This window comes from Seriola lalandi, unplaced genomic scaffold (assembly GCF_002814215.2).
Source record: "Seriola lalandi dorsalis isolate HSWRI2012SDOR001 ecotype SW California unplaced genomic scaffold, Sedor1 jcf7180002054697, whole genome shotgun sequence".
In the NCBI taxonomy this organism is placed as follows: Eukaryota; Metazoa; Chordata; class Actinopteri; order Carangiformes; family Carangidae; genus Seriola; species Seriola lalandi.
This window is the reverse complement of record NW_019525250.1, coordinates 109780-181868: the sequence shown is the minus strand read 5'-3', so window position 1 is coordinate 181868 and position 72089 is coordinate 109780. Positions and strand designations below refer to the sequence as shown.

The window sequence follows — 72089 nt, the reverse complement described above, 5'->3', positions numbered from 1 at the left end:
GACTAGAGGATTAAATTATTTGCAACGTCGCCCCAAAAATAGTCATTCTACAGGGGCACTCTGCAAAAAGAAAACCACTATAGTTGATGCTGTTTCTAACCTAAAAGATATATGCTTTTTTCCCTCATTTCAAGCTTTTTAAGTTATCTCTGAGTGACACTGTGTAGGAGTGATTTTCATCTGCCTTCTGCTATCAGTTCACTCCAGGCCATCAAACACAGCACTTTTCCTCAATATCACTGTCATTCTCCCTGACTGATTTCTCAGTGGTTTCTCAGTTTGCTTTGAGGAACACGGCAACTGAATCAAGCCCGCAGAAGCACAAAGTCTGTGAGAAGCACTATTTTAGTGCAATAGTTTCACACTTGGTAACCTTGCCACCTAAAACTGGCTACCTCTGCATAGAGATGGAGTAGAGTTCTTATCATAGCCCCATCGATAGGCCTTTTAGTTTTTACCGAGGGAAGCGCCATTATTTGAGGTCTTGTCACCAGAGCAAGGATAACAACATCTTTTGAGGTAATAAAAAACAAATAACAGCATGAAGTTATCCATTAAAATGCATTGTCCCCAGTATCTTGGATTCTGTCATCAGAATTTGGATAATACTTATTGAAACCATAAGGCTTTACGATAAATGCAACTTGGCCATATGATGGCAAAAGTCTTCAGTGGAGGCATTCCCCTTGGACTCTAGCTGCTCTCGGAGGAGGTGGGTGGTGCTGTGGAGGACGACCTCCGTCGGGACACTGACTGTGAGCGCTCAGGGCTGTGTTTGTCATAAGGCTGGAGCTGAACCTCCAGGAAGTCCCTGTGCTGCTGGCTGATGACCTGGCTGATGAGTCCTGGCAGAGCCTGCAAGTTACTCAGTAGAGTCTCCAGCTTTGTCTCCAGCAACGCAATCCTCTTCTCCATGTCCTCTCCTCTCTCATTCAAGTCCGATATCATGTCATACATGATGTTCTGAGTCTGGAACAAGGGAGAGGAGACACACTTAACATGATCATTTTCCAATTTGTTGTTATTTTTTATGGACAACCTGAAAATGCTATATGTGTCCAGTATTAGCAAACAGTTTACAGATAAAAACACAAGCTTCTTCAATACGTCAGTACATGTACAGCTGAAAGCGAGTTATCAGATTATTCTGAAAAGAAGAGGAAAGGAAGCTTCACATTAAAAGATTCACTCCTCAACATATCCTGTTCAGACGGCAGAAAAATGTAAATGTTTAGAGAGTCCATTAACAACTGTTCATTGTCTGACAGAAAAATTATTAATGAATACATTCGTATCTTTTCAATAGCCTAAACTTTTTTTTTTTTTTTTAATTTCAAGCATTATTGGTCATTGCAGTTGTTGCCTTGAGATTTAAATTTCTGAAGCAATTTCAGTGTGAGTGATGGGGAACAAAATCCACAGTCACTGTGTAAAATGCACTGTAAAGTTAAAATGAAAATAATCAATCTCAATCTCAGTTTGACAAATCATGGTAAAGGTTCTGTAAACAATATTTTAAACAATAATTCAGCAGCAATTAATTTTCAATGTAAAAAATATAGTGGAGTAATGGCGCCCTGAGCAGAGAATGAAGTCACATCCCCTCGGTGTGTTTTATAATCTTTCTTTCTTTTATAAAGTTTCTCTGTTCTTGGTTTTGGTATGCGGAATGGCGCGTGCGTGTTAGTGCATGTAGTCCCTCCAGTTAAACTATAAGTCCACAGTCACTCCCCACCTTTACAAATACGCAGGGACCGCCCACAGGTTAGATGGCACTACAGTACTCAGCATTCAGGTGAAAGCATCTTCCAGAGTTTCCTCCACTGCAGAAACCACTTATTCAGCTAAAAAGGCCTCTAACAAAGAAAGAGATAAGACCAGAGCACGTGGGACCTACCAGCTCAAATCTCGGCCAGCTGGTGGACCTTCAAAACATCCACAAAGTTTTAAAGTTTTTACCTGCTTAGTTAGTATCTTTACCGGCTCCTCATTCGTATGGACGGTCCCAGTATAAGTCCAAGGTTGAACTTCTTTCCCAGTCCAACTGTGGAGGAATACCGATATGGCTGTACCAAGATTGAGACCCCTACTAGCTGCTAAAGGCTCCAACTAGACTCGGAACTGGCTCTTCTTCTCGTCGATGTGTAAGTAACTTTATGGCTATTTAATGTTACATGTCTGTTTTCAGTCGTGACCAGCTACAGAAGCCACGATAACATTAGCTAACTTGCTGCAACAAGTATTATGAATTCGTTTGGCAAATGTTGGTGTTGCCAGCTGGCTTGCTACTAGCATTATTGTGGAGCATATCACGGCAATGTCAACGTGGGCTAATTATTGTGGCTGGCTTGTTGTTGTTGTCTCTCGTGTACACAGGGTAACTTTATTCAGTTGTGCCTCTTGTTGTGTGTTTAGTGGCCACTTTCACTGGGCTTTGTATCACCTGGCTGAATGAGAACATGAATGGAGGGAGGATTGTGGCTGAAGAAGTGTTTGTTTTGGTCTGAGTTGTTGGTGGTCTCGTGCAACATCTAGTGGGAGTGACGATCTCTACAGAACTTATCATTTCCTCCAGAGTTACTGTGTTTTTAGTAAAATATCGTCTTTGGTCTTCGGTGACCTGTATTTTCTTGCTATGCCGAAACATAGGGCAAGTGAAATAAAAACAGAATTTTGTACTAAAAAAAGCTATGGTGGATATCCGGGATATTTAACTAAACCAGAGTGTTGAGACCTCATATTAAGTTTGAATGAACTTTTAATTGCATTTTTGCATTGAAGGACTGTGGCTTTTGTCCCTCATCACGTACTGTATATTGAAATAGCTCTAAGAGGGCATGTCATCATGCCCCAGTAGGAACAGGAGAAATAATAACAGCAAACAAGAGCCCCTTACAACTTAAATATAGGCAAATGGGTATTGATTAAGGCAGAGCTGAAAAATAAACCTCAAGTTATCAACATGAAAACCCAGCCAACCTGAGGAATCAAATTTTACAAGTCAAGGTAAATGCGTCTATTATAGTACCGTCTATCTATTTTGGTGGCTGCAGTTTCCCAGCAGACTGTCCCATTGTCCTCTACTTTTGGGTGATCAGAGGTTGAAAGCAGAAAAGTCAATCCCACATTTAAAATAAGAACAGAGGATCATCAGGTTAAGTTATTTTTATGCTCAGTAGCTACAACCTTGAGAACCAGCACATTTCCTGCTAGCTAAAGAAGGGCTGACTTTATATGAACACTTAACGAGAGTTCATAATCATGCCAGAGTACATTAGTCTATGACCTTGAGGAGACAGAAAAGGTGCCTGCTGACTTTGCATGAAGCTTTTTGCTCTTTTGATGCATCAACCATCTGTTCACAGACTTTTTAAAAATACAGTGCAGCTACGATTTTTTTTTTTTTTTTTTTTAATACCGAGGTTCAGTGTTAAAAAATAGTCAACACACGCTGAATCTGTGTCACTTCTTGGGTAAAGAGTAGGAGTGTTGCTGCTGGAGGGCGGTTTCTAAGGTATTATTCAGCAGAGGACTAATAATCCCTGGCAGCGTAGAGGCGATACCATCCATCACTTACCTTGTCCTCTTCTGATTTGAGGCAGCAATAATGGGATAGGTTGTTTATGTGAATCAGTGAGGACTAAAGTAGTACTGACGTTGCTCAGCCTGACAGCTAGTGGAAACAAGGCTTTCACTGTGTTGTATTACTTACATCAACACTAATCCAATACTTTATTTCTGTGAAGATTTTTCTGTGGATTAGAAATGAAATTCAGCATTTAAACTGTTCATGTATGATATATTATCTTATACACATGTTATTCTTCCTCTGACGGAGAATTTCATTGCTGCTAGGCACGGGTCTACATGCAGAACTGAACTAAACCAAGTCTAGGCTTCATCTGTAAATCATGAAATGAAACATGAACACGATAAATAGTGATGACATAAAATGTTAGAGAGCAAGAAAAGAGGCCTACTACACCACGAGGAAACAAATATCATGAACAGAGGATGTTACTGATGGAGCAAGAATATATGCGGTTATTACAGATCCACTTCAACCCCTGTCAACACCAGACACTATCAACCTATTTGTGGACAAGAGAAGGGGAGAAAAAGAGAGAGGAGAGTGCAGAGATTGTTACAAACAGCAGCTTGAGTGAGCAATTTTGCAATTTGAGGACATGTAATTCAGCCTGAAAAGCAAAAGTGAAGACGATGCTGTGGGGAAAAAACTGCATCATTTAAATGAGAAACCACATTTTATATTAGACTGTAAAGGAGATAATGAGTTAAGGGGAAACACTGTGATCTGAGGAATTTCACATTGCACTGCAGAGGCAATGCAGCTGCCAGTGATATGTTCAGCTCTATTTAGCTCCATCTTTCCACTGAGAGCACGAAGAGCTACACTGCCCTCTCATGGCGTCGGACTCTTATAACAATGATTAAAGAGGCTGCTGAGTGGCACTGGCTACAAGCCACCTTATCCAATGTCACATCCTGGCTCTGGCTACTGTTTTACAGCAGGAGGTGATTGGGCAATATTAACTAATACCTTTCATGGCACGCTGGCCTGAATCCAGTTTGACTGTGGTGTACTTTTGAATGTCAAAGCCCTCTGCCTTCTTCTCCTTTCTTTCTCTGCCTTTACTTCTGGCTGAATCATCAGATCACAGTGTGTCTCCCTTCCCAGGTTACTGTTTCTGCTGTGTCAGGCTGGCGTTCTGCCTGGTCTTTCCCTAAGGTTTGTCAACTTCTGTTTAGCGCATCTGGAGACAAATATTAGAGAATGCATTAAGTGAAAAACTGCATTTGGTTTTTGCATAGACAAAAGTGAGTCTTGTTAGTAATTTTCAGGCGAACATGTCCTGGGGATAGTAATTTGAACTGTGAAAGAAAATTTATTAAGTTATTATTTCATACCCAAAGGATCCAAAGCTTAGGTGAACCAGAATTATCACACAGATTTATTTTTAATCACCTTTTGAAAAGCCTGTCTGTTTATTTGACACCTGTAGACTTTGATTGTATTAGAAAACACAACTAATTCAGCGAGTGAACCAGCATGCATTGAATTCAATCACACAAAGGAATGAAGCTTATGAGGATAGTTGTCTATCCTAATGTACAATGCAGCAGTAGACTGTTAGTCTAGCTTACCTTAGCAAGGTCCACTAGTGAGTTTGCTTGGTCATTCAGCTTGCGTTGCTCCATTTTAACACTTCTCAATCTGAACACAAGACCATTCAGAACCCAATAAATTAACGCTATCAGAAGTTTTTTTTTTTTTTTTTCAAATCATTTTTAAATTTGTGCGCACACAAAGGCATACACATGAAGAACACTCCTCATGCACAAGATGTGTGTAGAGAATGCAGGGATTGCAAGGGTCAGTCTGTTTGGTTGAGCTGCATGCAAGTGGAAAGGAGACCACGGAGGGGGGAGGGGGGAGCTGCCACTGAGGAGAATGAGACCAGCTCTACATCCTACCAACCAATACATACAACCATACTAAAGTAACAAAGAACTCTTGTACCTTTTAAAGTTCGCCTTCTGGTTAAACCAACTTTTCTCTTTTTTCGTAGTTCTGTGAATTTTTGTTATCACTTAAAAACCCACAGATAACAAACACTGTTCTCTATAAAGTGTTTTCCTTCAGAGACTTTCCTGTATAAACATTAAAAAAACATGACATCAGAAATGAGAGAAGTTTTCACAATTTGTTTGTTGATTAAAGCTTGTTCTAAGAATTCATAAAGGACATTATTTTCCCAGTGACAGTTAAATTGTGAGATTAAATAACCTGCGATATGGCCCACTTTTTTTTAGCAACCAGAAGTCTGCATAAAATAACTTGCCTACTCCATACAACATGCTTAAATAATTCACATCTCCTGTTTGATTAAGCTCCTACAGCCTGTTTTACTCATTCTCTCAGGGGGCTCAAAAACAGCTACTGTGCAGTATTGTAGAGTGTCGACCACACGTGGTCTCAGGATATTAAAGAGGGTTTTTTTTTGCCCTGACTCACCCACGCATGCTAAATTACACTGGGCACAATAACAGAATGATATCAAGATGGCAAGTTTGCCAATATTTTAGATTTTGATTAAAAAAATAAAAAAAATAAAAAAATCATAATAATAAAAACTATAACTAACTGAGCCATGAATGCGGTGTGAGGTGATCATTAGGTCCTGTATGTGATGAAGATCGAGAAGGGATTTCAGGGGCCCTTGGGGAGTCTGCTAATTAGCCGATATACACCCATTCTCATGCAATGCAGGATCATTTCTCTGTTTCCTGAAGACAGGCAGATGTGGAGCGAAGATGACAGGTTAGACCAACAGAGGGTGCCACAGGAGTCACTACAGAAAACTACAGGCAAGGAAAGATGTCCTGACAGCTGAAGACCGAAATGCTTCATACAGAGCAGACTCTAAAGACAAGTGCAGAATACTATTGTAAAACAGCACTTTTCTTATTCAAGTGATCGAATGAAAGAAAAAAAGAAGGAAGTAGTCTATCTAAAATGATGAAAGATATTAGATATCCAATGTCAAATGGTTTTGCACTTGATGTAAGACCTGTTAGAAATATACATTTCACAGTTGGATGACCAATAGCTGTCAAATGAGGTCGAAGTGGAGGGCAGCTTGAGGTCACGACAAGGAAGCATACATGCCCTGTCTTTTATAGTCTATATGTCTCTTTCCCTCAGTCAATCACTCCTCATGGGCAGCTCTGCTTTTGAATGGGCACTCTAAATCTGCTTGCTATTCATCAGGGGAAAACGGCTACGCTAAGCTTTTCAATACCCCACTAAATCTGTTAAGGCAATCTCAGTTAGTGCTGTGCCATATTTTTTACCCTCCCGACTTGCTTTCTTTTGTCATGACCTCCGTTTACCTCATTGTGGAAAGAAATGCTAATTTTTCTTCGGGTGTAATGGACAGGGTGAACATTCTGCAGCCCTTTTCTTTTTTCTTTATTCCTGTCCGTCCCTGCTGACAGCTTCATGCCGTCAGTCACAGTTTGCAGCCTCTCAGGCACAAACGGGATTGCTCGGAGGCTTTACCCTGACCTTCCTCTCAGGTCACTTTCCCGTTTCTCCAATCCACTGATCTCTGAGCTAACAAGCACTCACTCTCCTGTGTCTCGCTATGATTCCCACTTCAACCTTGTGGTTGGGAAGGGACAGCGTTCCCACAGGGAAGCTGTACCGACCGAGACGCTTGACTGAACAGCTGTTGTGGCCTAACACATACTGCAACATCTTGCCTGTGGTGTGGTAAAATGCACCAAACAGATAACCTCAGGAGTGTTTCAGCTGTGTCTATCGCTAATTTTGCTTATTCCTGTTAGGGCAGAGATGCATGACAGCTCAATGTCCTTCTTATGATACTGTTTACCAGCCATGATAACACCGGATCAGTGTCTTTGCTAAAGTGTCATCCAACAGAGAAATGGAGGAAATGTGGCTGCAGATGTAGTAACAGGCGTAACAATGGTTCCACACGCCGAAAGATGACCCTGAGCCCTGATCTGTATGAGCATGACATAAGTTGTATAACATGACTTGAGGGATATCATAAATATTATACTTGTGTTACTGCGGGTCTGCCTCCTGTAGAGCTCTAGTCGTCATCCTTCGGTAAGTGAAAGCACAGTTGATTGGAGTTTAATCAGTGGCTTTCTGATTAAAGATCAAATTCTCATCACATCCATGCAGAAATGGAAAGAAAAACACCCTCCATCACTGATAATTGAAATTCACTTAATATGCATTTGTGGGTGTGTTCACAATGTGCAGCATTGGTCCACTGAATAATAACGTCTAAAGGGTGTTTGTGCTGGTTATTTAAAGCTGTGATTGCAACACAAAATGCTGAAGATTGAATGTGAGACTGTGGTGTGTTTTATAAAATTGACAGGCTACTCAGTTGAACAGTCATCTAATAAAAAAAACAAACAAAAGACCTTTGTAGCACCTTAAATGAATTTATCTGGCAAAATTAAGATTGTGTCGTGTGAAACAATTCAGTCATTGCAAACAACATTTTTTTGCGGCATGAATTTCACTTATCAAATGAAGGAGTGTAATTTTTTTAGTCACATTATTGGGTTCAAGGACAAGCTCTCGTTAGCATGCACACAACAGGTCTGTATCTACGTGTGAGGCGAAGACTTACTTTCGAGCTCTATTTTCATTGTGTTGACACAAACAGGAAAAAAAGGAAACATGAAGTAGACAAATGAATTATTACAACATCATATAAACATATTCAGATGGCAAAATCTGTTTGCTCAGGACTGGCTGCTGTAACCCCTCATCTCTATACTCTCTGTCGCCTCACGTCTGAACAGCAGCAACCATATTTGCTTGACTTACTTCTTCCTGCAACCTGTGTGTTATCTTGCGATGTTTGGACTGTTTCTTGTAGCTGCAGCTTAGCTCGCTCTCCAAGTCTAATCCCTTTTCTCTACACTAGTGCTGGTTATCAGAAATATACAAAGTACAACCTTCCTGTTAACGTGACGTCTATAAGTGTTCACCAACACAGACAGTGCCTCAAAGCGTCTATGGTGCCATTTAACAACTGTTTACACCTCATATCCTTTGCTGTGAGTGATGATGATGTCTGAGTGAGTTTCACACGCGGTCTTGCAGCTTTTACCAGAGGAAACCGGCACGATGATATCTGATTTGATGTTTGATATCGCCTCATGACAGGTCAAGGACAGCTGTAGGCCTTTTCCAGCCCTCCACTTGAGCGATCTGCTCGCTGTCAGGCAACTTCCTGTCCTACATTCATCTCAATCCCGAGTTTGTGTCACACACCCAGCACATTGGCTGCAGGCAACACTTAAAACTCTCTCAGATAAGGCCTGTGAAACACACTACGTCATGAGACAAAAGAAAATCTTTATAAGAGGACAGTGCTGAAACCATGCTGAGTATTTGTCCTTGCGCACAGAGCTGGACGTGACTTTTTCCCACCGAATCTGGTTCTTTATAGATTTAGCTTTAGCTCAGAGGGATTTCCCTTATTAGGCTGTCCTAGAGAACAAGAGGTGGACATGAGACGTTGTCACCACCGCTGCAAATCGCCTGCAAGGACATAATGACTTGACAAAGCAACCATGACAAAAGACTATTAAATGGCACAAATCTGGATGCGGGTTGCAGCAGCAGACAGTTTATGAGATTCTCTACCTTGTAATTACACATCCTAATGTCTTTCAAACATAAATGTGTGTTCAAAAGATCCATGAGCAAATCAAAGTTGTACACAGGAGAGCACAAAGACCCATATACATACATAAAACCACAGAAAGCATATGAAACAAACATATAAAAAAGGGACATTTTACTTGAGCATAAAGCTACATAACAATAAAGTCATTGTGCATCTAGTTACTTTTTTTTTAATACAGCACGGAGCTGAGTTCCAGTTCCTGAAACACGCCACAGATTAGGTGTGCATGTAAGCACTGTAGGTTGAAGAAAAACGAGATGAGGCAAGGCTAAGATCAATACTGGAGTTAGATAGCACTTTTGGGGTCCTTGGGGATGCACTAAAAGACTAGCTGACAGGTAAGTGTCTGACCAGCCGCTAGAAAAGTAGAAACCCACATGTATCAGCCCTGAGGTCAGCCTGACATCTGACTCACAGTGAGAGACACACAAAAGCCAATCTGACAGCAAGAGGAGAGAGAGAGAGGGGGTAAAGAGAGCGAGATCAATATCATACTGCTGTGAATTCTGTAACTCTGGAATATTTCAAGGTAAAATTAGTTGTTTTATTGTTTTTTTTCGGGAATACTTCTATGAAACTGTGGCTGCTGAAAAATTCACTGTTTCCGCAGTAACTCTGGGAAAATGGAAATTTTTTCCAAATCTCATTCAGAGAAAACACCATTTTACACAGATAAGATATGTCTCTTTCATGCTGGCAATTCCTAGCCTGTTTAAAAATAAATGAATTACAAGAACCTCTAGTGTATCAGTGAATAATATTTGCATAAATTTAGTCCCCTGCATATTTTACCATTCGTTTCGATGCTGAATCAACAGGCCAACTCTTTACCACATCTGCAAATTTAAAGTTAGTCAAGCCAGGTGAAACATGGTCATGATACACAAAGATCTTGCAATGGTATGAGCAAAATATTTTTGCTACAGGTGTCAAACAATTCAGATTTCAGGTTCGTGTAGCATTGGTGAATCATGTAAATACACTGCTGGATAAGAAGATATTAAACCGACATGACTGGCGAGATCAGGGTTAATGGCGTGGTACCTACTGGTGAATGGCTTGGAGAAATTTCCTCTGGTGCTTCCTGACTCTGGCGTGGTCCATCTTCCTCACCAGTTTGGTGTTCTTGTAGATGAGCCATGTCTCCCTGAGAACATTCGCAGCTGTGTTTTTCACCTAAGGTGCCCAAAAAAAGGACATGTTTGGTTAAGAATGCGGGATATCTGTGATGTCAAATAACTTAATGTGGAGTGCTCACTTACTCTTTTTGTTAGCTGGGTGTCCATCATAAAATTGTGGACATGTTTTTCAGCTTTGGTTAATTCCAGTTTCTTTGCAACCACAGCCACCACCAAAGCAGTGCAGCCAGCACCCTGTGAAATAACAAGAATGGACAGGCACAATTGCACAATGTGGATTTTTACTTATTTCATTTGCTTGGCCACTATTTTTTCCTGTCATTGAATATTAGCAGCATATTAGTCAAAGGAATGATAAGGCCTCCTGTATTCCTGTCTTTCAACAGTTTCACAAGCTGGCAAAGAAAAAAAACTGAAGTCTGCTTTTCTCACCATAATGCCAGTCAGGAGGCAGACTCCTTTCCCACAGTATGTGTTAGGGACCATGTCCCCATATCCAATGGTAAGAAACGTGATTGAGATCAACCACATGGCTCCTAGAAAGTTGCTGGTTATGTCCTGGTTGTCGTGGTACCTGTAATAAATAATAAATACAACAGGTTGACCAACCTTAAAGCACCTGCAGAAACTGATGCACTTCAGCTTCTCTAATGACTAATTCTTATTTTAAAAAAAGAAGAAAGAATTAGGATTTAATCCAATGTAGGTTATGAGATTAAATTTCAGAGTACCGTAGGGCTATAATCTTTTCTTACACTGTGTGTAAATCTTTCTATCTTAATGCTCAGACACAGACTGAGCTTAGAAGTGTGTACATTATCTATTTTTACTCCTTATCTATGTTTCATGCTGAGCAGCGCAGCATAGCGTGAGAAACTGATCCAGGCACCTCTCGCAAGCTCTCACAGTCCATGCAGCAATGATCCACAGCGAGATAGTGAAGACCAGCAGCACAGTGCCAGGACAGATGGTCATGAGGGTCTTCATCACAAAGCGTGTGTTAAAGTTAATCTTGTTGAGTGCACCGATGCTGCGGGATGAGGCGTCCGTGAAGAGCTTGCTGTGCAGCAGCATGACACGAGCGATGAGGTACAGCCGCAGGAACATGGGGATGGACAGGATGATGTCTACATCCGCATCCGTCTTGGATGGCACGTAGGAGTAGGCCAGGCGTGCGGTCCAGGTGAAGGTGTAGTTCCCTGGGATGGGGTGGATGGCGCACACCAGGATCTCCAGGCAGATGAAGAAGATGCGCTCATATGTCATGGCTATCCTCCAGTCATCGGCTGCGTTGTCCACCATAAATAACTGTAAGGAAAGGGCACAGTGAGGCTAACATTTTCATCATGGTGACACAGCAAGCTGCAGGAAATCATTAAACCCATTAAACAATAAGTCACAAATAGCCTTGGGTCATTAAATCACATTTTTGAATCACACTTTTTAGACCATAGTAATTTCTTCTCCATTTTAGACAAATCTTTTATATAAATATATATATATATATATATATATATATATATATATATATTATATACACAGTATTTCTGACCATGTTCCACAGTATAAAATTTATTCAAGTAACTGTGCTCAGAACATTTGGAGAAAAAAAAAAAAAGATTAAAAAATGACTAATATGATAAAGGGCGGACGGTATGTTCTTGAACGAATGAACCATGATATAAGGGTATGGGATGAATGTTGAAAGACTGAAATATTTCTTTTTCAGAATGCATTTTCCAAAGTATACCATGGTGTTTTCATTTTTCAGGTGGTTTTCCTGCCTTGTAGTAACCATTTTTTTCATATTTATGTCTGTATGGTGAGAAAACCATTGTGATAAATTACCTACCTCAAGTTTCAAGTCTGTAACAGCTTTTCTGGAAGGCAGAAAGTAACTCAAAATGTGAGCTGACTAATTGATTAATCGATGTATTTTGATAATCAATTAATTATTTCAGGCATTCTAAAAATTGTGAAAAAAGCCAAACAGTCTCTAGTTCCCGCTTCTCAACTTGGAGGATTTACTGCTTCTCTTTGTCACTGTAAACTGAATATGTTTGGGTTTTGGACTTTTGATCAAAACAAGAAGTTATGATGGACATCTCAGACTAAACAATGAATCAGCAGATGGATAATGAAAACAATTTGTTGCAGACCTAATCAAAATAATTAAAAATTCTAAAATTCTACAATTAATGGCAATAATTAATGTAAAGTATGCAATTTGTACTAAATAAGCTTAATAGTATGTGTGCACATGTGTGACTATTACTCTGGGACTGAATTCTGCCATGTATGTCCCCCTTACTCTGTTTCTCTCATTGTTTTCAGACTCCCTGAATAAGAAAAATAAGTGTTAGATTAGCAGCATGCAGTGGCATTTTCAACTTCAAAGCGTTATACTGATGAGAACATCTGCCACCTCCACATTAGCATTAGGTTCCGATCGCCTGGCCACCCCGACCAGAAGGTAGGCCATTTCACTGGGGATTTCAGCGTGGGTGAATTTCAACACCCCTCATCACTCTTCTCCACCTCATCCTCCGTCATTCACTGTAGCTTCCTCACATGGTCACCTCTGCTGCTGCTGCTGCTGCTGGTCCCTCCTCTTGTTCTTCCCCTCCCTCCTCTTCATCACTTTAAATCCAATCTGCAGTCATCTTCTCTCAAAAGATTCACTGCACGGTGTATTCACCCTGAGCTAATGGCTCAGCCCATGACCACCATCGCCAGCTAATTCACAGTGATCCCTGATCATGCCTCTAGATACACTATCTCAGTCTTACCCCTCTCACAGAGCTTTACAGGTACCGGTGCGTGTTGCAGATTAAATACTATCAAACTGTATTAGCTTCCCCTACATTTGTCAAATAATTCCTCTCTCTGACACGCCACACTGATATTCCTCCACAGCTGCTCCGGTTCTTTCCGCTCAATCACCTCAGTGTCCTCTGCCTGTGTACAGGCCATCACAACTGGCAGTAGATATTCCACAAAATGTTGCTGTCAGCAAAAATAAGTGAGGTTTCCTCGTGGCTGTTTTTTTGCTATGATAGCAGAAGCCTTTCTAAAGGAGAGGAAAGAAAAACTGCACATGATTACATTTTGTCACAAACCTCCCTCATATGCTTGGTAATCAATTATACGATGTCCTGTGACATCTTAGGATTTAAAATCAGAATATTTACATACAATGTTTTTTGCTTACAGTTTAGCATCCTTGCGACCGGGACTGTGCTCAGGTCAGTTCATCTGTCAGCTCAGCTCATCTTTAAAGTGTGCAGTTTGGGATTTTCAGTGACTTTTGTGTGCTCCACAAATACTTGTTTTCATTACCCATGAAGACTAGTGAGGAAGAATTTAATATACATTTTTTAAACTTAAGGACTGTACAGAAATTAATAGGGGCAGAGGTGGAAAGGAAATGGGGAGGAAAGTTATTTTCCTCATTTTTGCTGAAAGGAGGGTGGTCTGAAATTTTTGGGAGAGCAAGAGGAGATCTAAATTTTTCATGTCCCAGATTTATATTTTATTTCATCCTTTTTTGCAGATTTTACTGCAAGAGGCTCGAAGGCCATTCTGCCATATGTAGAGCAACAACAATCATGTCTCTGCATCAGGACTTCATTTTCTAGTCTCTAGCCCGGCCAACATGTCAGATTTGAGAAACAGTGGATGTAGTGATTGAACATTATCTCTGTAAAGTGTTGCCTTCCCTTTATTCTGTATCATTACAGAACAACAGCCCCTCGCCTGCATGTGCCCCTTTCACTTATTCAGTAACACTGGTAATGACTGTGTAGTAACTCTTGGTTCAGAAATAGAAAGCAGCTGGAGTGCTTGGTAAACAAAATGCAACGTGTGTTTATCAGGTTTTTCATAATTTATGAAATTCAAATTCAACTCCTTATCTGGGATTTAGGTATGTAAAAATTGTTTCATTAAAATATTAAGCTTGAATTAGGGCTTAAATTTACAGGGGTGGGTGTTGCCATATTTAATGTCAAAGGCAAGATCCGAGCCAAATATAAATAACCCTGAGACATAAAGTTCAGTCAAACATAAAGTTCAGCCCCCTTCACACCCAAATAATTTTCATGCAGTCCCTTGGCTGCTTAAGTATAAAATATACTTGATATGTTGATTTATCAGTCAAACATCAGTTTTAGTTCTATGAGAAATAAAATGCTCAGCACACACTGGAGGCACACATCACGACTCGGCATCTTGCCAACTAGTCTCCATTTAGTTTAATTTGGAATTTCTCATTATAGAAGTAAAAAACTGTCCCAGTTCTGGAGGGCTAATGGGATCAGTGACCTAGATTGTAAATTTAGCACTGATATGTTACATAAAATAGAATCGCTGAAATAGTCATATTTCTCACATTGAAAAGAAAGCTCCCATTCAACATGTTCAACTCAAGGACAAAGAAAGCACACAGAAAATCAATAATGCTGTACGCTGCAACTTTTCACCCAGACATACATGAATGCTCCACATACTACAGTTTGACAGCTTTAAAGGCTTTAACACACAAACTTCACTGAACCCACAATAGCAAACACTGTGCACTCATTAGAGCCTCTGAGCCAATTATATGTCCAACAGCCACCGTACACGAAATATCAGCTGTCAGTGATCTGACACATAACAACATAAACAGAGCAAGCTACAGCTAACACATGTCCCCGAACAAACGGCACAACTGCCCCACAAAGGTTCCGCAGCTCATTTATATTTATTTAAAAGCTACAATCAAAGTTTCCCCCAAACACAGAAAACACATGGATTAAATTTTCAGAGGCAGTTGTTCATATCAAATGAGTGACACCGAGCTCCTTTAACAAACTGACATGTGTCAGAGAAGTGTGTAACTCTAACCACAGCTCGTCTTGTTCAGCTTTCCAAGTGAGTGTAATGTAGACATGGAAACGCAAGCTGTGACTCCACTCTGCCACGGTTTCTTACTTACAGAATTAGGTCTCTGAAAGCAGCTAAATCTATTGTTTGCACACAGCACAAGCTGCGTTTTATTTTACATTTTAAACAACAAACCTGTCCTGTCAAAAGCAGTTACAAAGTTTGTTACCTCAAAACAATGTAATTAAACATTTAAACGCAGGTTGCATAAGGAAAGCCTACTTGGTGGGTAAAAGCAATTATGGTAATGGATGACCTGAAATACAATACTCAAGGGCCCTTTACCTCAGAGCATCAAATATTCCATGCTAGCAGCAGAACCAGCAGTTATGACAGAGAGGTGGGGGAACCATCTCCAGTGGAAAAAACATTAAACTGTGTGGTTTACATCACGTCAGAATATGCTACAGAGGAAGACACTGAAGAGTCAGGAAATTGAAAAAGCTGACGAGTCAGGAAGCCTTTAAATTAGTTACAGGAGGCTGACAAATAATTTAAACACCACGAGTAAAAGGGATTTTAAAATTGAACTAACAGCTAAACACATGTCTACAAAGGTTGAAAGCAACTTAGAAGTCTGCAGTTTCAAAATTCACATATGAAATGCTGATTGTCAAAGCAACAAGAAACATGTCGTAAAATATCTGAACCCAAATACATTTTTTGTGAGCAATTGTTTAATTGCATTTTGGTAGATATATAAATCAAGAAGCTATGTGCACAGAGACACCATCATTTTTCCACAACAGCCAAAATAAAAATGATGCCTTAATCAAACACACCTTTCAGCCCTGTCAACCTGTAATACTGCCTTTGACTGAAGCAGGGAGGATAAACAATCAATAAATAATAAAGACAGTTCTAGTAAAATTCTAGTAAGGGGGTATGGTCTCAGAAAATCACATCTGTCTAACTCACACAAACTGCATCAGCAAAGCTGAAACTGACACGAATGTGATGAAAAATACTGATCAGAGTGTAAAGGGCACGGACAAATGCTACTAATTAATGATGAGTTAGTCGCTTAAAGGATCTAAATTACAACAAATATATTTTCTCATTTTACTGTCCAGGTTTTGAGAGAGATTGCTGCCCTCACCCGAGCACAGTGGAAGTGAATGGAATTTCCTCTGTGCTGCTCGCACCATCGCAAAGTTCACGAAAAGTGTCAACGCAGTGGTCGCGCTAGAGGAAAAGTCAGGGGATCACCAAAGTCAGTAAGCCTCATTGTCTTGGGAACATGAATTTCTGTACATAATTTTGTGGTGAATTATCCAAGAGTTGTAATATTCTTTTTCCTAAAGCCACACAACTGTTACATTTAATTAAATTTAATTACATTTTAAACCAAAACCTATCTGCATGACCAGATACCTCAACTGAAAGGTGAGGAAAAAAACAGGATATATCTGACCCTTTTATTTCTTTCATTAATTTTTTATGTGCCTTATGTGGCCCTTATAGCCCCTCATTTATTATATAGACATGCACAGACCGAGACACATAAGCACGTTTGTCCCTCCGTACATGTGGGGACACATCCTAACCTCAACCCTAAAACTAAGTCTCAATTGGCCAAAATGGCGTCACTGTATCCTCACAGTGACATTAAATAAAAAAGCACATATATGAAACTCCTGCATTGTGCCACAGATCTCAGAAAACAAACATTACGGCGTTTAATTTTGAATGAGGATAAATCCAGATGATTTTTCTTGGATATTCAGCTTGTTTTTTGATGGATAATAAGATACAGTCGAATCAGTAAGAGTGCATGTCCTCTGCTCGTCATGTGACAGTTTCATTTATGTAAGGTTGAGAGACGCTGCAGTTGAATTTGTCCTGAGATCATTCCCCGCCTACCGCTTGTCCTGCCTCTATACTGTGCAGTCTCCAAGGAGCTCAACAGCGATGCTAGCTGGGTTGGTTACTGGTTTCACTACGCTCAATATAACTAATGGAGTCCAGCTCAATATTTAATCTGTGTAATGTGGAGATGGGAACATATATCTTGTCACTGAGAATGAAATCGCTCAATCTCATTAGTGAATTAGGTTGAGAGGTTCAGCCCAATTAGACATTAATGCAATGCTTTATTTATGATATCAAAGTGAGCCACTAAGAGGCCACTTTGCTGAGTAAATCTGAAGCTGTTGCAGTTTGCTTTTGTTTCTGAAATTAAGTTTCACATTTGCATATACATTCCTCTCTTCAAGCAAAGTCATTTTAACCTTTCTGCGCCAAAGTAAAAGCTCTTATAAATCTTTCTTTAGACTGTCGCAGTTGTGTCCAAGTCGCCTACATTAATAATCTAAAATTTGCTGCATGTTTAAAGCCACATGCAGAGCACAATTTCGTAAATGCCATCAATAAATAATCTTTAGGATGCTCAACTCTTTGGGAGGCTGTCTCTGCCCTTGAAAGCCTGTATGTTCAGTGAAAACACTGAGGTCACCAGCCAGTGGTGGTTATCTGACTCCGGTCTGGAGTCTCAGGTAGAGGACAGATTTCACTGTGAGAAATGCAGAGCGTCTCCTGCAGTTACACCATATCTCTCACACATACACACCACCCAGGGGCGGTCTGACAAGCACGGCCAAGTTTGGCTTTGGCAGGATTCGCTGGCACAGCGTTGGAGCGATGTGTTGTTATTTTATCTTTTCTGCAGATTGTAAAATGTAATACTGGGCGACTGTGAAACATCAGTGCTGACTTTTATCACAAAAGTACACATCAAAGACAGAACAGGCCCCAAAGCGTTTTGCATTAGCTTGAGAAAACTCAGCAGAACTGTCATCACAAGGTACAGCGACATAGCAATGGCCTTAACACAAATGCCCCTCGGCAAGAGGCCTTTGATGTGAGAAGAAGAGAAAACTTTCAAAATGTCAGTTTCTGTCTGCTTGAGGAAAAGGTGAATTCATCAACCATCTTAGCCGTGAGACGAGGAAGATGCTCCCAGCTCATAGCTCATATCAGACTTTGACAATGACAAATCAAAGTCAGGAAGGAGCTTCAGACTCCTCTCCCTTTCCACTCGTACAGTAAGTCGCTGCCTGCCAACACAGCAAACTCGACTAAACTAAAAACGTCTAAAAATTCCTCGGGCGGATCGCCAGCTGTCAACAAAAGACATTACTGGGACTAAATCAGGCCGATAACATTTGAAGGAGAGGTATAAAAGGATATGTGCTTCAGAATTTTGAATGACAGCAGTATGTACAAAGAAGGGTATTATGTCTCCTAATTATACATGCTGGTACAAACCTAAGGACATTGAGCAAAACATGGACACACTGTCTCCCTCTGTTAATGCACTTGGTTCTGTGTCACCTGTCACTGCCGCTGCAGATGTGTCCCTCAACAATTCAAACGAAAGCTAGTGTCCAACATCTATCCTGTCTGACCTGACCTTTCGAGTTCTCAGTCACTCCGACGTCCTGTTGTTATACCATGTAAAAATGAGAGGGCACAGTCTTTACCGAGTTTGACAAGTAAATCAGTTTTAAGGGGCTAGAAGTGGTGGAGAAATACTTCATCATCTTGACTTATGCCTCTGCATCTGACAGGCATCTGTGAGTACACATGGATGTGCATGCATAATCTATTTCACTGCAGGAGCAAAATTTCCAACATGGAAAAGTGCACTTTAGAAAGCACTCCACTAATATCACCAACAATTTGGCCTCATTTACAGTTTGAACAAAAAACAAATTGAGGGTCGTGAACCTGGGATTTTACATTAGACTGAAGAGCACAACAGAGGTCAGTGTGAGTGTTAAAAGTATCTCTGGTGCTATGTTTCATCCAGGTGATAATATAAATAAAAACGGAGTCAAATAGTCACCGGGTTTGTGTTTGGTTAAGTGAAATTCAGGGTCAGAGAGTCACAATTTAAAGGGACACTCCACCAGTTTCTCAGTGGTGGGGGAAAAAAAGCCAAGTACATGACCTCAACTACTTAACACTTTCTACTTGTACTTCAATGTATTTCAGAGCGAAATGTTGCACATTTTACTCCACTACATTTATCTAACAGATAAAATAATGTAAAAAACGTATGAAGAACATAAAAGATAAATCCTCAGACGAGACGTTTGAGGATGCCACGTTGAGCTCTGTGTGATTGCGATTGACATTTTTCGCTGTTATCTTGTGTTTCACAAAGCCGAAAATTATTTGGTTAATTGAGATTAATTTATAATGAACATAACTCTTGGTTGCTAAAATTCCAAACACCCTTGTTCCAGCTTCTCCCAGGGTTTGCTTTGTTAGGATTTTGCTGCCTTTCTCTGTTTTATATCAATGTGAACTGAATATCTCTGAATAGCTTTAGGTTTGGAAGTGTCTATTGGTCAAACACAACATAAGAAAGTTGTCACATTGAACTCTGGACAACTTACAATTGAGATTTTCACCTGCATACCTCATTATCACTGACAAAAATAAATCATAAGTTAGGCTTTTCATTTGTGGGGGTTCATTTCAGTCTTCATTTAGCCCTGTGTCAACCTGACAATGTGTGATATTTCACACTTTGAGGCTGAATTCTGGTCTTTAAATTCAACACGGCACATTTCAAAATCACATTTTCACATGAACTCAAATCACTTTTTTTTTTTTTTTTCAGTTGACGTCTTTTGATCAAATTAGTTTGTCACAAAAGCCTGGACTGAGCAGCAAACAGCGGAAGCACAGAGAAAATGTGAAGGGAACACGCACATTTCAACGCTGCTGTGTGTGCATGTCTGTGTCATTAGTAAGATAGATTTAGAGTGTGTGTGTGTGTGCGTGCAAGCGCATATGTCAGCCTGCAAGAACCAAGTAATGACAGACTAGCAACAACAGGCACAAAGGCCCCTTAGGCAGGGAAGGAAAGGAGCAGCTGGTGTGGTGGAAGTTGAAGTATAAACACTATGAGCTTGATTTAAATAATAAGTTTCCAGGAACTGGCTGCTAGTTTGTTCCAAAGGACTTGATGAATTAGAAGAAGGACCTTATAATCAACTTTAGAGCGAAGAGTGACTAAGACTGCAGTGACGTGATGATGTTTTCTGATTCATTTGAGTGTTCAGGCTTTGAATAAATTGTATATAAATGACTATGGAGAGGATATGTGGTGAAAAGTCCATTGCAGTAATCAACTCTGAGGCAAACAATTGCCTTAATAAGGTTTTCTAGGTCAACAAAGGAGAAAATGTCTTCCTCGTGAAGAGAGAGCTATCTAGGGTGAAACATGTTTTGGATATTGACGTGAGTGTCAGAGGAGTCTGGATCAAAGAGGTCTGAGCAGCCTTGCTGTGGGGCAAATGTGCAGCTGCTGACAATGAAAGGAAAGGAAAGAAAAGCTAGTTTTAGAGCAAAAAGGAGCATTTCAGCTCATCTGTGAATGAAGGAAATCATGTTGCTTCACAGCTATTTTTAATGTGTAAAAGAGAGGGTTCAAACTTTGTAAAACTGGGTATCATCGCCTGTGTTTCTGTGTCACAATATAGGAATATACAGTCAACTGTGACCAAAACTATGTAGCATAATTCAGTGCTTAAGCATTTCACTGGTTTAATGTGAACAGGGACCGTAAACCTAGGACTGACGCACGACTACCGATTCAACACAATCTGTTATCAAACTCAACTAAATGAAACCTGCCGTGATGAGGAATGCGCCTTTGCAATATATTAGTCACAACTGAATTGTTACAGTATTTAGCATCAAGGAAAGTTTGTACAAGCAAGAGGTGAAAAAGCTCAGTTTATGAATTGATTAATTTACACAGAATTAGAATAAAAGGTGTGGAGGCAGAGGGAGGGAAGAATGAATATGATACTCATTCAAACTTACAGTATGCTTTCTAATTTATAAACAGCTACTGGGAGCTGTCTGCAAGGGAAATGAAAACGCTTTTGTTATGCATTGAAATATGGTAATGATGTCTGTGCATTTCTATCATCCCTCATAAAGAAAGGTTTACAATGAGACATCTGAAGGGGGCGACACGTTTTACTGTTTGGCTATTTCAATGACTGATACTCCCCTGGGACTTGTAAGTCCTAAATATACCAACAAGACTGATGAATATACTGTGACTAATTCAACCTTTAATGCAAGAGATGAGAACCTAATGTTTTATCCAAATGTGGCATTTTTTTTTTTTTGTATCTCAAAAAGCCCACTCTACATCTTGAATCTAAGACTTAATAGAGAAAAAGAATGAAGATGAAAACAGATGGATCAGCTCATATAATTTATCTGAAGGCATTTTCAAAAATCACCATCTTGTTTAAAAGTCAGAAAATCCATTAACATGATTAAACAGCATAAAAAATGCTTGAGCTGTGTTTCTTTTCAAGTTTTCCTTTTAAGCTGATTTAATTAAAAAAGAAAAGAAAGCTTTCTGAAAACATACGTTCACCCTGCAGAAAGTGGCGCCATTAATTTTGTGGCTGTTTAACAAAGACACGAGTGCTGAAGCGCAGGAGGAACTGTAAGTAATGCAACAATGCTCTGAGGCAGGGTCATAAAACTGTGAAAGTGTTGAAACGTCTCAGGGGAGCTTGACGATCTATATCCATCCACTGAACACTGTGAGGGGTTTCTAAATCTTATCAAAATGTATAATGAACTATTAGTGTGGCTTCAAAACACTACAATCTACAGTGCAAAAACCTCTGTGCAATTACAGTGTTATTTACACTATAGTTATAGAACAAACATGAGATGCTTTTATCCTAAGAATGATGAAAAGTGAAAATAAATAAAGTTGTCAAAGCCATCCAAAATGTTCATGTTGCATATATAATTTCAATGAATAATTACACTGCCCCATGCTGCAGAGAAATCACTTTCTTACACAAGCATATGGATAATCAGTAAAAAACATCTTTTCTAACACTTAAAGGAATAATCTGCTAAACTTATTGGTTATCATATAAAGTGCACTTTTATAGCTAAATATTAGTACTTATGAAATGTGATGACATATGGTAAGATGACCCTCTAACATCAGTTAAAGAATAAGGAAAGTGTTGCAACATTACCTGTATCTCTCTGGCATGGTATATGATAATCAGCCCCAGGAGAATGATTGTAGAAAGGCTTATCAGGCATTTTAGAGCTAATGAATACAGGGACTCCTGGAAAAGAGCAACAACACTAAAGCCAAACAACACACAGCATCATGACATAAAATCACATTCTTATATGGTAAAGCAGCTGTTACTTCTGTGACAAACATCTGGGCAAAAATTACACATAAAAGTAAGTAAAAATTCAGTTTGGTAAGGCGCACTGCAACAAACGCTGACATGATATCTTCTTGTATTATGGGGTTCCCCTTCATGGTTGGACAGCAGTGGGCCTTCTGGCCTACATGTGACTGGAAATGTGACTAACTGGTATACTTTATAATAAGCTCAGACTTCTGCTGCTAAAGTGACTGTTTTTCTTTAACACTTTTGACAGAAGTTGTTTAATTTAAACGGCTCGCTCCCTCAGTCGCATGCCACTAAATTAACTCTAGGTCTAGACGGGACTGCGCGCCATGGGCTCTGGGTAAATACGCACCTTTCCATAGGCTCCCCATGAGAGTTCAGTCTCTATAACCATAACAACGATCCCAAACATCCCAAAGATTAAAGCATAGTCGCTGAGCCGCTTCCTTTTCTCAAACAAGGCCCTCCTGTGGCCGAGCTTTTCCCCAATGTTCTGGTTCTTCTTTTTACCCGATTTACCGCCGCTGTGGCTGCAGCCTCCCCCTCCGTCTCCCGATGCGTAAGGCATCAGGGTGGTGGAATTATTCTCCGGCTTGGATACTAGAGTGTCCGACGCATCTGCGGCTGAGATGGGCTGTAAAGGCTGGGACTCGGAATCAAACTCGTGTATGTTTCTACGGGACGAGCTCAAGTTGCTCAGCGGCCGCATTACGCCGCCGTTGTATCTGCAGCTGCTCATGGCTATTTCATTGTAGGAGTTACTGTCTTTGTGGCTGCTGCCCAGGCTGCCCCGCTGCCGATCGCGGCAATGCTGCTGCTGATGGTGAGGATGATGATGTCTGGATGAACTACCATGACTAGAGGGTGTGAACTCGCAGACGCTGTACTGGCAACCTTGCCTCGAAGACGTTTCCGAAGGTGTCCTTAAAGTTCCCACAGTGGTCGGCGACGTCCCGCGAAAGACGAGGCTTTTTCTCGCATCGCAGGTGCAGTTATTGCAGGTGCAGCATTGGTCGTGCTGCTTCACGAGCCGATCCTCCCGCCCGCAGTAGTGCTGGTACTTACAGTGCTGGAACTGCTGCTCTGGAAAGAAATCGTTCTGCAGCTGCAAAGGGGTTTCCATGTCAGTGCTGCTGTTTAAAGCAGCAGTCGGGTACCACAGAGCACCCGACGAAGGGCGTTATGGTACTTACGGGAGGACAGTGCCGCTGCATGAATAGACCCATTTCGGCTCCGGTAGAATGTGAGAGGATCCTCCGATTGGGCAGAGGGGACCAAAACAACTGGCTCGACGTCATGAAAAGGTTGCAACCATGGGATGTGAAGCCCAGCCTTATTTCATCAGAATCAACAAAAACTACAGAATTATTGCCTCTCTCTCTTTTTTTTTCTTTTCTTTTTTTTAAATTTGGAGATCTACCTGCACTTTTTTTTTTTTTTACACCAAACAGAGCCGAGCTTTTGACAAAAACTACTTCACTTCTTTCTGAAACTGTAGCCACAAACAGAATAAAAAATAAATACATTTAAAAGTATAAATTAAAACACACAGAAGGTGTATTTTCTCCTACTGTGGTTACATATCACTTCACCAATACATTTCAGCACTTTAAGATATGCTATTCTCACAGGTGTGATTTAGCTTTTGCAAACAACGCATATCAATCTATTCATAAATTCCTGACTGATTTCCCATTTATCGACTTCACAGGAAACACCCTGCAACCGTTGATTTACAAGGTGCTGATTTCATTCAGCTCATTGGCCGTCGACCATGTGACCGTGCAGGCCTGTAGCACTTAAATGACCGGGGCCTGTGTCTGCAGCCACAGATTGATGTGACCGCTGGTGGCTGCGTTATTAATGGAGTAGAAGAGTTATATCACCCTGAGGAAATACAGCCAACTGCCCGAGATTGAGCAGCTGTGGGGGCATAAACCAAAGCCTGAAACCCAATCATCCACACGTCCCAGCGTTGCAGCAGCAACAAATTTAGTCTTAGGGCTGTTAGGCTATATTGGAGTTATGTTTTTGTATTTGTAGTGGGATTTTAGTCAGAGCTGCACAGTTCGTTCACAAGGCTTTCTTTGCCACAGCTGCATTGGAGTCGTAAAGTTCTCGTTTTCTTATATATATCTCATCTCATCATCCATGAAAAACTAAACAACTATAAAGTTGGAAGCTGATTTAAAATTTATATATTTAATATTTTATGATGAATATAGGCTCGTGTATTGTTTTTGAATGGGAGTGATGAAAGTGGAGCTGTCCATAGTGCTGAAGGGCAGTCCATCATGAAGTAACTTTCAGCACCGCGGACAGCTCCACTCTCCCATTGATCACTACCAACCCTTTAATAAAACAATCCTTCTGCACAGGATCGCAATGCGCACTTACTCCTGATTGGCTGGATACACATACCACCTGACACCTCCCACCTTCTCTAGGCGGAAGCTTCTCCTTCTTCTTTTCTATGTGTGTGTGTGGAGTCCCGGTGAATGAACACAGGGTTTATAAATTCAACACACATATCGCTCACAGGATGGACAAACGGTATCCGTCCTATCCGGTTAATGTTTGAGCTGTGTCGTTGCTCTGTGGGACACAGTCAAACAAAATACGGCTGGAGAGCCGTTCATATAAGCTGAATGATGATCATTCTAGACGGTATTACCTGGCAGCATGCATCTCAATCATTTAGTTATTTTCCAGATATCTTGGTAAATCGTAGTCCACCCAAAGTAGACTTTTTTTTCAAACACTTAATACCCTTTGCCTTCCTCACATTATCATCATACAATGTACTGCAAAACTTCATTTCAAAATATCTCATTCTGCTGAGCTCATTTCAAAATTGTGTTACTGTGTAAAATCTGATTACTACATTTGATGTTTATTAAGTCTAAAACTCATTGGAGCTGAATTGAAGCTGTTTGGTAACTTATTACTACTGCTCATAGGCGTTTAAAAATGACATTTCAATGTCAAATTTCTCATATAAGTCCTATTGAGATTGAGACTTCATTTCATCCCTTCATTCACAAGGGATACCTGTGTACATATAGAAAAAAAACAATAAAGGTTACTGAAGAGCATTAATATACATTAGAAAATAGGAAAAGGAGCAAGTTATAAAAAGTGCATTAAAAAGCAGAACATATGATATTTAAAAAAAGAGGATCTGAATCAGGAAGATCTGTGATGAGCCTCACCACAGTGTTCATGAATTTCTTTCAGTTTAAGATTTATGGTCATGGGGATAATTATAAGAAGTGCATTCATATTCGTCATACACATATTATTCATTTATAGTCTGTGTTATTGTGGAGCTGGTTATTGCTCCCCCTGGTGGAGGAAATGAAAGTGGAGACTGACATGCCAGTGCACTTAAAAGAGAAGAAAAATTCTACTGTTCTAGTGTGCTGCTGGCTCACAAAGGCTAACATGATAACTTTTAATTCATTATTTTACAAACTGATATGTTGGTGCATCCTTTAAGGACTAAGCTACATTTAATTCAGATGGGATGTGTAGAATGAGAGTTGTGTTTCAAATCAAATAGAAGATACAGAGAGGTTATTCATAGTCAAACTGAAGCCTCCAACATCCATACATCTATAGCTATAGAAACAATGAATCAATAATACAAAATCACAAAAAAAATACACAGTAGAAAAACATAGAAAAGTAGAAAAACAAAAGTCTAGAGGATTTCAATTCAATGATACATCCCAATCAAGATTACAAACTCAAACCCCACATGCAGTAGAATATTTAAATATAAATGTAGAAATGTACAGTAAAAGAATTATACTGAGGATCACTGAGATTAAAATTTCTATCAATAGAAAAACTCAAGGGACAAATCTTTACTTGGACTCAAGGACGAACTGATTAGATTTTGGTTGTCAAAGGTCACGGTCACCTCACAAAACACATTTTTAGCAATAAATTAAGACTCTACACAGCAATTACGACATATTTTTATACAAATGGTTAATATTTTATATGATTCTGGATAAACAAGGATGTAACCTGAAACTACTCTTAGTTGCAGAGGCATACAACCGTGAATCAGTAATTCTATTTACTTTGTTAGCTGTTCACTGATTCCTATTGAATACTGTAGTTTAGATATAGCTATAGATTTGAGCAGCCTGTTCTGATCCTGAATTGTTATTCATTTGTATAGACTATAAATGTCTATCAGATCAAGTGTGGGTTTAATCCTTCAGAAGGCAATGTGTACCAAAATGCAGATTTTTCAGTTCCTAAATAAAAAAGTTGAATTGTGAGCTTGCAGCTCTCTCCGTTCTTCTTCTGATGTACCTTGAAAGGGAAATATAATGTTGCCTCACACAATTACAGAGTCAGCACCACTTTTCTCTGCAACGCCATGTGTTTACCTACTGGACTGTGTTTTGATCATACTGACAAGTAGGCAGAAAAATGTGGACTAAGGCAAGTCGCAAAGTGAGCAGCCTGCTTAGGTTGCAAGAAACATCCACTTAGAAGCTCAGCAGTAATTTCCCAGTTTTCCTTGGGTGAAGGTACAAGCCCATTAAAGAACACCATGAACATTCTTGACCTCAAAAGGTTCTTCCAATGAGTTGTGGCCGTTCTTTACCAACCTTCTTACCGTGAGTCTCCCATGTGAAAAAGCACCTTTCAGACATCCAAGAAAAGTTGAATCAAGGGCAACTGGACTTGGTTGTGGATACTTGAAAATGCATTGTAGATACTGGGCGATGTTTCATCTCTCATCTCATCTTTAAGTATCTTCAACCAATTCCAGTTGCCCTGAATTGAACTTTTCTTGGATGACCATGACCTGGATGACTGAGAATCTTCACAGATGCCTTTCGGACAGTTTTTCACTTCAGAGACATAAATTATATTTAGGCACTCTTTCACCTGTCCCTCCTGTACTGTAGCTCTGAAAGTTATCAATATCTTCGCACCAATGCCACCATGACAAATTCCTGTACATTTTACTATTAGAAAAAAACTTTTATGTTCTTTGAAGAACATTGATTGCTTCTGAATTCCTATGATGATAGGTGAGAGATTGCTTTTGTTATGGTATTGTTATGAGCAGAGGTTTCATTTTGCTTGAGTGCCAGTGCTTCTTTTTAATAACTTCAAGGCCTCAGATGACTCTGACAGCACAGTTGAGACTCTTGATGAGATGATCAAAGCAATGAATGAGTTCAAGATCCTAAATGGTGCTAGGTGCTTGCAAGACTGCGAATGATTGCAAATGAAGGGTTTATTCATCATCTTATCCATAATACTTCAGCAGTTTGTACTATATGCAGTTGTGAATCTATTGAGATCAATATTTTTTCACTGGTCTTTTGACAATTCTCCAAAGCAGCAGGTAAATCATCCTGTTAAAAGTTTGTTCTCCTCCTTTTGAAACAAAACCCTTTTCTCTATGGCTGCTAGGTGCTCAATAGACCCTTAAATGAACACCAGGACTATATATTTGAATATTTGAACAACATGAGACTTAATGAGATGGAAGTTCTGCAGCAAATTGTACACACAATTCAATCATCCATCTGTATACTTTTATTACATTATATAAGCCATTACAGTCTTAATGTCAGGATGAGCAATTAAAACATTCTTAAAACTGACAGCTCTACCCTCCCCCATATTTATGCAAATACAGCAACTTTTGTCAAAACACTGGGGAAAAGCTTCTGCATTCAGCCTTCTATGGGGTTTATGGTATTCGAGTGATATCATGTGGTCCGACCTGTAAGTTAGCTGAGGGTATATTTATTCTGATCATTATCACAAAAGTGCGGCATTGCATAATGTTTTGCGTGTTCTGGCCTGTGATTTAGAATTCAGTTTTCTGACTGTAGAGAACAGGAGGAGTAGGAGATACTTGCCACGACTAAATTCTGCACTCACACTGGAGAGCAGCTCACCAGGCATGCATACAACATCAGTTATGGTCAAACTGCATTCACTCTTAATAACTAATTATACAACAACAATGTAAATCTGGGAACAGTGGAAACACTGTAGAGCGCGATGTAAAACACCAACACATCAGTAACAATTGCTTGATCATACATAAAACTAGAACGGCACTCAGAGAGCACAGACCTCCGGCAAGGCCAGTGTGAAAAAAACAAAAAAAATTCAATTTCATAGTAAATAATCTGGATCTGCCCCAAAATTGAATGGGTTCTACCCTGGCTCATGCCCCATCCCTCCAAGAAGTTTGGTGCAAATTGGTTCAAATTGTTTGTTTTCTGGCAAACAAACAGACACGAGTAAAAACATAACCTCCGGAGATAATGGGCCTGTTCATAAATTTGTTGTCCTGGTGCAAGCTTTCCCTTCACACCTACCTACAGAATAAGCAAGCCAATACAAGCCAGTAGTTTAAGTTGACACCAATAAGAATAATTAATACCAGTTTACCACTGCCCACTTAACTTAAGAAGAAATAACATTTTGATCAAACTCTAAAATTAAAAAGAGACTTAGCTACAAGAATAAATACATAATTTTAGACAGTTAGAATTACAAAATACACGTTAAATGAACAATAACGTTATCATACTTTTTTTTTTAATACGAATGGGGTTCAGGTTGAATGCTTTATTTCATCTAGTCTTCACACTTTCTGTATTCTTAACCCCTAAATAAATTATCACACATATTATTACAAATGACATATAGCCTACGAAGTATGTTTTGGACAAATACAAACAGCAAATGCTAAAATTAGAAGTGAAGTCTTTTATAATATTTGCCATAGTAGCAGAACATTTTCTCTCTCTTTGTGTTGCAGTCTTTACTAAAAGTGTCCACACTCCAGTGGAACATGCATAATCATTTATGCCATGGTAATGTGTGTGTACATGAACACATGAAGTCATTTATTTTATACAGTAGCTTTCAAAGCAAAGCCACAATCCGCTTCACAAGTGATAAGAAATACAAACGAACGACAGATTAAAACAGAAACATCACTGAGGTAAATTAATTCAGCCAGATAACAATTGAATAAATAAATAACATACAAGCAATGAAAGTAAACTTACAAAAACATAATTACATAAATTTAAAAAATGCACAATATTACCAAATGCTGTCTAAAGATTAGGTGTAGTTGATCTATCCTTTCCTGCAAGTTTCACCAAAAATCCAATGTCACCTGTCTCCATTGTCCTGGAAATTAATTGAACATGATTTATTTAGCTGTGAGTCATATGGACAGTGGATACCTGACTTGAGTGAGAAACTTGCCCTCCAGCAGCATCCTGCACCTGTTTTCACTCCAATTCCTCCTCTAATGTCCCTGATACCTGAATCCAGAGGGCTTTTAGGCGCGTCACACCTGACAGAAGAGCTATTTGTGTTGAGCTGGAGATTTACTGGCAATCTGGTTTAAGTGCCACGCTCAAGGGCATGATGGCACGATACACAATGTGGGATTTTGACTCTAAGGTTTCATGTTTATTTCCATGAGCAGAGTGATATACTGCCGCCGTGCTGGTTCGTTTGTAAATTTGTCATTTGTAAGACATCAAGCATCGGCAACAAACCTGCGTGCATGGGCAGGAATTCACAGCATAATTGGTCTGTCTGTTTTGTTACCTTATACACAGGTGTGTTTTATGGCCAGATGACTCTGAGGATGAATGCATCACACAAAGTAAGAAGTGTGTTTTCTAACTGGTGTCACTTTGCTGAGACGAGAAGATCGTCTGGTTACTTCACAAAAGCACATTTGACATTTCTCAGCGTTATTATTATTAACATCAATACTTGCAAAATTCTTTTATTAAACTTGTTTTGTCTTCTGCTGTACCACTCTGCTTCCTGCCACTGGAGATTAGAAAACATATCCTTCATGACTGGCACTTTGAGGACAACTTTGACAAGCTCCGCATGTTTTATCCTTGAATTTTGTGTGTACACTTGTGTGTGCGCCTCACAAAGAGAACTTGAATGCGTGAGTCTTTGACATTTTAGATAACCACAAATCATGTGCACAGAAATATAGCATTGCTCAGGCACTGTATACTTACTAACCGCTTTGAGCAGAGCTGCACTGATGATGGTTTATCCCAAAGTCTTGACACCAGCTGCATCTTTCACCTCTGTGGCTCTTTGATCTCTTCTAGTCTGTAACCCATTAGCCCATCACATCATGTTGCAGCTGCATGCGATTTGGTGAAATAAGAAGAGTATTTCTCTAACATCTGTCAAGAGACAGATAAAAACCCATAATGTTAAATTAAACTTTTCCAGGTCGCTCTTATACAGTAGCCACATTAGGTTCTGAGCCTTACAGTAAGATAACAAGGCTAAGAGTTTATAGCCATGCTAGCAGATCTGTGAGGCCAAATGCTAATGTCAACATGCTAACATGCTCAGGCAGACAATGTTAAAATGCTGGTATAATCAGCATAATTTGGCATGTTAGCAAATGCTAACATTTGCTAATTAGCACTAAAACACAAAGAGCTGAGGCAATAGTTGAAAGTATTTGGTCATAAACCAAAGTGCTGGACAAAGTGAAAAGTTGAGTGTTCACCATACAGTGCATCTTAAGGGAAACATAAATGTGTGAACCAAATTTTAATGGCAATCCGCCCAATTGATGTTGAGACATTTCAAAAACCACCAATGTCAACCTTAGGGTGGTGCTAGAGGAAAGGTCAAGGGAACACCAAAATCATTATAATTCATCCTCTGGGACCACAAAATATCTATGCAAAATTTAATTTCAATCATTTCAATCTTGAGCAACTGATCGACATTGCGATCCCTAGTGTCATGCCGCTAGTATGGCTAAAAATGTTTAAATAATGATGTGAACATTAAAGCCACATGTCTGGAAGTATGAATCTTAGTGAGACTGTCACTGTCATTTTTGCCAAAATGTTTGCTCAGGGCAACTTGTAATGAGTGGTGTCACACAGTGAAGCTATTTGAACCGTCCTGTAAATGGATAACTCTATCGTTGTATAATTTCATTGCATATTACTTTTGAAAAGTTGAAAATACAGTTTCAATGTATCTCTAAGAGCATTTCTGGAGCTTGAAGTCTTTGTGTCCTGCCTATGATACTGTAAGTACAATGAGAGTCGCGATATGTTGTGTTCACGTTTATTTAAGTTTAGCTTCAACTGCATTTGAAATGTCTTGAGCCGAGTATATTAACTTTCTTGAAATATTCAGCAGAGTCAGAAGTTGCGGATGCATCAGTTGGTATAAGTCACGCTGCCCAGACTGCAGCTCACCCTCACATAATGAGAATATAGTGAGGATGTGTCTGAACCTGAAAAGCTCCTTGTAAAGTGAACCTGTGAGCCATTCATTATTCATTGTGATCAAGCGTTACCATGACTCTCTGTCTACTTGGGAGGACCTTACAAGTTTGGCACGACTCCTTGAGTGTCTGTTTCTGCTGCCAAGTGTTTCTCTGATGGCCTGAAACAAAGAGCCCAGACTGAGAGATACATACACGTTTGTTCAGAGACACGTGCTGAGAATACCAGCTGTGCTACTGCCACCTCATGGCAGATTTAACATCAATGCAAGAGACTCCGAGAGTGACAGACGGATCATGTTTTTGGCAAGCTTGATTTATAATGTGCTTCACAGATAAGTCACAGCTAAAAGTTTGGGGGGTGTTCAAGCAGAACTTTGTCATACTGTACCAAGTACTCTAAAGCTTTTCACTAATTTCATTAAATATTGAAATATCAAATATAGCCTTATCGACACATTTCCAAGGTGCTGTTGGATATGAATATAGTCTGCTGTGGATAAACGCTATAACGCTATGTATAAGTCAAGGCTTTATGAATACTTGGATAAATGCCGTAAATGCCATTGTGATAATTGTGATGGAGAAATGAATAATAGCTTCCATGAAAATGATGAAGTCACATTTTAGTATTTGTCTTTTCTGTTTCTAGGAAGAAAGTTTTGAAACAGTTTAGCTGGCCTCATTAAAGGCATACTCCAGTGATTAATGTCGCACTTCCATTAAGCTGGGCAGCTCGCAACAGTCTTTAGGCTCTGGTCATAAACCAATATGCGCTCCTGACCATGGCTTGTTTATGACAGAGGGGGACATGAATCCCTGAACCAAATTTCGTGGCAATCCATCCATGCATGGGATGCACCGAATTGGACTGCCTGGATCTCAGATGGATATTTACAGATGTAATTCTCAGAGAAATCGACATGTATGATACATGTCTTTTCATGAGAAGGGTAAGGATGTGTTATTTCGTCATGTTTGAAGTTTTGCTTTAAAGCCAGTGATCTTTACAGTTCTCAGGGTGTCTTCCACACATCGGAGTGTTATGCTGGGCAGGTGGCTGGAGCTGCAGTCGCTGCTTTACAGGAAGCTTTAAAGAGAAGCGAACACACATCTCTGTGTTTTGCTCACAGTGGGCGGTCTGACAAATAGACTCACAGCTGCTCAAAATAACTTCTATCCAACAATAAAGCAGGCGATGTTCAGCTGGTTTGCAGTTGAACAGCTGGTCTTTCTGTATGTTGTCGTTACTGACGAGATCCAGACCCTCGTAAAATGTGCAGTGTAGGGAGTTTGATAACAGTGGTGTAGTTTTGTCCTACATTAGCAGACATATTCTACCTCGTCTAGGGACTGTTTTGCTTTTCAAAAATAGGACATTGTAACTTCAGAGGTTTGTGTATGTTGTTGTTGTTGTTGTTGTTTGTGATCCATGGTCAGGCTTTTTCATTTCCTCTCCATGTTCTCACTGGCTATAAAACCCGTCATCCTTCTCCTCTGCCTTTGTCAGGTGTGACATATCCACCAGTTCCCATTTATAATCAGTATCTAGTGTCACTTTTCCCTCCTCAAACACAATAAAGTGCATCTCTGTGTCAGTGCCCTAATTTACTCTCTTCCTTCTCTGTTGTTTTTGGCTCTGAAGAAACAGGATGACACTTTTTAACTTGTTCACCAGGATGTACTTTGTCAGATGCCTTGGGGAATTCAGCCATCCAAGCACTTTTAACATAGTTAACACAGTGAAAACAAGTCAGGTTCATTTGATTAAGTGTGGGTCTCCAAAATAAAATACAATACAAAATGGTTTGCTTCTGATTCTCAATAACGTTGACTGCTTAAGAAAAATCATAAATCATGAAAGTGAGCAGTTCTACAGCCTGCAACTTATTGTAGACATAGAATTGACAGCTATTGAAATAAGGTCTTAACTTTATCATTGTTTTATCCTCAACAATTTCAGTTGTATGTTAGGACTGGGTGATCGTGGTGGTGCATTTAACTTTATAAAAATCAATCCATTATTGTCAAATCTGTCTCAGTCCCTGATATGACCTTAATCACTCAGGAGTGTCACTAAACAATAATTGTGTATGTTTTGATTTCCAGTCACTCGAGGTCAACAATGATACCTTTGTGGATACATCAGTGATCGCTCGTGATTGCACTTGCAGTTGTGCGGCGTTGGCCAATTTTATTTCCGTAGGGGTTACTGTGTATAAAGTGATACGGATGATATGTACAAAATGGCCCACAATGCTTCTGTTTTTTTATGCAGAAGCTTCTGTAGAGCTGTAAATAAAGCCTCTCTGGCAGCTGCAAAGGCTTTCATCTCCTGCAGGAAACAGCCCTCCTGACAGCTTTTTAGAAGTTTCAGTCTCTCTCTCAGTGGTCTGTCTGGGGTGTGTTGTCATTCGAAGCCGCCGCTGCCTCCCGGAGACGATGCAGGACAGCCGTCACCAGCTCTTTCCTGGAGGTCAGCTGTGTGACATCTGGCAGGCTAGTCTGCCTGATGCGGAGTGATACCGCAGGAGGTTTCTGTTTTTAGTTCAGTGCAGGCCTCATTAGAATCAGGTTTGCATCAACTTGGCACAAGGACAAAATCCACTAAAGGTTTCCAGCTAACAATGACATGTGCAGGGTTATTAGAGGATTTCATGTATTTTGAAGGACTAGTTTAACATTTTGGGAAACAAACATACTCACTTTCTTGCCTGAGGTTAGATGAGACGCTCCATACCACTCTACTTCCAGCAGCTGGTCATCTTGGCTTGGCACACAGACTGGAAACAATTGGGAAACAACTGGCTCTGACTCTGTCCAGATGTATGAAAGCGGCTCAACAACTCACCAACCAAGATGTGGGTACCTCATTTGTTTAATAGATACAAAAACCAAAGTGTCTCCAGTCTTTATGCTAAGCTAAGCTAACCAGCTGCTAGTAGTAGCTTCAAATTCACTGTACACACATGACAGTGGAATTGATCTTTTCATCTAACTCTCTGGAAGAAAGCAAGTGAGAATATATATCTGTTTTATTCTCCATTAAATGGCAGTAATTTCTTAGTGTGATGTAATCCCTGATTCTAATCTGTAAACTAAAGGGATCAGTTAACCTGTGAAAGGCTGTTAGATTATAATAGAGTGGGAGAAGGGAGAAAGTTATCTTAGTAACTTGTGTTGAATATTTTTGTTCACGGCTACTGTTCATCTGACTGATCATCGTTATAGATTCAGAGTTTTCCAGGAGGTTGAAGTCACTGTTTCACTGGTTGAATACAAGTTTCCCAGGCTTTATATACAACGCAGGACAATAAATAACTCTCCTTTCGTATGATCTGTCCTAGGTCTTTCATCATCGTTGGGCAAAATCCTTAAGCAAACAGAAACCATATCCACACAGCTCATCTACCTGCACAAACATAACTGACACACACTCACACACACACACACTTACCAAACATGGTGGTTGCTTTGTCATCCTGCGTTACATTTGGCCTGAATAGAAAGTTAATCATTTCAGTGCAGAGTTTAAATGTCTGCAGCACCAGTTTAAAGTGTGAATGATTTGTAAAGACTCCAGAAATGACAATGACCAAACTCCAGTCATGTTGCAGCACTTAACGCTCCTGGTGGGTACATTTTTTAATTATTTTAAGCGTCTACCTCACATTTGTTCTGCTAGGATACATGTGCGACTGCCACGGTTCGGAGCGAGCTCTATTAAATAAAAAAAAAATAACCCAGATACTACATTTAATTAAACACTCTGAGTGGTTGCTGTAACTGCAACTTGCAGAATCAACATAAATAATTTAACAGAGACACTGACAACTGTAAGCTTTGGGAAATGTTTTAATGGAAAAGTAGAATTTGTTATTTAAAATTAAATGAAAATGTGCTTTGATTTGTCAAACCTGCTTAATTCCTGCAGCTAGATTGCCCCGTTGTGATCGCTGCCATTTTTGTCTCTGGCATTGGAGGGACGTTTCAGTATGGATTCTCTATATCTGTGATGACTTCCCCCTCTGATGTAAGTAGAACTACTTTACTACAAAAATCATAGTAGTATGTCAACACATTTGTGATTTACAAGTTTTGTTTTGTAAAAATCTATTAATACTTTCCACATCAGCTATAAAGACAACTGTATGGCACCTGAAAAAAAATTATGATGCTTTAACTGAAATGAAAATGAGACTAACGGTACATGTGATATTTGCAGTTTATAAAGGAGTTGGTGAACAGAACATGCCTGCAGAGATACAGTGTCGCCTTGGAGCAGTGGCAGGTCTCTCTCATCTGGTCCTTCACTGTGTCCATTTTTTGCATTGGGGGGTTACTGGGGTCACTGGTGGCGGGTCGACTGATCTCAAAATATGGCAGGTTAGTACATGAACAGAAAAGACACAAACTAAATTCATTTTTTAGCTCAGGTTTCCTGTTTCTTTGGGGTTTTTTTTTAACAATGACTTCAGGCTCAAACATTGAAGTCTCTTTCTCCCTGTCCAACAGAAAACAATGCCTTCTGTTAAACAATTTTGTGGCTATATTTGGAGCTGTGTTGATGCTCTTGAGTCGGAAAGCCATGTCCTTTGAGATGATCATGGTGGGACGATTTCTCTATGGCATCAATTCAGGTAAATCTACTGTGTTAGGAAGCTATTAAATCTGTTTTTTCGCCATCACTCTTGGCTTCCAATTTAACCATACAGACAATCGATTTCTATTTGTACTTGTGACTATTATATTTCTAAGTTCTCTGGGTCATTTCTCACCCAGTTATTGATCGTTATTGACTGCACTGAGAATGTATGATTCCCTTGTGTACGCCTCTAGGAGTCAGTCTCTCAGCTCACACAGTGTACCTCGTTGAATGCGCCCCGAAGAGGCTGCGAGGGATGGTGGGTGTGACTGTTGCTACCTTCATCTCCTTGGGGAAGTTCAGTGGTCAGCTGCTGGGGATCAGGTGAGGAGTCCAGCCTCACATATGCTGTTGTCAGGGGGGTCAAAGGGTCAGGTGGTGGTCAGCTCAAATGACAGCTCACATGTGGACAGACCATGGTGTCTTCTCTGTACAATACATACATTATTGTACATTTTATTGAAACTCAATTGGCAAACAATTTAAACATAGACAATGGCTGTTTTGGGGTAATCTACTGAATTAAAGACCCGCAAGATCAATGCCTTGTGCATTGATGCAAAAGTGTTGTGAATCCAATATTGCCATAAAGCTGCTCACTGATTTGCAACATTGTCTTCCTGGAATAAACAGTGTGATAAAATATCTGGTGGTTGATAAGTTTTGTAAATCATTCACACGAATCATCACTGAAACCATTTTCATGTTAAAGGTCATATCTATAGAAACAAGCTAAGTTTATATAATGATCACTGCAAAATGTCAAGGAGAAAATAACAGCAGACATTCTTGAACACTTTAGGGTCCTAATGAAAGGATGGGTTAAAGGATAGCCATTGTCGGATTAGTCACATCGCTTTGGTCTAGATTGAAAAATCTCAACAACTATTGAATGGTAAATGGACTTTTTTAAATGGACTATTTTATACTTTTCTAGTCTTACTCACCACTCAAAGCGCTTTACAATACTTGCCACATTCACCCCTTCACCCACACATTCATACAACACCGTCACACACTGATGGAACAGCCATCAAGGGCAAGGTGAGGTTCAGTATCTTGCCGAAGGACACTTCGACACGCGGACTGGAGGAGCCGACCCTCTAATTAGTGGGACGACCCGCTCCACCTCCTGAGCCACAGCCGCCCCTATTGGATAGATTGCCATCAAATTTTGCAAAGACGTCCATGTTCTCCAACAATGAATCCTGCTGATCGTGGTGATCACCTGACTTTTCCTCTGGCACCACCATGAGGTTTACATATGTGTTGTTTTTTTTTTTTTTTTGGGAACCTGTAGTGTTAACTTTTGTCTCCCCCCTCTGGCAGTGAGAGTAATTACACAAACACACTTCACCAGTTCCAAGATAATAATTCATTATTTAGGTAGAGTAAGTGTTATAATTACATATGCCTACTCCAAATATTTTACAGATGCCAACCTGTCTAAGAGCAGTAAGGCGACATCCATGTCTGTCCTCAGTCTCTTCTCTTTGTTCAGCACTGTCCAACAAGAAAAAGCCACGCCAGTCCGTGTTTGTCCTCGCCATCGATCGCTTTCTTTTATTAGACCGAAATCCTTCGTCTGTCACCAAGATTTTACATTTGCATCAGAAACTTTACTCCTAGGTTTTTCCACTGTGCTCTTAGTTGCTGTTGACCAGTCACCACAGACGGGAGATTTAAAACTCAGGTATACTGCTGAGTACTATATTATTGATAGGATTGATGGCAAAACTCCAAAAATAACACCCAAATTGTAATAAACCCTTATAACTTCACAACTTGGGTCCCTTTAAACTTGACAAAACACTTTACCAGAGTATGCTTGGATGCATATCATTGTATAACAGTGGTATAGCTCCACTATTGAATGATGATAAGCTGATGTTGCCCTTGCAGTGAGTTACTCGGCACAGAGCAGAGATGGCCGTGGCTGCTTGGTTTCAATGGCTTCACTGCGTTACTTCAGCTCACCACCCTCCCCTTCCTGCCAGAGTCGCCCCGTTTCCTGCTCCTGGACAGAGGAGACCGCCTGGCCTGCGACAAAGGTGTGAGGAAGCACTTTTTTAGCTTTGTGGGATCTTTTCCACAAGTAAGACCTTTTTCCAAGTTTGTGATCTTAACACTGTTGTGATGTCCAGCCGTGTTATCACCACCCAAATCTGCTGCTTTGTCATGCTCCCTCAGCTTTAAAGAGGTTATGGGGCAACAAGGACTACAGCACGGAGGTGGAGGAGATGATGAAGGAGAAAGCTGCCATGCAGAGCGTCCACAACCACTCAGTGATGGAGCTGATTCAGAACCGAACAGTCCGCTGGCAGCTCCTCACCATCATTGTGTACTTCACCACACTGCAGCTCTGTGGCATCAATGCTGTGAGTTAGATGAAACACACTCCAAGCTCTTTTTCGCAGATGTTGTTAAGTGTACATTGAGATACAGGACATGCTTTGCATCAACTGACATTTCACCTCTTTATCTTTAGGTAATGTAGTGTGCAGAATTAATGATCAGCTTTAGACCTGTATGTCCCAAACACAAGGACTATTGATTCTGTCTGACTTTTAGTGTTTACATTTGGAAGCATCAAAGTCACACAGATGGGTGCAATGGGTGGTCTCAGGGAAAGTTTCAGTACGCACTCAAGGAAAAAACACTCGTGCTCTTGAAGGCGAATGGGTTGAAATCCAGAAAACACAAGCAAAACATAAATAAACTTATACTCATGCATGCAGCAGGAGGAATGTGGAAGTTTTTTGTTTTTCTTTACATTTTCACATGGATATAATGTATAGAATTGTGAACAGTGACGTTTAGTTTTGTTTTGTTTGATGTTTAGTCAAACAAACCAAAAAAAAAACTCTCACATCAATCATGCTTTTTAAATATTAGTTGAAAATATTTATTTTCAAAAATACAAAACGAGTGAAATACTGCTTCCCTCCACTTCATCCTGCCCTGCATGCTAAAGCAAAACAAAGGATGTAAACATGTCTACATTTTAAAAGACTCTTTATTTTGGGGTTTACTTTCCAGGTGTACTTTTATTCTTTTGATGTGTTTCGTGCGGCAGGAATCCAAGAACAGCAGTTACGTTACACTGCTTTGGGAACAGGGCTGTGTGAGTTGTCCACCTCTGTCGCTTGTGTAAGTCATTTCACCGATATCCCATCATGATTTATATCTGCTTTATGTTCTATTAGTGTCAATTATTTTATAGTGTAATATCCTTTACACATCCTGACATGAATGTGTTTTTTTTACATTTCTTTTAGCAATTTAGGAGAACAGTTATGGGAAAAAAAACCTTTCCTTCTGCTGTGACGCCTGTCCTAATGTGTAGTTAGAGCTTCCCCATGTGGTTTGCTGGTGAAACTGTTTTCATGTTGGCAGTTCATGATTATTGAGAGCATGGGGAAAAAAGTCCTGCTGTTCAGAGGATACATGGGAATGTCTGCAACATTGGTTCTCCTCACCATCACTGTGTACCTGCAAGTGAGTCACCACAACATCAGCCACTGGTCGCAGCACATTTTGATGATTAAAGCCCGACAAGTGACGACTGATCGTAACTGAAATCCCTCATAAATGTATGCAATCCAACAGATCTTTGTATTTTCCTCAGACCCAGGTTTCCTGGATGCCGTACTGCAGCATGGTTCTTATTTTCTTATTCATATTCTTTTTTTCCAGTGGACCAGGTATGTTTATTACTCGAGATCTTAGTTTATTTATCAAGGATTTCAATTTTAATCATTTTCCACTTTTGAATCGACACTGAGGTGTATAAATCCCTCCAATGTTCTTGCCCCTCAGCGGGAGTTACAGCTCCTCTTCCAGGAGAAATCTTTACTCAGTCATTTAAATCAGCTGGATACACCATCGCTTGCACTATCAACTGGACAGGCCTGTTTGTGCTGGGAATGCTCTTCCCAATCATAGTGGTAAGCACATTGTTTTCTCTGTAAAGTTTTGCATGTTTTTACCAGAGGCCAGTGGATAGGAGTGATCAGACAGGTGAATTGAGATTAAATGCATCACTCTCACTGACTCACACATGGTCTTCAAATTCCTTCCTTTCCAGGAGTATCTGGATTACTTCTGCTTTCTCATCTTCCTGATCTTCTGCACCACCTGTGGGCTGTATGTGAGGTTCAACGTCCCTGAGACCAAGAATCGCACAGCCCTGGAGATCGCTGCGGAGTTCGAGAGGATGCACTGCAAATCTGGAGAATCAAAGGATAAATCCAGTGACTCAGCAAAACTCAGCAAAACCATAACATGTGAGACCAAATTCTGATTATATTCACCATGTTCAAATAAGCTGGAAAATATGTAGAAGAAGAAGTCACTTCATGTCAGACTGACCATATGTCCTGTACCATGAGATTAAAATGTGACTCTGCTGCCTTTTATGACTTGTCTTGTTTTTCTGTCCACTAGAAATCCTCACAGTGTGTGTTTGTGTTCTTGTGTTAGTGGTGATCCCCTATTATTGAACTTTAAAGTGGCTATTAGAGGCAGTGGACAGACAAGTCTGTTCATCTTTGTCCTTTTAGCTTGAAACAAGGTTTGGCCCTGGAGGTTATCAGTGGGGTGTGCGTGTTTAACCTCTGGCTACACAGATAGGCATCTGAACATCCAGTGACCAGTTACATAAACTTCAAGCTGCCTGCAGCACAAATCGCCTAAAGTGAGTGTTGGTCACATTTGCATTGTGTGTTTATCTACAAGAAATGTGTGTTTAGCTGCTACTCGAAAGTGGTGGAATATAACTAAATACATTTACTCAGTTTTGAGGTACTTGTATGTGAATACTTCAATTTAATGCAACTTTATACTTCTATTAATTTCTCACACAAATATTGTATTCTTTACTTCACCACATTATTTGCCAGCTGTAGTTAGGCCACTAGTTACTTTACAATCAATATTTTATACACAAATCATAGAATAATCTTATAAAGTACAAAAAATAAAGTATATACAGTACAGTAAAGTAGTTAAAATTACCTTGACCAGCTGTAACAATGAAATGATGCTAACACATTGCAACTATTATAATCTATTACTATAATATTTAACAATTGAACACTGACAAGCGTTTCTGCCTGTGTAATAGCTACTATATAGGTGAGTATAGTGTAGGTGTAATGTGCACATTAAAGTCCCAGCACAAACTTTAATAAGAAGAACTCATGGTACTAGGAAGTGAGGCCTTTAAATCAGTGTGTAATGAGCAATAAGAAAGACTTCCTCTATGTCACCTGTATTTCTCTTCAGGGAGACCGTAAACCCTGCATGTGAGTATAGGTTTGTTGGTGTAACTGAATATTAATGTACACAGAGATCACACTGACTTTTGGTTGCATTCTGCTCTTGACAACACTGTAGAGGTTTTTAATGAGACATGTTGGTGTTTCGGGTTTGCTCTCTAACTCCTTTTTACGCACATGTTGCTGATATCACGTTTATGATTCCGCTTTTGCTGAAACTAAAACCCACACGAATCATTTAAATATCTGGAACCTTTTTTTCTGCTTTGATGTCGCAGCCGGACTGACAGTCAACAAGGAAACTCCAACCACTTACGCAGGCGTGCAGCCGCGACACATGTGTGCGCCTCTGATAACACAATCTACTCGTACAAAGCTAAACGTGATGCACGACTAGTTTGGGATAAATGCAGAAGTCGAGAGGCCGGAACCGCGTCCTCCGCAGCCGTTGACATCACCAAGTAGTTAAAAAAAAAAGAAAAAAAAAAAGAAAAGAAAAGTCACAGGGAGGAGTTTGAGCCACCGGTGCAAAACTGAAAACAACACACAGGTCCACGCCTTCAAGTGTGTAAATTTGGTGATTTAAATGCCCCTCCAATGACTGACCGCAGAACAGTTGCGTGTTCACATAAGTCACGGGAGCAGGACAAAAGCTTCGTTTACAATTTGCAGATACCAATGGATCCAATGGAGACAACCCCCAGCAGCTCCCCTGATGGGCCCAGGGTGAAGAGAGGCTTTGACCAAAAGTGAGTTCATTTATTTGAAGGTAATATCACACATATACTCAGAAGTTAACAACAGCACCAACTTAAGACACCTCAGCTTTACATGCTCAACACGAAGTGAAGAATTCGTTAGTTTTGAGTTGAGTTTGCTCATGTTCATCTTTTGTAAACTCCAGGTACAGCGAATGCTTCTTTCTATATTTTTAACATATTAGTATTCAGATATTTAATAACAATTACAAATGAGACAATAATAATAATGGTCTATTCTCCAACAGTCTCTACTGTCTAACACTCCTCCCCTGCTTCTGTGCCTTGAAGGTTTGTACCTTATCACTAAATATTTTAACCAGTAGATAATGAAACCAGTAGCCCCCCTCCTCTGTGAGTGCTCCAGCATCAGATTCACTCGCTCCTCGCCAGCTTTTATTTGCTGGATTGATCTCAGGAGAAAGAACCTTGACGCTCTGCAGCAACACGCTCACAAAACAAGAGCTTGCAGGTAAATTATTTACAGCAATTCTATATGTATGAAGTGTCAGGCAGTGTTGAGATGGAGCCATCCAGACTGGATCTGCTGCAGATAGGCCTCTCTGCCTCTGTCAGGGTGTCACTGATAAAGAGGAGCATCTTGGAACGGGTAATACAGGAAACCACGTACAGTTACACCAGTCTGTACAAACACATCATGGCTCTTTTTTTTTTTAAAAACATTTTTTTATTGGATACTCTGTTGATAATTAGCAGTCATTTGAAACAGTGGTGGAGATAGTTGAGGACTGTGATAACATCTCTCAGCTCCACCCAGCTCCACCCCCGCTGCGTGGAATTTGTGGGGGAGGAAATAGCCAAAACCAGAACAAGGTAACTGAGGTCGAAGTGTTTGATTTTATTTTATTTTTTTTATTGGGGATCTCTCTAAGCCCAACTGGGCTTTCCTCCAAGTGAATTGTAGATGGAGTTCCTTAATTAAAAAAAAAAAAAAAGTTTCAGTGATGGAAAAGAGCCATTAAAGCAACCATGAGGATACAGATCAATATCACAGAAAAGCAACAAATCTACAACAACAAAAAAAGCCCCTTCACCTTACATGACTTTTGCCCTGCATGAGCGCAGCCTCTGGGTAGAATTAATGCAAACAGGCTGATAAGCAAAGACCTCTGCATGTGCTGCTGCAACACAGTGAACCTTATGAAACCTCATTCAGACAAATCCACCACAGACATGGATTGTGCAATGAATCCAAAACATGACATGTCTGAGGTCCTGTCCTCAAACTAAACATCTTCTCCCGGCCATGTGTCTGCAGACTTCAGCTGTGTTTGTGTTGTGCTCTTGATCACAGGGTGTTTGTCAACCGAAGTCTGACGCTGGAGAACATCAAATGCTATGGCTTTGACATGGACTACACGCTGGCAGGTACGTAACGGCGTAGAAAAGACTAAGGTCTTTCTGTGACTGAACTCTGTTGTGTTGAATTTTTCATTCTGGATTCACAATTCTCTCTTGAACAGGCCGCACAAGATTTACTGGCTTTGTGCAAATGTTTTTTCTGTGTTTATTTGCAGTATACAAGTCTCCTGACTATGAGAGCCTGGGCTTTGAGCTGATAAGAGACAGAATAGTGTCTATTGGATACCCGCATGAGCTTCTCCGCTACACATACGACCCCAGCTTCCCCACGCGGTTTGTTCTTAAATCTGCCTCTGTAACTGAAGATTCAGGAATAAGTCATTATATTGTACAGATGATCTAATCAGCAACACACAGCAATTTATTTTATTTCTAAATTTAAGGATAACCCCCATGAAATGAACTCTCTTGTTTTCTATTGGGGTCCACAGACACAAAAACAGTAATAATTAAAACAAAAAAAAAAAAAAAAGATTTCAAATATTTTGAAATTACATCATAAAGCCAGAAGTTGGTATAAAATAAGCACAAAACAACTCTCAGGTCATGTCCTGATAACCTTGTTCTCATTTTGCTTTTCCCTCTTTTTTCTTTTCCACCTTTAGCGGTTTAGTGATTGACACCACATACGGGAACCTCCTGAAGGTGGACTCGAATGGGAACATTTTAGTCTGCAGTCACGGCTTCCACTTCCTCAAAGGGTAAAGTTTTAACTTTTTTGGCACACTCTCTCTTGTACTGCTACTTTGTAATGGACTTCTCTACCTGTGAACTTTGGAGCTCAGGTAAGGGCAGACAAAAACAGGGAGGAAGACAGAGAGAAACGATGAAGACGAATATAAAAAAAATAAAACATGTTTCACAGGCAAAACCCATCATAAAAAGGAATAAAAATAAACAGAAGTTATGTTGAGATATTTGCTCTAGAGACATTGCAGAATGGGCAAACTGAGGACTCTAATTTTTTCAAATAGCATGTAAGTGTGACTATAAGTACATTTACTGAAGTTCTCTATTTAAGTAGAATTTTGAGGAAATTGTTAAATACTTGTGTATGATCGTGCTTTCCAAAGAATTTTCAGTTATGCCCTCAGGCCGGTGTAATTATTCCCCTCAGGGATTAATAAAGTATTCTGAATCTTAATCTGAATCTAAATCTAAATCTTGATGCTTTTAATCACAAGACCTCATGAAGACTTGTTTTTATGGCCCTGAGATTTAAATTTATTCATCACTTATGTGTGTGCTTTTGTATACTGACTTTTATTATGTTTGTGTTCAACAGAGAAGACATTCACAACTACTACCCCAACAAATTCATTCAAAGAGATGACACCGACCGCTTTTATATTCTGAACACACTCTTCAATCTGTCAGGTGGAAAATTACAGTCATCATAAATTTCTGTTATACTTTCCTGTGTATTTCCATTAATAAATTAATACTTTATTTGTCAGCATTTTAAAACAAATAAAAAAAAAAAGTAATCTTATTTATGATATAAGCAAATGAAAATGTTAACCGACCGCCCTGTGTTTCCATGGACCCTGCAGAGACTTATCTCTACGCCTGCCTTGTGGACTTCTTCACCAGATGCACCAGATACACAAAGTGAGTTTTATTACCTCCATGGGTTTGTCTGTTCGTTGTTCCAGGTTCCTTCTGTTCCTTCCTGTTCCCACAAACTTCCAACTGTCTTCCTCTGCTGTTAAATGTCTTCCAGCCTCCTGAAAGGTTACCAGCACGGCGACTTGTTTATGTCCTACAGAAGCATGTTTCAGAATGTCCGAGATGCGATGGACTTCATTCACGATACGGTTAATGAACAAAATTTATATTGAGACTTATATAGAGACGTTTTTATAGGAAATACTACGGATGAACGTGTCTACTTGTAATCATACTTTGTCTGTATATTAAATGTGATATCTGTGTGCTGTGTAGGGAATCCTGAAAGAACGAACTATCAAGAATTTGGAGAAATACATTATCCAAGATGTGAGTTAACTTCCATAATGAAGCACCAATTCTATTTTATTTTTGACAAAAAATGGTTGAAATCTTGAATGGACAAATGTTTTCATTCCAGGCAAATCTTCCTGTGCTCTTGACTCGGATTAAAGAGGTGGCCAAGGTCTTTCTTGCCACCAACAGTGACTACAACTACACTGAGGTGAGCATATAAAAGTGTCTTGTACCGTCACTAAACACACAAGTTATAGGAAAATAAAGTAGAGTTGTTCAAAATTATTCTAACATGTTTTTTTTTGCCTTCTCCATCAAGGCCATCATGAAATATCTGCTTGAAAGTAATGCTAAGGTAAGTCCGTTTTCTTTTTGATTTGACTTTTTGGTAAATATCACGACTCATGTGAATTTAATTTATTCTTCAATCCAGTCTGGAAGTCCGAAAAAGTCCTGGCGTTCCTTCTTCGACCTCGTCGTTGTGGACACCAAAAAGCCGCTGTTCTTTGCAGAAGGGACTGTGCTGAGACAAGTGGACACGGTATGAAAGAGTCTGTCGTACTGCAGATTTACATATTAATGTTGACCAACAGAAACTTTCAAATAATACGTTGTATTTCGGACACAGGACACGGGAAAGCTTCGGATTGGGACTTACACAGGCGACTTCCAACATGGAACTGTGTACTCTGGAGGTGAGACTCAGTGTACTTAGTACTTAGTATGAGTTGTAGAAGCAGTTCATTACTTTTACTGTGATGAAGCGAAGTGAAAGAACGCTTCTTTGTTCTTTAGTTGCTCTGAACAGTTTTGAGTATTTAAGCCTTAGAACTGAGAGCTGAGATAGACGGGTAAATTCAACACTGAGTGGTAAAGGAGAATACTTACCCCAGTACAGTTTTTAACACACTAGGTGATTATTCATATGTCCAGTTTTGCCCTATTAGATATGTAGTTTACCAGGCAGAAGGTCAATGAGGCTTTAAGAAAATAGTGCAGCACGTGGGTCTTGACTCCCACATGTTTATTATTAGGGTGTGACTGTAATTTGATTAAAGTTTTGGGTTTGGAAATTAAGATCACGCATAAGGAAATATAATTAGACTCCAAAGTGCATTCTCACTCTTCACACGCACCTAGAAAATAATTGTGTATTGTAAGGAAGTAAAGAAAGGCCTTCAGGATTTACATTTTTATAAGTAACTAAAATGTAAAGTCACTAATAAATACCTAGTGTTGAAATTTAAATACAACGGAATTGATAGCACTGAAATATTTTATTTAAAAACCAGCTTCATTTCTTTGGCTCGAAGTCCACTCTCTCCAGAAGGTCTTCAAGTGGTGAAAAAAAAAAAGATGCAAAATGTCTGGGGTTTCCACTCCCTTTTTCTTGGATCATGTGACTGATAGAACGTCACCTGATAGGACAAAGGTCTGTGGACATCCTGCAGCTCGATGTTCAAGTTTAAATTTTACATCTTGAATTTTGGTGTCTTAATTTAACCAGTAAAATTTAATGAGATTTTTTTATGCTGGGACTAGAATTTTCCAATTCAAAAATGACCAAAAGAATTTGAGCAACATTATTTCAATGCTATGAATTAATTGTTACTCAAATTTCAACATTAAATATTTTGTAGTGGCTCATTTTCACAACTAGGTATTCAGTTGTTTATAAAGTAAAATTATTATGACCTTTTTTAGTCTCTGTATGCATGCGTGTTTTTATGTGTACATGTGATGTGGGTCTATTTGTACATTCTTACAATTTAATTCCTCATCCATGTTGTTTCATTTTGTATTTCCTGGTTGCAGGATCCTCTGACATCGTCTGTGATCTGCTGGATGTCAAAGGTAAGAACATTCTCTACGTTGGAGACCACATCTTTGGCGACATCCTCAAATCTAAGAAACGTCAGGGCTGGAAGACTTTTCTGGTCGTACCGGAGCTCACCAAGGAGCTGCACGTGTGGGAGGAGAAGAAAAGTAAGAATGAGTCGACAACATCATGCCGTTGTGCTATCGTGATGGTTTTGGTTGGATTCAAAGTCGTGATGGCTTTCTTGTTTTTCAGATCTATTTGAGGAGCTGAAACGTCTCGATGCCTTCTTAGCTGAACTTTACAAGTGAGTTTATTTCCATCTGGACTTTATTCTGACATAATTAACACTTGTTTATAAGCCCTTTGTAAACAGATGGTTCATGAATAAATAATGAGTTTATGTGGAATTAATGAATACATTATAATCTATGATTTATTGTTAATACTCTAGGAGCTAAGTGTCAAATAATTAACATTATTTCATAGTCAAGAAAACTTTTAGTGATTCATAATTTGTAAATGTATCTAATGCAGGGCATGAAAAATGCAACCTGTTAAGGATTGTTGTGGATCATGTATGAATGATTCACAAACAACAAATAAGTCATTCATCATCAGCACTCGATACCTAAATGATAAAGAAATCAATCACTTTTTCTTCCAAAATATGTCGGAAACGAACAAATCTTTTATTTTGCAGTGTCTGATTTAAACTGCAAAAAAAGTCTAGTAACAATTGCTGCCATGATTTTAGCATTTTCTTGTTAACTTTCTACATGAAGTACAACACTGTTACTTGATGTGACGCAGCAGCTGTTAACTGTCCTCTGTGTTTGTGGTTTGAAGGCACCTGGACAGCGACAGTCGAGAGTGTCCCGACATCAGCGGCATTCACACCCGAATGAAGGTAGTCACCTACGAGGCAGATATTCAGTAAATAGACAAACTTAGAGGGCCAGAGGAGGTGCTACAGCAATGTTATTTTAACTTAATCATTTTTAATAGGTTGTCCTGTTTCTCTCTTATTGCTGGGGACAACTAAACTGCCCCAAAAAAAGCTTCACTGTAAACACATCAAGATGTTACCGAACATTTGGTATGACGATACGATGGTAATAATTTCAGAATGCGTGATTGCAGCAGAAACAAAAAACAGGATGTCTGTCATTAAGTTGAGCAGTGGTGTTTCTTGTCCTCTTACACTCTGTCCAGGCTTTGTTTCTGATGTGGCTATTTGTTTGTGCTTGCAGGTGCTGAACTACAGACTGGACATGTCCTACGGCCAGATGGGCAGCCTCCTGCGCAGCGGCTCCAGACAGACGCTGTTTGCCAGCCAGCTGATGCGTTATGCAGATCTTTACTCCTCCACCTGCATCAACCTGCTGCACTACCCCTTCAATTACCTCTTCATGGCTCCTCCAGTTCTGGTCAGTCGCTCAAACACCTGCACAGAAAATAACTTGTAGTTACGTTGTTTTGTAGTTTATCATGGTGGTCGTTCTTCATCTCTCACTCATACTGTTCCAGATGCCCCACGAGGCGGCATCTCAACACTCCACTGACTTTGATTCATCAGAGCTCACTACTGTCACCAACCATACTGTCAGAAACTAAGGTCATTACCATTATGATGCACTACTAGCATTTTATATCCTCTTAAATTCTGTTTATTGTTATAGATATAGTTAAAGATTCAGTTGTTCACATTTTTCTCTTGCAGTGCTGAAGACAGGTGCCCGAGATGAGACAGAAGAAGAACATGTGAAACCGCTGCAGAAAACAGACAGTTCTCACTGATGAAGGTGACAGTTTGCACCTGAGCATGTAGGAAGGGTTTGTAGCAGCCATGACGTGCCACCTTTAAAAAAAAAAAAAAAAAACAGAAAAAAACAAACAAAAAAAACCCCAATCTCTTGCTCCACCTGCTGCATATGAATTGCATTGCCGTAACGTTTACCAGATAAACCTTTAAAGCATGTTGAGATTTTAGAATTCGGGGCAGGAACAGACTCAGGGTTACTGTATATACGAGTGCAAATTTGTCTTAATTTGTTTTATATTTACATGTGTTGCATGTGCACTTTTGATCTGAGGTTTGTGTAATGGTTTTTAACTTTATTTATTTGTTGTTTGAGCAACTTCTAGTGAATTATCTCAATAAATTGTTCATATTATGTTTTCATTGTCTTCACTGAAGTACAACAACTAAGCATGTAGGTGTATATGGTACAAGAGGATCTTGGCTAATATTGAAAGACGTGCTCACATAGTCATTTTATATTGTGTTAGTGGCTTTTGAGACACATGCAGACAGTTTTCACTGGGGCTATTTGTTTTGTTGAAAGTAGCTCCAGTGGAAACGATACTGTGTTTTGTGGATTACCTTGAGTAACCAGGACACTGTTTGCGTGCCACAAACAAAAACCCATAGCTGTCTAATCCGGGTTAATAAAGCCAGAGCTACAAGTAGAAATTAATACAAGCAAGTTAAGTTAGTCTCATTTGCGTGAACCGTCCCTTTAATTGATTTATTCTTGTTGATGGTGGTTTCGGTCCCTTTCCTGTTCCCTTTCCTTTCCTTTGGTACTACATCTGTTGTCCACTGGATGGCAGTGAATCACCTCTGCAACAAACCTGCAGGTCGATCCTTGTGTGTGAACTGACTAAATGAGTCAGGATTATTCTATACTCACAGCAAACAAGTCTAAACTTTTACCCGATTAAACATTTTTTTAATCTCCACTTTGCGATGAATCACCGTGGTAATTGTAAAATACAGTAAAATATGTGTTCTCAAAAAGCTCAACAGTAAATACAACAGCTCATCTCCTGGCAGGCTTTAAATCGATGCATGTCTTTGTCTTTCTCCTTATAAAACTCAGCTTATTTTGCTCTTGTCGTAGTGGCGGCAGATGTTAGTGTCAGCAGCCTTCAGCAGTATCTTCACTCATCGGCAAAAGCAGGGAAATAATCAAAATGTGATATTTGTGCTGCCTTTACCACACGAACCACAGTGTGCACTCACATACACACGCTGCAACACATACACACACTGCAACACACACACACACACACGCACAAACCTGTGAATTATTTCAATACACACAGTCTGTATTTACCTCTTCCCTTATTCTCTGTTTGGTTCAGACAGTCCTGCTCCCACGAGAGCTGAACCGTTATCAAGAGATAGCCGAGAGGAATTTGTTCTCTCTCTCTCTCTGTCTGTCTCTCTCTCTCTATACACACACACACACCTTACTGCATGATATCAGTGCTCACATGTGATTATGTATGTTGTTTTTTTTTTCCGCACAGGAAATGATACATTGTTCTTGCAGGGCTGAAGTGTGAAGAGTATCACAGTTTTCCTGCTGTGCTCCTGCAGCTTATTCATGCAGCATCACATGAATTCCACTCTGCAGAAAATCTTTATAATAGCCATTTACCGCTTGAATGGTATTGATCTTTGATATTGATATTGGAGATGAGGATATGAGGAGAGGAAGGAAAGGAGGGGCAGTGGAAAAAGTCAGTGATCATGATGAAGCTTTCACTGATGTTGATAAACAGTTTAAACTTTAAAGACATGGGTGGAAAGAAACAAAAACGTCATTCTATCTTTATCATTCGTCTTTTACTAAAAGGTTTCTGACTCTACGTACATGTGCATTCAGAAATAGCTTTTCAAGCGCAAACTATTCCAACATAAGGACGTATTGACAGGAGTCATTCATTATTATTCTCTGTCAGTGAAGGTCTTTGGATTTCCAGACTCTTGCTGCTGTATAGTCTTTCAAATAAAACATGAGAGGAAAGTCCAAATTAGGAAACACCCACTGCATTTATTGGCACCTCCTCCTTGTACACACACACATACACACACACACACACACACACACACACACGTTTCCTAGATGATTTCATTTCCTGAATGAGAGCTATTTCTGTTTATTTGGATTTCCCTTGTCATTGTCTGCTTGTCACCTGGATTTATTGTTGTTGTCTGTTTCTTTTTTTTCATTTTATTCATTCCATTTGTCATGTTTTATTTTCTCACCTGCACAAATTACCTACCATTTCATCCGTGTCTTAAATAGCTCATCCACCGTGTTTTGTCCCTGTGCACATAAACTAACCTCGGTGCTCTCTGACATTTGATGTTTAATGACACATCGTAATAATCCCCATCTGTGTTTTGATACAATGTTCTTTATTTAAACTCTCATTATATCATTTATTATTCATTATATCAGTGAATGATTATGTCAGTCGTCAAATGTAGCCAGATCACTGACTCTGCACTACATCTCCTGTCCTTTGGATGGCATTAAACTGCCACTCTGCAGATCTGAATTAAAAAAGAAAAAGAAAAAAGCAGAAGCCCATGTGGAGTTACCTACATGTATGAAGATAGACAGGACATTTTTATCTTAACTTATCATCTGAATTCATATTTTAACAGACCAAATTGTTGCAACAAACTGTAAGAAATAACGTGACGTATATCACAGTGTTGAAGGTAATATGTGTAGTGTATTGTGCTTCAAAAATCTTCAACTATTAGTGAAAAAAAACAGACAAGGATTTTGGCCCTCAGTGTAAAAAGACTGTTATTTTTTCTGTGTCTTTATGTCTTTTGTGTCTTATAGGAGCTAAAGCTTTAGAAGAGAGAGAGAGCTAAAACTGGCCTTTGGTCACACACATATCCAGATACAAACACACACACAAACACACACCTTTTCTTACTCTGTGACCACCCTCCCCCACTGCTTCCCCACAACACAATACACACTGTGACTGTGTGAAAAGTATCAGTTTCTCTGTTCTGTTGTTTAGAGTTTCACCCACATGTCACTCTGCACAAATATCTGTTTACCCTCCAATAATAAAGTACCTAATAACACCTTTAATAATGATTTGAACATAGAGGAGGAGAGAGGATGTCGGTTGTTTGGTCCAGTGCTGAGGATGTCCCTGAACAAGATTTCAATTTGATTACATCACAAAACATGAGAAAACATTTTTAGCAAAGGATTTCCCAGAGATAGAAACTGTGAATATTAAACCAAAACTGATAGTGTGTATGTGTGTGTAGTGTGTGTGTTTGTATTTGTGTGTGTGTGTGTTCCAGAGAAAGAGTGACTGGTGGCTCAACCTCAAAAATATAAATCAGTTTTCAAACTATAAAAGGCGGCAAATCATCAAAGCAGTTGGCATTTGTACAGATCCATATGTTATTAAAATCATTGCTGAAGCGTTTCAGCCGGAGGCCTTCTCACCAACTTTTGGTTTTCAGCATAATTAGCATTTTATGTTGTGGAATGTTATTTAGAGTGTAAAACATTTTAGTTATTCAAGTTTAAACATTACACTTTGTTGACCTTTTTAGCTTGTAATTTTTCTCTTTAAATTTCCCCCTTTCTTTAAATTCAAGAAAATCATTAAGACATTGTGGTTTCTTTTTGTTTTTATTAGCTGTGCCGTAACATCTAATGTACATATGTTAGAGATATTAAGCTTACATTTTTACAATCTTTCACAAATTTCAATTTGAGTATTTGATGTCTTTTTCACTGTAACTAAAAATAAACGTATGTGTGTTTGAACAAAGTTTGGCTTCAGAGTTTATAAGAGTTAAAACGATGCTGTAAGTTCGTTATGCGGTAAAAAGAACAAAAAAAAAAACATTTATTGAGTGACATCAGTGATCATTAAAAACACACTAACGGAACTTTCTCACACTGTATTTTAATTTTCTTTACAGATCAGGCCAGAGATGTCCATGTTCAGGTAAAAATAAGTTTTCATTTCAAACATTTTCATGGAGTGATAAAGGTTCTTTTTTCCCCAGCTTAGTTTATTTATTCTTGTTTTCTAATTCTTTCACACACTGGTCAGTCAGCCATAGGGGTGTCAGATTGGCTGTTTGAAGTCTATATCAGATTTTTACATCTGATAATCTATCAACTGATTTCATTTTAAATATTTTTCCAAGAAAAAATGCAACAACTCAAAACATGAATTTAATCATCTTTATTCAGATAGAAGGTGGCAGAGACAAATATCAGCTTTCTTTCATCAAAAATAAATTATATAAAATAAATGTACATGTGATTATGTTTATTCCAAATTCATGTCAGATGTTTGCATCACAGCTTTTCTTTTCCTCCCCACACTCCCAACAGATTCTCTTACACTGATTTAATTTATGTTAAAAAAAAAACAAAAAAAACTTAATTAACTTTAGCATTAACAGTGTAATGAAAACACATCCACTCATGAACAGCAGGCCCATAAACACATTACAAAAGGGAAAAAAAAACATTTGCTTTATGTGAAGCAGTTTGAGTATGTTGTGTTTTATGTATTTAATGAAATGCAGATGTCATTATCTCATTAGCTTTCACTCTCTGTAGTTTAATCTGCACTGTGGCTTCTCAAATTCACATTTAAAGCTGCTCAAAAAGCACCGCTGACATGTTGGGTTTCATTGCAGGATACTTGCTGCTCTGTGCAGTCAGATAACTGCAGAAGCACCACCGTCCCCCATTCCACACATTCCAGGATTTCCCAGCAAGCATTGCAAGCAAGCCTAAACAAGTCACGTTCTTTACTCAGGGAGAATTTCACACAGGCAAGTGACTGAGGTCTCCTTTTGCTTCCCTTTCAGTGTGCAATCATTTAAATATACTTTTACATCTGAGTCACTCTTTCCAAAATTCAAGTGTATTTTCTTTTTTTTTTTCTACATACTAAGACTTTAGAAACTGGCTTCACTACACAGTCACAACAATCTTTCTTTCACCTGAAACATTGTACTGCAGCACAGTAATCTGTGCCCCAAAACTATGTTTCCTTTCTGTTTTTAATAATTACTCGTGTCCTTCTGCAGCAGCTTGTAACAGCAACTGGACTGTGGTTAAACATTTCCACCCAGAGAGGTCTGCCGACAGTCATCAAAACAAACAAACCTCTTTACTCTCTTACTTTAGGGTTCAAACATGAGGCACACACAGGAGCAGTGACACCTAATCTCAACACAGAAAAGAAAGGAGAAGAGAAGGAAAACACACGAGGGGGAGAGAGGGCCTTGCTCCCTACATTCCTCCCAAACGTCCCCTCCCCCCATCGACCTGCTACCACTGAGGATGCTCAAAAACACACATCAACCTCTCCCCCACCCTTCTTTCTTTTCTTTTTTTTTCACCCCCATCTGCTTATTTTACCATCACTGATACACACTGTCACAGTGTTTGGTGTGACGACAAAAACGACATACAGGTGAAGAATAACACAGAACTCCATTGAAAAAAAAACTGTGGATTTAACAGAGAATTCTTTCACCATGAAAACAAGAAAAACTTAAAATCAAGTTCAGATAAAGGACAGGAATCAGGGATTAAAATACACCAGTAATATATTTTTGTTTACTAATTGTGCTTTCATTTATATTTGTTTTCACCTATTGATCTGCTCTCGTCATGTCCAGTTTATTTATAGTTCACTCTACATCATTAGCCACATTTTTCATGAGCTGTGATGTAAATTAAAAAGGTGGATAAATGATGATTTCCAATCAATGTCCCATCACACAAGATGGACGAAAATCAATATTATAGTTTTTGGAAAAAAGCTCTATGTAATTTGTTTTCTTCCTTTTAAAATGACTTATTCCTAAATGTGAATCAGTTTAACTATACTGACTACTTTAAATTTAGGTCACGGGTGCTTATGTCAGCCTACATATGAGTGTAAACTCTCTTCTGTAAATACAGCACTGGGTAAACAGTTTAGGAGGCTTTTGGTCTGTACCACCACCTGCTATCAGTCATCAGTCCCACTTCTACACAAACTCGTTTGAAACGAGCCCTTTAGCACCAGTTTAGTGTGAGCTGAGGCCAAATGCTATGACAATACTATTGCACTGCTAGAATGGATGGTACAGTAGTGCAACATTGTCAAAGCAGCTGACCTCAGCATGTGTCAGCACGTGGACATGGGGACAGCTATTCTTCACTGCCAAACTCCAATTACATTTAAATAAGCAACAATGCTGTTTGTCTGATGGGTGTTTAAAAAAGAAAAAAGAAAAGGTTCTAAAATGTTCACATTGAAATTTGAATTTAGCTATTTTCTTTCATGTTAAATGTGATAATGTTTGAGAGCTATAAGCTAAATTCATGACAAATTCACCATCTTTAAGCCTTCAAAATAAAGCACAATAACAGTGGGGGAGGTAGTTGTTTTTTTTTTTTTTACATTATGAGACATAGTTTGTCAAAAACACACACACACACACACACACACACACACACACACACATACATGATCACATTAATGTACACCCTCATAGCTCCATGTGTAGGTTACCAGTTAAGGCAGTAAAGGGAGGTGTGGGTCTCTGTTTCATCAGCCAATGCCCTTTTAATATTGCACTGCTCATCTCAATGTCCAGTAGTGCAACAGAAAAAGGGCAGTGGACAACAACATGGACACCATCAGCATCCACTGCACATACTGACTCAACTATCCACCTTTTTCTCCCCCCCAAAAAGAAAATCACTTAAAATTGACCCTATGATCACTAATAAATACATGATACTCCCCTGTACTTTTATTTTAAAAATGTATCAGTTATATTCAAAACTAAAGTTGCATCACAAAATAATGAAAACCAGAAAAGGTCAAAAGTTTGCAAACTGCTGACATTTCTTCTCTGTAGTTTCTTCTGCACAAAACCATCAGATGTTTTAGCACTAAATACGCCTTTAAGGAAACAAAAGTTAGAATATTACAGTTCAACAATACAACTTTTCAATGGTGGAGTTAAATGAACTTCCTAAATTAAACAGCATTGGTTACTCTCACCATGGGAGAATGGGAATTTCCCAGCATGTGGGCCCATACTTTTCTCTCCTGTGAATGACATGCATTCTAATTTTGGGGGAGAAATGGGAGGTTGGAAACAGGGAGGGGGACACACACACACTCCGAAAGCTTTCAGAGAGCTACAGGCTGCCACCCTCCAAACCTAAACTATCAAATACATTTTTTTAAAATCATTTCAGTGTTATAAGCTACTTTCCTCTGGCCCCAAGTGACCGCTTTAAATAAACACAAGAGGAATCCGACGAAAGAAATTAATTTACTTCTTCAACAAAACGACAAAAAACTTTATAAAAGTTGCTTTACTCAGTTACGGTGAAATTATTGAACAATAAACTGTAACACCCCCTCAAATAAAAGCGAAGCAGATTCTGCAACTTTGCACAATTAGCCCAGTGCGTGGTTACACAACATACAGAATCTATACCATGAGAAAAAAAGGACGCTGGAAATCTCTAGAACACCGTGTAGCTCTCACATGGCCGATCCGACTGATTATTCCTCTAAAGCACATCAAGGTGTTCCTGTGGAGGATTTTTTTTTTACCTGTTCTTGAAAGCTCTACGTTTTCTCCGCCATACCTCTCAGTGAGCGGCCTATACGCCTCCTTCACGTTAGAAGCACTGGATCTGCTCTGCAAGCCATTCCTGCCAGCTCACAAGCCCCTCAGTACAATACTGACGACTTGTTAGATTGCACAACAGCCTATAGGCTGCATACGCACGCCAGCGCCGTGAAAATGTCCCCCTCAGAGACCCATTACACTGCGATAACGGCCCCAATAAGGCGCAGGGCGCGTTTATCTGTCCACAAGGCGTTAAATCGCGTCCTGATCAAGTTTTGAAGCGAGCTTCCAGATGCGCAGCGCGCAGGATTGGATCAACTCTTATTGCCGTTTTCCTCCCTCAAGTCTCATAAATAAACACTTAATCTTCACATCTCGACCTTTGCAACTTCCAAGTTTGCACTGAGCTCCTGACAATTTACGCAAAAATCGGCTACAACTCGCAGTGGACAACCTCACCCCCACCTTCCTCCCCCTCCTCCTCCTCCTCCTCCTCCTCCTCCCTCTCCTCCTCCTCCTCTCTCCACAACCACCACCTCCTCCAAAATCATGAATAGTATCTAGCCAAGGGAGGGACAATCCGTTATAGGCAAAAAAAGAGAAGGAAAAAAAGTTGTCCATAAAACAAAGAAAAGCAACCCTCTCCACAAACCACACTTCACGGTCCGCTGCTTTGAGGATTCACGGCGTCATTCCCAACAGGCTGGGAGCGGATCGAGATCAAATCTGCGGAGCTTGAAGAGTCGGAAAAATCGCAAGTCTTCCACGCACAAGCACACGGCCTCGCAGATCCGGACTCCATCTTTGACTACTTGACATTCAGAGCCTGCCGGAGCAAATTCCTCGTTTGCATGCCTCCCACTGATTGGCCTCTTCTTGCGCTAGTCTTTGCTATATGATGAGCCATTGGTTTGGTTTCGGCGTGTTCAACATTTCCAGCGGCCACGGGATTGGCTGCGCGCTGGGAAGCGTCACACCGCACAACGAATACCTGATTATTTGACTCCCATTCACAAATTTCTCATCATCTCCGCTCACTGTATCTGGATACTTGATCACTAATTATTGCATTTACTTTTTGGCGCAAAACCCCTTTGTGCACTAACAAAGGGGGGTCATAATTAGCCTTTAATTGGCCTCTGGAGGGACAGTAATGCCGTTCATTAGTTCAAATATGGACGAAACCGCGGCTTATCTTCTCACATGGGCAGCGGGGATCAGGCCTACAATATCGATCGATTTAAAATAATCATTTCCATATGAATATAAACTCGAAGACATAAATTTGACGCGTAATTCCCAACATTATGTCTCTCATTGTGCACTAAGCAAACTGTAGGGTATGGGAGTAAGAATTAAAGTTAACGGAGATAAATGATTCTAAAAGTTGCTCACAGTTCCCAGGTTGAGCGGGACCATGAAGAATAAGCACGTATGATATAGTTTGTGGGGGATCAATGGTTGGATCAGACTCACACGGTGCTGGGGGCGGACCCAGTGGGCGTCTCGGCCCCTTGCGAAGCTTTGATTGACGCACAGAGAGGAGTAGCGGGCTGTGAAATTTGGCATTCCTGGCCAGAGGAGCTGAAATAATGGCATTATCCAGTGGGAGAGGGCCCACTTTTTACTCCCCACACACCCACCCGACTCCAGCCCACTCAGAAGGGATCTGATTGTGCAGCCAGTCGGCAAAAAAATGTTTGATGTAAGGCGGGGCATGATGGATCCGGTGAAGGGTTGGAGCAGTGATGCCCCCTCTGCCTCTTTACACACAGGCTTTTTCCGGTGACTCTCCTCAAACTGGACTGAAAAGTGTCCTGTCAAAGTTTAGGACACAAAACCAACGAAGTTCACCTCTGAAACTGGACATTAGACATTTTTGTTATTGATCATATTATATCTCCTGATTTCATAATTGCTGCTAAAACTAGATTTGTATATATTTTCCTTCCCCATTTCACAAACTGATAAAAACAGACAGAAAGGAAATTCATGTCCAAATGCCTGACAGGATGAGTTCTTTAATGAATCTAAAATACAAATGATGAACATTTAAAAAACACTGATGATCATTACTTATGGGGGAAAGCAGGATGGGGTGTTTATACTGTGGGAATAAGTGAATCCATATAATATGAAAATAAAAAGATGGAGCTGTTTTGCACATGAGATGAGATTCATTTCTGGGACACAACAATTTAAAAGATCATTTCAATAAATCAAATGATTCATTGCTGATTTAGGATTGGCTTAAAGATGTGAAATCTGATTTCATAGAGGATAAAAATGAATCATAATCTACTAGAATATCATCCCCAATTTCCTCACAAGCTTTCAAACTGTTAAAGAGGTGATTAAAAGGTATTTGAAAATGATCACAGAACTGTAATTATTTCAGTTGCTTTTCCCCTCTCATTCCTCTCTGGAAAGGACACAGCACGCAACATCACTAATGTTTGATATAAATAATTGATTTGTTTAGATGATTGTTTGTTAATATGTTTTTGTGGCTTTAAAACTGAATAAATTCAGTGAAAGTTCATTCACAGATGACCGTTTATTTACTTTGGCAAAGAAAAAGGAGCAAACTTTAGGATCTACTCCAAGATACTCTCAGATTTTCCACCAGATTTATGTAGTTTAAATGTCAAGTGAATTATATATTTACATCTTTAAATCAAACAGTGAAGGAGACAACAAGGTCATTTATTCTATTTGCCAAATTTTCCTTCAGATTTAAAGATATCTTCAAATCAGCCTTCGTTACTGTCATTATCCAGCGGTTTGTAAGTATTTAAGGATGTGTTAAACCTTGATGCTCAATTATGTTCAATTCAAATTTAATGCTTTTTAATTCTTTAAATGTGCAAAATCTTCTTGCTATTGAATAACAAGAAATTAACTACATTGAAAATTATTAATGATTAATTCTAAAATGTACCAGTGCTTACAGAAAATAAGTAAAACGGTTGTGGAAAGACAATGAAACAATTTCATACGTTTGTTTCAAACATGTGTTTTCAGATTTTAAGGCCACATTTGTTTCATTTTAATGAAGTTCCCCAAATGAAAACATGAAACATGAAAACAGCTCCACAATTGTAACGTTTTAAAAAATGAACAGTTAATTAATAGAGTAATTTCAAAGTAAATATATTTTACTGTTGCTGAAAATGCAACTTCCACTGAAAACAGGCCTTTATAATTTGAATAATAATTCATGTAGCTGTGATACAATTCCTTTGATACCTGATAGTGAAATAAGAGCCTTCTTAGCACACTTTATATACATCCCTGCAGCATAAAGAACTAATGTGATCCCACCAAATCAGCACATTGAACCAATGTAGCCTATATCATATTTCAAAAGATTTAACAATAATATTTGTGCAATTTCACAAATGTTTTCCTGTTTGGTTACATTTTTAAAAAGTTTTTGTTACAATAATGTTTAAAAAAAATCAAAGACTAACTGAAAGTTGTTTAATATGTTTAATCAATAGGGAAATAAAGAAGGTATGGAGCATTTTGAAGTGTACCTTGTTGAAAGCAGATAAACAGAGAAAAGAAAAGAAACAGACAAAAAAAAAGGAGAAAAATCAGCTTCATGTCTTGGAAAATGTTTCTTCTTAAAATGAGCCTGAGGGGAAAGTGCCACAAACTGCCACTCCCTGCTGAACGGCCTGACTTTAAACTGCTGCCTGTGTGAGGTATCATGGGGGCTGAGAAAAGCCTTTTAAACATGGGAGTTATTGTTCCCTCTTTTTTTTCCAACCTCCCATCCTCCGAAAATGTACCTCCTTTCTTCCTCTGCCCTTTAACCTCTCCCAACCCCCATCCCTCCATCTCACGTCTCTCTCCACATTTCCCCTCTCCTCTCATCGGCCGAAGACCAAACAACCATGATGGATCGTCATTGATAATTTCCCACCAAAAAAAAAAAGAGAAAAAAAAGAAAAAGAAAAATAAGTTAATGGAGTTTTTTTGGGGGGTGGGAAGTGGGTTTTCTGCTTCATCTTTTTCATGAAGTAGTGGTAGCAGAGGTATTAGACCCCACCTCGAGCACCGAGCACCCTGTGCACCCTGTCTCTTCCAAAGAGGGTTCCCCTCCCCTCCTCCCCTCTCCTCCTCCCCCCTCTGCCTCCCTCTTGAAACAGACTCTATGGACTGCATGCATGACATTCCAGCTGTGTGGGTGGCACAGCCTTTTACAGCGTCTCCAACAGTACACAGGGTTCCTAAAGCACAACAGCAGAGGAACCTCAACCCATGATCCATCTTCTGATACACTCCTTCACCCTGGAGCTCGACTGGGCTCTCCATTATCCCTGATTTCACCTGGGAAATCGAATGAGAAATGTTGATGGTTCGCTATTTACAGGCTCAGAAGTTCACAGAGCAGGGTGTGTAAAACAACACCTTTTTTTTGGTTTTACACCCTAATGTTCTGTTTGGAGACCCCAGGCTCAAACAAAATTCTCAGGATTGTTCTATTTTAACTTCATGACGTCTCAGTAACAGAAGAAGTCCTCAGACCTTTGCTGAAGTAAAAGTAGTAGCACCACAATGTAAAAATCGTTTACAATAAAAGTCCTGCATTCAAAATTTTATTTAAATAAAAGTACAGTTTTATCAGCAAAATGTTCTTATAGAATCAAAAGAATCAAATAATTATGCAGAGTGGCCTATTTCAGAGTTAAAAAAAAATTATATCAATGCTATGTTATCATTGATTCCTTAAAATAATTTCTATGCAGTTGTTGTTGTTTAATCTACAAAAATACATCATGTTTTGTTTGTTCATCACATACTTTTTATCTAAAATTTGGACATGCAGAGTAACTAGTAACTCCAGCCATCAAATAAATGTAGTGGAGTAGGAAGTATCATGAAATGGACATTCTCATGTAGAGTACAAGTACCTTGAAATTAAGTGCAGTGCTTCAGTAAATGTTCTTTATTTTGTTAGAATTGCTCGGAAATATGATTTTGATTCAGAAGACTGCTATAGAAAACAACACATTTCTTCCGTTTGGAGTCTCAGAGACCTCAGCTGTGGTTAAATACACTCAGTGGGATTTTCATCTGCTCTATATCTGTGACTGATGAACTTTTCTCACAACACTAACCTTCACAAATCCCTAATAAGTCCATTTGGATTTCTGTTATTGGAGTTTTATCACAGTTTGTCCATAAGATGTCAAACAGAGAGTTAAACCTCTGAATGGAATATAAGAAAGCAATATAAGTTTTGCCCATTTGTCACATTAAACACAAAGTATCTCTGTATTTGATGTAACAGCAGCGCTCTCTGATTAGTTCTGTGTTTTGTCTCCTTTATCAAAAGCCACCACTTAGATACTTGTCAACACACTGGAGTTTAATAAGGTCGTAAGCACAGAAAAAAACATTTAAATGGAGTTGGATTTAAGTGGTCGATTTCATAAATATAATTATTGTTATTATTTAGCAATGGAGTCTGACAAATGATTTGTTGTGGAATTTGTTGAAATTTGAACCTGTCTTCTTTAAATTGTGTGTCAGTTTCTTAGTTTAATCTTTAAACTGCCAAATAGAAACATTTGTTCACACACTAACTTGTGACTTCACACTTGTTTACATGTTTCCTGTACAGATGTAAAGTCAAGTTAATTTTATTTATATACCTTTATATGACAAATCACAAAATTGCCTCAAAGGGCTTTATAATCTGATCTGTACCACATACAATCCCTTTATACTTGGACATAAGGAAAAACTCCAATCAAAAACCCTTTTGATTTCATTATGTAACAGTGATAATTTAATTGATATTATAGCCACTATATCCCTCCACCAACTGACTTGTAGAGGCAGCAAACAACAGAAGAACTAAACAAACTCCACTTCCTCAAACCTATGCTCTTCCCCTCCATAGCACCCTCCATTAAATCAATTAGTCATGATCCCACAGGATTATAACAGAAGTTTATTGATGTCCCCAAATTGTGATCTGCTGGTGGTAGAGACTGATTTTGAACCACCAACAATAAACAGCAGACTTCATCCATAACTCACAGCCGCCCGATAAGTGTACATCGAGCTTGTTTTTCACCCTTCCACCGGGCGAGTGCAGGAGCAGAGTCCAAAGGATGAAAAAGCTCAACCCCATTAACTGAACTTCAGAGGAATTCCTCACTTTACATACGGAATGCACTTTAGGTCAAAGGGCAAAGGGCCAGAGGGGAATCCACCCGCGCCCAGGCAGGCAGGCCTTATTTAAACAAGCTAGGAATGCCTGGTTGGAAGAGCGGAGAAGAAGAAGAAGGGGAAGGAACCTCTCTGCCATTAACGTGAGCAGGGGGCACCGCCAATAAATACCAGCACTTTTTAAATTACCTGCACTGGCTGACTTCATGTGCTACTGACTCTGAAATTTATTACGAGCCTTTCCCAGTTATATACTCACCAGTAAGACTGGGAATAGATTTCTGCTGCTGTAGTCAGAGGTAGAATCACTGCATGTGTTTAATGTATTTTGCAGGATCCTGGAAGTGCAGTCAACCCTTTAAACTTACACTTTTCCTCTTTTTCCCTCTCATGTAGCTTTAAAGTTGGTCAAATCCTCATTTTACACACTGTCTGACCGTATTATATATATTCTGTATTGCCTTTCTGCAGCTCTTAATTGAAGCTATATGAAGTTTATAAGTTACATATTCAAACCTATACTCTGTGTTTTTTATGGCTGCACCACTCCATAAAATTGAAGTTATCTTCCTGTCTTTTGCTTAATTTTATACAGATTTCTTCAAAGCCCATCATTAAATATTTGACATCTTTGGAAACTGTGGGATCTCTACTAGAAATTAAAATAAAGTTTTGTGAGTTTGAACAATGTTTGGCTGCACAGCACAACTTTTAATGACAGACCCACCCTTCACAGACTTAAAAAAAAAGCAACTGTGCATAGGATTAATGCACATTTTGTGGTTTATTTAATGCAGTTTGAGTCATTTAATTCAAGCCATAACTTACAAATCAGATGTCTTCTAAAAATACTATACATTTTGGAGTTTCTATCCCTCTAAATCACACCCTACAGATGATTCCTGCGGCAGTTGTCCACTAATTGGGGCTGTCCTATTACCTGCCTGTGTGTAATTTCAGGATCAATAGGAGTGGACCCTACAAGCGCCTCTAAATACAAAACCCTGCATTCCAGGCGTGGGCCAACCTCTCAGTTTTTAGGACCATCTCGCCAAAATTTCTTACAAATGACATGCTACAATCCCCATGGCCGTGGTGGAATTCTGTCCACTTCAGGGCTTCAAAGCTGCACAGGACTCGTTGGGCGGTTTGGCCAATAGGTGAAGAGGGGTGGACTCTGCTTGCCTTGACCTCACCGACCTTCTCCAACCTCCCCCACCCAACCCACCCATCCACCCAATGTCCTGCTCCTCATCCCCCCACCATCTACTTCATCCATCCAGTCAGCCAGCCAGCCAGCCAGTCAGTGGGTCAGGCTGTCCGTCTATCTGCTGGTCTCTCTGTACTAAATATTAAAATTCCCTTTGAGCGTTAAACCACAGATTGTGCCTAAGCTAAACTTCACAGTCATCAAAATTAAGATCACTATTCATGACATCTTTTCATTTCATTAAATTGACTGTTCATGGGAGGATAAATGGATTTGCTCAGTGAGTGTAATCACATTTTCCAGAAAAGTGTCATTCTTTATGCTTTCCTTCATTCCTGACTCTGTTCATACACAACCATTTATCCCGCGTTTGTCATTTTAATACACCAATTCTCCACAGATCTGTAATCACTGAGCAGCTAAAGTGAATCAGACAGACGAGAAAAGGTTTTATACCCACAACAGATACAAGTACAGTTCAAACTCAGACACAAGAATTCAGCATTTCTGGATGTTATTCCTGTTCTGCATCAGCCTGTCTACAAATTCTTGACTCAGCGTCTTTGGTTTGTCATTGAGGCAGCCATTTTCCCACGAAGGCTCACAAGATCTCTTCCTAGTGACCTGCAGAAATCAATTACCTTACTTTGATGAGAACATACCTTTCATTTCAGTTCAACTTCATGATCCAGGGATGATTTTTTTCTTTTATTGTTCTGAGTCTGGAGATTTCCATGTCTCATAGCAGGCTCACTGTGGAAATATGAACTTCATACCATTGTGGTTTTTCTGTATTTTGCTAAATTTAACTGAAAAGATTCTATGATGCTGCCTAAAGATGGTCATACTTGAAGATGAGCTGATAATGTTGGTCATGATATCAATGCATGAAGTGAAAACAAACTGAGCATGGTGTGTTTGAGAACAAAAACTACATCAGGCCTGTCATAATTCTCTGAGTGTGTTCAGATATTTGTACTGTGTCGCCATCTGCTGGAGAACATTGAACACACATTAATGCAAATTGCCAGGTGATAGCGAGATTTTCAAACCCACATTAGGGCAGGAGGGATGATGTCTGGCAGGAGTGTTCTCTCTAAGAAGCTGCAGAAGAAAAACACTGCCACTGATTTCAAATGCACAGACTTCACTGGAAAAGTAGAAATTAAATTCAAAACACTCTTTCAGCTATATTTATTGTAATGGCCAACTAGATGTTCTCATGTCAAAAGAAAAGACAAATGCAAGTATTATTAAATGCATATTAATTCGGAAAAAAAATCGTTCTGCCAGCTAAGCCACTTGAGAGATAATCACACTTTCTTGGAAGCAGAGATGATGAATTCTGGTTATCACTGAGTTTTTGGCATGAAGCTGTGGCTGATATCTTTATCAGCCACATTATAGGATACATTGCACTAAAGATACATGTAATACATGTATATGGGTCTCATAAACAACTGAGCATATACCTCATTTAGGCGGTTGTTTATTTTTTGAAAAGGTTTTATATACTAGATGTAGTTCTCAGTTCAGGAGGCACCCTGGGTTTCATGTGGTCTAATTGATGACAATACATACAGAATTGGTAGTTATACCTTTACAAATTGTCTCTTGTCATCAGGTTTGATAGCTCAAAGCACTTTTTTTTTGTTGAAGCTGAAGTTGAGGATGGAAATTTTCAGAAACCAGAGAGCTTGTGATTTTGATGAAGGAGAGAAGGTTAAGAAGGTTAGAAGAGATCACACCTCTAGTTTTTACACTTACAGATGATGTTCAAAATCCTTCACATCACGGCTGCATAGCAAGATTTAACTCACTAGAAGTGTGTTACAACAGGATCGTAGGTTTGGTCTCAACACTGGAAACAACAACCCTGCCACCCCTCCAAAACAAAGAGATTGGCTTTTTGATGCTGCTGACGATTGTATTCACATATAAGATCTGAATTTACATTCAGGAATGTCCATATGCAAATGTAATATATGTACTTGTGGTGAATTTCCATATATGAAATATATGTACATATGAAGTAAAATCATATATGTATTTATAGTTGCCCACATATGTAAAAATGACATATGAAACCTGTTAGAAATTAGAAAAATATAATATATTGACATAGGCCTATATGTTTAGCTAACATAAGTATGTCTGTGTATATTATAGACATATGTTGCATAAATGTATATCCATCCCAAAGCCTGTCAGTATATGTTCATATTATATGTGTAAAAAGATAGACATGTATGTTTAAATTTGATAAGAAATTATTAAGAAAATCATATAAAAAACATATGAAATGTGAAAAAGTATGTTTTTTTAATGAAGTTGCTTTTACTATGAGTATTTCATATATGTTATAAACCTTTTATCTTCATATATCCAGAGGATGTATATATGTCATATTAATATATTCCTTAAAGGTGACACATATGGTAACATCACTCTTGATATAGGGACATATATGCCATATAAAAACATCATAGTATATCAAGTCATAAAAAAATGCAACAGTAAAGCAAGGCATAAAAACAGCATAGTAAGTCATTAAAATGTCATAGTATGGTAAGGAATAAATAAGTCATAGTATAATCAGGCACAAACTCCACATAGAAAGGCCCCAGGCCTGGGAAGTCATTGTATAGTAAGGCATAAAAATGCCATACTATAGTATAGCATAGGTAAAAATAAGTTATTGCTAAGGCATAAAAATGTCCAAGTATAATAAAGCATAAAAAGACATAGTATATTAAGTCATAAAAAAGTCATACTATAGTAAGGCATAAAATGTCATAGTATAGTAAGTCATAAAAACATCTTAGTGTAGCAAGGTATAAAAACATCATAGTATAGTATGTAGTAAAAAGTTGTAGTATACTAAGGCATGAAAAAAACTCATAATAAAGTAAGGCATAAAAAGTCATAGTATAGTAAGGTATGTCAGGGACAAGAGAAGAAAGGCTCAAGAAGTATAAAGTGTAAAGCAAAAAAATAAATTTATTTACAAATTATTTAAATTTAACTTCTTCTCAAGTTCTCAAAACACAAAAATAAGAAAGTAGAGAAAATAATTTCAAAAACTAGGGTCCGTTAAACTAAACTGGGGTCAACTAAACATTCAGCAAATTATAATGAACTCATCAAAACTGGCCGACAAATGACACACAAGGGAGGTTTATATAGACAAATTCACAGACACAAAAGGGGGGCAGGAATAAATGATTATTTCTATCTAAAAATTAACCATAACACTACAAAGGATTTAAATCAAACTATTTAAACTGTCTGTCAAACAGAGAAAAAAAACCTAGAGTCTGAAATTGCTTAACTTAAATGGATCCCCAAAAAGGAAGACTCCCCTCCTGGCCGAAGCAGTTGCACTCCTCCACTTACTGCTTGGCAGCGTATAAAAGGCCTTCTTTTTCAGCACCGCTTTCTTTTTTGCCAGCAGAGGTCTACCAAACAACAAAAAAAGGTAAGAATGAGAAATGAAATGCGTGCACTCAATTAATTTTTTGTAACAATAAAGTATGTGCCGTATGAAAACAAAAGACTTGTGTACTGTCATTACTTGAAATGTTTATGTTGTTGAAAAAGAAAATACTAACGCTTGTTAACATGCGTTGCAGATATCACAGCATGAAAAGTCATAGTATACTAAAGGCATAAAACATCATAGTATAATAAAGCATAAAAAAATCAATGTGTATCATGGCATAAAAATTCATAGGATAGAAGGACATAAAAAGTAATAGTATACTAAGGCATAAAAAGTTTATGACAAAGTAAGGCATTAATAATCATAGTATGGTAAGGTAAAATCATAGTATAATAAGGCATAAATGTCATCTTATATTATGGCATTAAAAAGTCCTTGTATATTATGGTTATGGAAACAAAAGTGAAAGAAATACGTCACAGTATAGTAAGGCACAAAGATGTCATAGTATAGGAAGGCATAAAAACTTCATATTGTGGTAATGGCAAAAAAACGTCATACATGTCATAGTATAGTTAGGCACAAAAGATTTAAGTATAATGAGGCATAAAAAAGTCATGGTATATTATGGCATAAAAAAAGTCATAGTATGGTAAGGTATAAAAAGTCATAGTAGTGAAAGACAGATAAAGTCATAGTATAGTAAGGCATAAAAAGATAATACTAGAATGAGAAATAAAAAGTAATAGTAAGTCAAACAAAGGTCATAGGAAATGAAGGCACCAAACATCATAAAAAGGTCATAGTATAGTAAGACATAAAAACGTAATAGTATAGTAAGGCACAAGAAGTCAAAAAATATAAACTATATTATGTAAAATGTCATTAAAACATCATAGTATAGTAAGGTATAAAAAGTCATAAAAACGTAAGGAACAACATAATATATGACTGACTATACAGACTATACTATGACCTAAAAAGATCATAGTATAATCAGGCATAAAATGTCCTAAAAATATCAAATTATAGCAAGGCAAAAAACGTCATAGTATAGTGAAGCATAAAAAGTCACAAAAACATTGTGGTATATTAAGGCATAAAAGTCATAAAAACGTCATTGTAGAGTAAGGCATAAATAGTCATGAAAATGTCATAGTATAATAAGGCATGAAACATCCCAAAAAGGTCATAGTATAGTAGGGCATAAATAATCATGAAAACATCATAGTATAGTAAGGAATAAAAAAGTCATAGTATACTAAGAAATAAAAACGACATAGAATAGTGAAGCATGAAAAGTCATAAAAACGTCATGTTATAGTAAGGCATAAAAAGACAAAAAACCTCATAGTATAATAAGGCATAAAAAGTCATAAAAATTATACAGTTTAATAAGGCATAAAAAGACATAAAAACATCAAAGTATCGTAAGGTATAAAAAGTCATAAAAACATAACAAACAACATAATATGATCAGATATACAGATGTCAGTATATTAATGCCTATAAAGTGAAAAAAAGACATAGTATAGTATGGCAAAAAAATGAAAAAATAGCATAGTATATTACGGCTTAAAAACATCAAAAAACATCATAATATGGTAAGGTATACAGATATCATAGGATATTTAGGCATATAAAGTGACAAAAACTACAGAGTATAGTATGGGGAAAAAATGTAAAAAAAGGACAAAGTATAGTATGGCAAAAAAATGAAAAAAATGGCATAGTGTTTTAAGGCATAAAAATATCAGAAAACATCATAATATACTAAGGTATTAAATCGTCATTGTATATTAAGGCCTATGAAGTGAGAAAAACGACACAGTATAGTATGACAAAAAAAAGTGAAAAAATGACATACTATAGTATAGCAAAAAATGAAAAAATGGTAGTATAAATAATATATTAAAGCATAAAGCATAAGCATAATATTCTAAGATTTAAAGATGTCATTGCATATTAAAGCCTCAAAATTGACAAAAACTACATACTGTGGTATGGCAAAGAAAGTGAAAAAAACGACAGTACAGTATGGCAAAAAAATGAAAAAAATGGCATAGTTTGTTAAGGCATTAAAACATCAAAGAGCGTCATAATATTCTAAGATTTAAAGATATGATTGTATATTAAAGCCTCAAAATTGACAAAAACTACATAGTATGATGTGGCAAAGAAAGTGAAAAAACGAAATAGTATAGTGTGGCAAAAAAATGTAAAAAATGGCATAGTATGTTAAGGCATAAAAACATCAAAAAACGTCATAATATTCTAAGATTTAAAGATGTCATTGTATATTAAAGCCTCAAAATTGACAAAAACTACATACTATGGAATGGCAAAGAAAGTGAAAAAACGGCATGGTATAGTGTGGCAAAAAAATGTAAAAAATGGCATAGTATGTTAATGCATAAAAACATCAAAAAACGTCATAATATGGTAAGTTATATAGATATCATACTATATAATAAGGGCTGTAAAATGAAAAAAATGAAATAATATAGTATGGCAAAAAAAAGAGAAAAAACAACATAGTATAGTATGGAAAAAATAGAAAAAAATTGTATAGTGTTTTAAGGCATAAAAACATCAAAAAAACGTCATAATGTGGTCAGGTAAACAAATGTCATAGTATATTAATGCCTGTAAAGATAAGAAAACAGACATAATATAGTATGGCAAAAACAATAAAAAATGGCATAGAGTTTTGAGGCATAGAAATATCAAAAAACGTCATAATATACTAAGATTTAAAGATGTCATTGTATATAAAAGTCTAGAATTAAGAAAAACGACATAGTATGGTATGGTGAAAAAAGTGAAAAAACGACTTAGTATATTAAGGAATGAAAACATAAAAAAACATCATAATATGGTAAGGTATACAGATATCATAGGATATTTAGGCATATAAAGTGACAAAAACTACATAGTATAGTATGGCGAAAAAAGGCAAAAAAACAACATAGTATAGTATGGAAAAAAAAGCAAGGTACATTAAGGCATAAAAACATCAAAAAACGTCATAATATGGTAAGGTATACACATATCATAGTATATTAATGTTTGTAAAGATAAGAAAACAGACATAATATAGTAGGGCAAAAAAAGTGAAAAAACGACATAGTATATTAAGGCATAAAAGCATCATAATATGGTAAATTATACAGATATCATAGTATATTAAGGCCTAAAAAGTGACAAAAACTACATAGTATGATATGGCAAAGAAAGCGAAAAAACGACATAGTATAGTATGGCAAAAAAATTAGAAAAATGGCATAGTATGTTAAGGCATATAAACTGAGAAAAACGTCATAATATGGTAAGGTATACACATATCATAGTATATTAATGCTTGTAAAGATAAGAAAACAGACATAATATAGTAGGGCGAAAAAGTGAAAAAACGACACAGTATAGTGTGGCAAAAAAATGTAAAAAATGGCATAGTATGTTAAGGCATAAAAACATAAAAAAACGTCATAATATTCTAAGATTTAAAGATATGATTGTATATTAAAGCCTAAAAAGTTACAAAAACTACATAGTATGGTATGGCAAAAAAAGTGAAAAATCAGGGCGTTGTGTGGCGTAGTGGTCTAAGCAGGCGCCCCATGTGTAGAGGCCACAGTCCTCGCTGCAGTCGACCCCGGTTCGAGTCCCGCATTGGACGGTCTTTGTTGCATGTCATTCCCCCTCTCTCTGCCTCCCCATTTCCTGTCTCTCTCAACTAACCTGTCCAATAAAGGCACAAAAGCCCCCAAAAATTATACTTAAAAGATTAAAAAACGACATAGCAAAAATCTAAAAAAATGCCATAGTATATTAAGGCATAAAAACATCATGATATGGTAAATTATACAGATATCATAGTATATTAAGGCCTAAAAAGTGACAAAAACTACATAGTATGATATGGCAAAGAAAGCAAAAAAACGACATAGTATAGTATGGCAAAAAAATGAAAAAAAATGGCATAGTATCTTAAGGCATAAAACATAAAAATAACGTCATAATATTCTAAGATTTAAAGATGTCATTGTATATCAAAGCCTAAAAAGTGACAAAAACTACATAGTATGATATGGCA

The 72089-nt window shown here is 38.6% G+C and overlaps 3 protein-coding genes across 4 annotated transcripts in view; 2 read left to right on the top strand and 1 right to left on the bottom strand.

Moving 5' to 3' along the window:
• The window catches only part of kcnn2 (potassium calcium-activated channel subfamily N member 2), a 24052-nt gene extending 285 nt beyond the window's left edge, over positions 1-23767 (bottom strand). Inside the window, exons 1-9 of one of the 2 annotated variants that reach the window (XM_023424039.1) lie at positions 22895-23767; positions 22369-22464; positions 11295-11713; positions 10838-10979; positions 10529-10639; positions 10315-10442; positions 8199-8207; positions 5167-5236; positions 1-969 (exon numbers count right to left, since the gene is read on the bottom strand). The exon at positions 1-969 is cut by the window's left edge and continues 285 nt beyond it. In XM_023424039.1, coding sequence (XP_023279807.1) covers positions 694-969; positions 5167-5236; positions 8199-8207; positions 10315-10442; positions 10529-10639; positions 10838-10979; positions 11295-11713; positions 22369-22464; positions 22895-23665 — 2022 coding nt within the window. In that variant the 5' untranslated portion in view covers positions 23666-23767 and the 3' untranslated portion in view covers positions 1-693. The remainder of the gene's footprint in view (positions 970-5166; positions 5237-8198; positions 8208-10314; positions 10443-10528; positions 10640-10837; positions 10980-11294; positions 11714-22368; positions 22465-22894) is intronic. The other variant, XM_023424042.1, reaches the window with a different exon arrangement.
• An 11612-nt stretch (positions 23768-35379) lies between these two features.
• slc2a11l (solute carrier family 2 member 11, like) lies at positions 35380-40912 on the top strand. Its single transcript, XM_023424038.2, has 12 exons — positions 35380-35481; positions 35784-35882; positions 36075-36235; positions 36365-36489; positions 36689-36818; positions 38397-38545; positions 38685-38872; positions 39534-39644; positions 39891-39992; positions 40123-40198; positions 40314-40441; positions 40582-40912. Exons 1-12 carry the CDS (start codon positions 35413-35415, stop codon positions 40795-40797), a joined length of 1554 nt encoding a protein of 517 aa, XP_023279806.2. The 5' UTR covers positions 35380-35412; the 3' UTR covers positions 40798-40912.
• A 1252-nt stretch (positions 40913-42164) lies between these two features.
• Positions 42165-49875, top strand: nt5c2l1 (5'-nucleotidase, cytosolic II, like 1). Its single transcript, XM_023424016.2, has 18 exons — positions 42165-42522; positions 43847-43920; positions 44070-44187; positions 44520-44615; positions 45200-45291; positions 45468-45525; positions 45638-45731; positions 45859-45912; positions 46004-46087; positions 46199-46234; positions 46313-46420; positions 46508-46574; positions 47695-47865; positions 47954-48005; positions 48548-48608; positions 48952-49128; positions 49229-49316; positions 49422-49875. Exons 1-17 carry the CDS (start codon positions 42371-42373, stop codon positions 49313-49315), a joined length of 1581 nt encoding a protein of 526 aa, XP_023279784.1. The 5' UTR covers positions 42165-42370; the 3' UTR covers position 49316; positions 49422-49875.
• The last annotated feature ends 22214 nt before the right edge of the window (positions 49876-72089 follow it).

What these genes read in the sequence shown, in the direction of transcription:
- nt5c2l1 (XM_023424016.2), top strand. Translation starts at nt 42,371, where the DNA reads ATGACTGACCGCAGAACAGTTGCGTGTTCACATAAGTCACGGGAGCAG. An exon ending in GACCCCAGCTTCCCCACGCG is followed by an intron (nt 44,188 to 44,519) that starts GTTTGTTCTTAA and finishes TTCCACCTTTAG; the next exon opens with CGGTTTAGTGATTGACACCA. An exon ending in GTGACTACAACTACACTGAG is followed by an intron (nt 46,088 to 46,198) that starts GTGAGCATATAA and finishes TTCTCCATCAAG; the next exon opens with GCCATCATGAAATATCTGCT.
- slc2a11l (XM_023424038.2), top strand. Translation starts at nt 35,413, where the DNA reads ATGATTTGTAAAGACTCCAGAAATGACAATGACCAAACTCCAGTCATG. An exon ending in TGATGACTTCCCCCTCTGAT is followed by an intron (nt 35,883 to 36,074) that starts GTAAGTAGAACT and finishes TGATATTTGCAG; the next exon opens with TTTATAAAGGAGTTGGTGAA. An exon ending in CCGCCTGGCCTGCGACAAAG is followed by an intron (nt 38,546 to 38,684) that starts GTGTGAGGAAGC and finishes ATGCTCCCTCAG; the next exon opens with CTTTAAAGAGGTTATGGGGC.